The 60,948-nt window shown below is 34.5% G+C and overlaps 1 protein-coding gene across 1 annotated transcript; it reads right to left on the reverse strand.

The window, feature by feature from the left end:
* Window positions 1-7,517: 7,517 nt before the first annotated feature.
* On the reverse strand, window positions 7,518-60,157 carry LOC144433130 (plexin-A2-like). The gene is made up of 31 exons (XM_078121443.1): window positions 59,003-60,157; window positions 56,518-56,706; window positions 29,059-29,193; window positions 25,480-25,589; window positions 25,060-25,186; window positions 24,728-24,887; window positions 24,158-24,363; window positions 23,620-23,736; window positions 23,309-23,413; window positions 22,918-23,011; window positions 22,221-22,408; window positions 21,766-21,914; window positions 20,968-21,088; window positions 20,245-20,381; window positions 19,845-20,021; window positions 19,299-19,392; window positions 18,406-18,657; window positions 17,745-17,903; window positions 16,995-17,232; window positions 16,453-16,595; window positions 15,612-15,802; window positions 15,062-15,139; window positions 14,386-14,599; window positions 13,952-14,120; window positions 13,579-13,682; window positions 13,203-13,293; window positions 12,721-12,911; window positions 11,924-12,093; window positions 11,017-11,229; window positions 10,045-10,198; window positions 7,518-9,700 (listed from the first exon to the last, which is right to left on the reverse strand). Exons 1-31 carry the CDS (start codon window positions 60,155-60,157, stop codon window positions 9,605-9,607), a joined length of 5,727 nt encoding a protein of 1,908 aa, XP_077977569.1. The 3' UTR covers window positions 7,518-9,604.
* Between the last annotated feature and the right edge of the window lie 791 nt (window positions 60,158-60,948).

Below are 60,948 nucleotides of genomic sequence, written 5' to 3' on the forward strand. Positions count from 1 at the left end.
TTATCATTGTCTGAAAGTGTCTGAATAGTCTCAAAATTGACTTTTAAGAGTAAAAATCTTCCAGGGCTTCTGGGTGTGACCCCCTCGGGACCCCCCCCCCATGAGAGGTGTGCATATTCTTTCTCAAGCTTCCCCCCTACCTTTCACTGTCAAGATGCTGTTAAACTGCTATTGGAATATATTTACCCTGTGTAGTCAATAATTATATGAGTGCTATCCCAAGATCGTATAAAGTATTTGCAAGATGGTCAAACAGTCCCACTAAGTCATGATCAAAAAATACCTGTCAAGTGAATGGGATATATGGGGTCATTATGTTTTAGAATTAAGTGGTATGGGTCAGCCTGTTTTCGGTTTTACAGATGGGGGGGGGGGCAGTGACTTTTTGTCGGCCCGATGGAAGAATCCACCCCCCCCCCCAGCTGGAGAAACTGACCGGTCCCTTAGTCAGAAACAGATGAATGATTCTGATGTGAAATGAGGTTAGGTAGTGTGTTTTTTAATAAATTGCTGCTACAGCAACCCCAGACGTATGTTCGAAATTATGCTGATAGAAACTGATTCAGAAGCACCTGAATACGAACTACAAATAGTTATCATCTCTAATGTGCTGAAAGTGAAATGTAAAAATAAAATCGCATCAGCATCATGCGCTCCTCACCAGATGTCCATGTCTTAGCTCAGGACATTTCTGACAAAGTAACTGAATCAAACTTTTCGTTGTTTCTTAGTCGACCATACTGTTCTCTATAATACCTAACACTCCTAAGTTCGTAATAATAATACCTTAGTATTTCGATTCAAAATGCCTACAGAAACACTGAAGATGTTTTCCTGTGTTTTTTTTAATGAAAGGGTGGTCAAGTCGGAAAACAAAATACGTTCATACGTAGTTGCTCCCAATTCGGTGACATTTAATTCAAACGAGCGAATTTAAGCATAAACATATCTTTTGATAATAAAACCATTGCAGATATCCTCTACATTCTTATGTATTCAATATGCTGTCTTGTGATAGACTATACATACTTTGATTTTTGCGTGACATGCGTACACACTGTTGTTTACATTTTGATGGTAACACAAACACCTTTTTGTTACTCAAAGTTATGGTTAAACCCTTATTTTTCCCCCATGTCACTAAAAATAGTGTGGTAACATTTTAACTTATTATTCGCTACATTTCCTGCTCAGCTTTGAAGGATTATATCTACTGGTGTTTATGAGTAAAATATCCACAGGAAAACGGTAATCCTGCCATGTCTTAATATCACGACGTTTACTTCCTGTTTCGTTTGCTACTACCTCAAGGTGAAACATATAATAACGTTACTCTTGGATAAATGTGAAACACACATCCTTATAGTGAATACATCATTGTGCCCTTTGATGTGTTGAGAAAATCGTGATATTCCATCAATACGTCGAATGAACCAAGACATAACCGTTCTTTTATCACATGGTAAGAGTAATTCAACCTCGACTTCCTTTATATTTTCACCACTTCTCGTGAATTGTGTATCTTCGCTTTAAAAGTATCCCAGATATTTAGCTACTACACACGTACCTTTGTACAATGATTTCAATATTATATTATTCTTTTAGCTTTGATGTACTAGTACGTATACTATTCACAAGATGGTTTACTGGACCGGTAAGTAAAACTCGTGTTTAATATTTCATAGCTTGTACTAACACCTCTATTTACACTACTTCCATACTCCTCACTGTTATTTTTTCCCCAAACATATTCAAATTTCGCATCATTCTCCAATAGCTTAGAAGGATTGGTATTCAGCTTTTTTCAACTATTTTTTTTTTCGAGGGTGAGATCAACATGTACAACAAGTAGTAAGTTGCGTTTCCAGGCCTCCGGCCCATTTGCAAAGAAGTTACACTTCGAAATTTTAAGTTAAGACTACTAATTACAGAATGGATAAAAGTTGAAAGTACAACATAAACGTATAAATAAAACTATGAAACAATTTCAAATAAAGTATGTTTATGTATACAGACTCAGTAGTTATTAGACAAAATCTATTTACGGTTCTGAAAAGCCTTATTATATACATTGACAACTTTCTAATGACAATGTCATCCTTGGAGTGCATGTAAGTACAACAATCTGAATGGTTGCCCTCCATATGTGTATCAAACCGATGCCTTCCGGCTACTAAAGATAACTGAGAATTGATACGATTTCAAAAAAAAAAATTATATGCATGTTTCATATTGTGAAGCCCCTTGAAAACAAACTCGACATTTCCCTAGAACTAAACCCATGTGTGATCTATTCATGTTAACAATCACCATGGAGACTTGGCGATGTGACTTGATGACGTCAAAAAGACCTAACTTATAGAACTTTACTTCTGAAACTTGCTAAGACATTATCTGAATCCTTGCTTCATGCTCGTGACGTCAGTGATTTCTTGGCATATTGATGACACGGCAAAATACTTTTAAAACATGAAAATTAAGTCACTCGTAAAGGCATCCTTCAACAAAAAAAGTGTAACGTATACACGACTCAACATTACCAAAACATGGAATCCATGGAGTTAATCGTAATATGTTGATAATAACACTGTAGTATAGGAGTACAAACGTAAAAATTAAGCTAACTGTAAAATGTCAACATTGCCCATACAATCCAATATGTAGTTAGTTTAACAAGTTAAATGACATCACCATATAAATTTAACGTGTTAATTTCGTAAGTTAATTAAATGACATCTTTCTAGTTTGGGTATTCTTTCACTGTTTCGCATTTACGTTGTGAGAAAAAAAAATTTGTCAGTGTGATTTTTTTTTTCGAAAATGAAATGAAATCCCTTTCCCTCCCTCGTCAATATTTTCAACATTTCTCAAATAAGAGATTCGACCATTCAGTATTTAAGAAATTATGGTTAGTTGTGTTTTAGGTTAGGGCTCAGACCACTATGGTGGTCTATGGTTGTCTGAGGTTAGGGTGAGGATTAAGGATAACTTTCATGTCAGCAGACACGGCAGTTTTACATACATACATACATACATACATACATACATACATACATACATACATACATACATACATACATACATACATGCATACATGCACACATGCACGCATGCATGCACGCACGCACGCACGCACGCACATACGCACATACATACATACATACATACATACATACATACATACATACATACATACATACATACATACATACATATACAAAATATTCGTACGTGATATATTAGCAAATTTATCTCTGCGTTTGGAAAGATCGCCTTCAAACTTCTTGCTTGCAGTGAAAACTGACGTACATCTAAAATGAAAAATGTAAATTATGAATATACACGAATTGGATTTTCATATTGATGTACATGTTCGCTTTTATTAGGGAAGATGTGAAATGTCCTGCACTACATGAATTCGTCACCGGGGTGCTTGTGTGCACAGTGTGATATTAAAAGGCACGAACTCATTTTGTATTTTTCTGTTAATTACAATAATTTTGATCTCAAAACGATTCTAATACTTCAAATGAAGAGTGACGGTGATGAAAGAAAGGTAGACGAGTGAGTCAATTTCTTTATCTACTCCGATGGAATGTATCACGCAATCTAGAATAATGTTTGCTACTGAGAGTTTAACACACGTGAAGCCGTTGTTGGCGTCCTACCATGTAGGTCACAGTGTCTGACCTTGGGTGATTTTGCGTTATCCAGTAAGTTGTTATGTAGCCGAATTCTTTACATGTATCTTGGAAAAAAATATCTTTGGTTTATTTCACGAAGCCAAAATGTTTAATTCAGGCATAACACATCAACTAGCATAGCTAAAACTTTCATTTGTAAACGTTTTTCTGTTTCGGTGTAAAAGAACCTACTCGTTAGTCATTCAATTCATCCAGGATTTCACTTTCAGGAAAATATTTCTATACCAGTATAGTGTAATGCCATTCCAGACCCTTTCGCAGTACGTACAATGTGTAGACTGTTGGATTTAATCAACGTAGTGACTGATTCACTGGGTTTTTCTTAAGCAACACTTCAGAAATGATGATACTGTGTCATCGAGCATGCAAAACCTCTTTACAAATGGCAGTTTATATAGTTGAAGTGGAACGGTTGCATGCAACTTAAAATGTGTTGTATACAAAGCCTCTTTCTGTTATTGAAATAATTTATAAAAAAAACACCTCGGTAACAAACTTCAATACCTAATAGATCACTAGACTGAAGTTTCGCAACTTTTTTTTTATTTATTCTTTCAAAAATGCAATCAACCAAACTCACTCGTCTTTCTATAGTTGTCGTGATAAACCAACCTCTATGGCTATTTCTGTATAGATATGTCTCAAACTCACTTATCTGTCCTTCCTCGGTTTTATACTACCCATGTTTTAGGCCTAAAAATCTGTTTATGTGCATATGTGTGGCTCCCCAGCTTACTACCCATGTTTTATAAAAGACGAGTTGAAATCTGTCACGTATTTCCCTTCAACACTGTAGATTTTCTTTTCCTTGATACCTTGAATAATATTGGCCTCTCATTTTATTGCTATATATTCATAGATTGTGGTGATATAGTAATAATAAGATGATTTGTAATGCGCCTCATCTCCGAAGAGCTCGAAGCGCATCAACTACTTACATTTGTAATAATTCACTTACAATCTATTCTGAAATGACTCGTAAACAAGCTAATTGGTATAAGGTTTATTCACTAGACCACAGGTAGCCCAGGAACCGTGCTACAAACAAACAAACAAACAAACAAACATACATACATACATACATACATACATACATACGCACAGACAGTACACATAAGCACCTCTATCCTTTCTGTAAACACTCACTGTCTAGCTTCTGACCATAAGCCAGCTGATAACAGTTTACACACAGAACAATTAACAGCTTACATGAACAGTTGGTGAATTAACTGCTAACAGCTAAAGATAAACATTGGGAATAGATTACACCATGGAAGTATAACCATAGACCCTCCACCATGTGGGTGGAGGGTCTATGGTATAACTAAAAGTATATACACTTCCATGATTACACTCAACGTTTATAGTATAATCTTTATAGAACCATAAATGTTATCTCTCTCTCCAACATGTATGATAGAACATAAAAGTAGTCAAAAACATGCACAAATCTTCGCATATATAATTCCTCCTGTACCCTGTGCCATAAGTTGCTTTACCAGCTTCTTTGGGTAGTATGTGACACTCAATGAAACAACAAGAACAAACAAGTAAAAATAATATCAGAGTTTTACAAAATTTTATTAGAATCTCCTCACAATGACTGTCTTAATACAAACATCTCAACTTATAATGCATATCCAAATAGTTGACCTCATTTAATCGAAAAATGCATATGATTAAAAAAGTTACTCTGATTAGGAAAATAAAGTCAACTACACCAGAAAAGCCATTGTGAGCCATATGTGTGTGTGTGTGTTCTTATCGTTGCAAAAAAACTACAAGTTAAGACAAGAATGCATAGTGGAACTGACAAGACAGTATGCTGTGTGAAACAATGACAGGGAACACAAGAATGGTTTATCAAGCAGCACCACTACACTACAACAACATTTCCATACTGTACTACTCAAACCCTAAAAATACAAATATACCCTACAATCTTGTTTGGTTTTTTTTTTGACCCCCAACAAACAGTTCATTAGATTGCTTATTTAAAGTCAAATTGCAAATGTTCACTGCAGGAAAGCAAGGTGCAGTATATCTCCTACTGTAAATATTACTAGGAACACTAAAGTGTGCTTGTTACCAACTACCAAAACTTTCAAAAAAATAAATTGTGAACCAGACCTTTGGCTATTATATATATACATTACTAGGGGAAAAAAACAATTTCTGGTTCGTTGGCAGTTCTTGTCACAAACACAGTAGTAGTAGTAGTTATTATTATCATCATTATTAATATATCGTGTAATCCTACAAAAAGTTGGCTTTATTATGTTCACTCCTACAAAATCTATTTTCAATACTTTATTTAGTGCATGGTGTCTCAAAACTTAGCCTAGGGAAATGCACTGCATGTGATATTTGAAGCTCACTTCACTATATCATACCTACATTACCTACTGAATTAATTTTCATCTTTTTTCTTCTTCTTCAATAACACGATTGTATCAGTGATTCATACTACACTTCAATAAACTATGTCCTCCATCCACTCAAAAAAATAATATCAGCATCACAAACACTATCATAATATATACAGGTTTCAATTCATAATCATTGCATATTTTCCAAGGGAAAATCATCATTTTTTTTCATAATTTGGGGGTTAAATAATACATAATACAGGTCTGCAGACCCCCACATAAGTACACAATTCTAATAAAGCAAAATCTGAAAATTTATCTGCAAATATCCTATACCTAATTGTTGGCTTGTGCAATTGTCCAATGTCTACAATATCACTAGTTGAGTACATCTCAAAGTGCCCTTTTCCAGGTGCAAAAAAAGCATTACCACATGTACTACACAATACTTCAATGAACACCTAAAGTAACCCTACCTACATGTACAAATATTTCAGATTACTAAATGGTCATTTTGTTCTTTTGAAATATGAAATTGTAAACATTTCATTCTATAAAGACGATGATCTATTATTATTATTATTATTATTATTATTATTAATCAATCAATATATTTGTGATTGTCAGTGCAGTTAAGAGTATTAAATAGAAAACAGAAAATATATATAGTAAGTACAGGATAAAAGCACCAAAAGTTTATGTAAGAATAAAAGCAAGTTGAAAGTTTTCTACTCTCCGAGCTCTTGTCAGTGATGGCAATAGAAGTTTTTATATATTAATACTGGAGCTCTAGAGTCCTCTTAAAGTTCTGTATTCATTTCTTACATGGACTGTAAGGTTCTGAATGAGTCTTGCAGATATACTGGTATGCAAATTAAATGTAAATATATATTTAATGAACATTGCATAAAATGTAACACAAATAATACAACTTGTATACAATGTGACACAATGCAACAGTCTGTGTGCAGTCAATCTAACACAATGTATCAATATCACAATGCAACTTGAAAACATTTTTTCATATATGTGTGGGGTTTACCACTTGTTCATGTTTTGATACAATGTTGCACTTCTATATATGGTACTGGAACTGCTACATTTAGCTCTCATGAGACATAAATGGCAAACTTGTATACAATGTAGTACAAATATAGTATGATATTGTGTATAAAACAGTCTCACAGAGTACAACATAAATGTAACATTTCTATGGTTATGTAACTTAAATGCCACTAGTATGAACTGTTTACAAGATACTTAGCTACAAGTAAATAACAAAAATACATCAGCTCTATACTATGAATCTTTAAATGTGGCAACTTGTATATTCAGTTCAACTTTAAATGTTACAAATGTCACGCAATACTTTGCTAACACATGATATCACCCCCACCCCCCCCCCTCCCCCACCTAATAACAAATATAACATAAATTTGAAGCCATGTGTCACTGTGTGAGAAAATGCCCATTTTGACAAGAGAAACCCCATAAAGACATAGTATCGACATGTGGCAACCTAAATACATAGTAAGTGTATGCTAGATTAGATTTGTGCTAGTTTGGCCAAGAGAATTGGTATCAGTCACTCATTAGGAAGACATCATTTATATTCTGTAACACAAGGTGGATCAATTGTGAACAATATAGTCAGCCCAATCATATGCTACTGACATTACCATTCATAAATTAGACAAAGACAACACTCTGTCAGGTGTCTGTTAATACTAAGTAAACCTTAAATATGGGCTCAAGGAAAAAAAGCACCAAGTAATTAATATCACCAATTATTATTGTTCATTTAACTTTTTTTTTTTGAAGTGGTCTTTCATAATACTATTTCATAATCAACACTGTTTATCTAATATTTGTACTGACAAATGAATGAATGCACACATGCTAGTATATCACTGATACTTCTCAACTTACCAAAATCAAATATCAAGAAACTTGAAAGTAAACTACGACCACTGCAACTGACATGTTTGTGAATTTGAACGTCATCTGTTATTGAAACTACATCAATTAACCCCCCTTTCATGCTTTTTAAATTCATCAGAGAGAAAAATACACCACTTTGAGTTGTTAAGTCCCAATATATACAAAGAATGAAAGAAATCGAGTTGAAAATTTAAACTTAATATAAATCTATTTTTGTATGGGAAGACAATTAGACTCTTGCATAGATTTCACTACAAGAGATTCATCTAAAATAAACACATCACAAAAAAACAACAAAAAAACCAAACACATTTTATTTTGATGACTTCCCAAATCATCTAATACTTAAAATTGATTTCAGCACAAAAGATGTTTACAATTGAAAGTAATACAGAAATCACTGGTACAATTTTCACTTGGTGTGCACAAGTTTCTATGACTTGAATGCCACTTGCATTTTTGTAAAACTAATTTGAATTGACTTATTTAACAGTAACCTGAATTCAAAATACAAGTCTACAACTGTCAAGAGAGAAAAAGCAAACATCCCCCATGTAAATATCTCTATACAATAAAACACCACTAATGCTAACAATATCACAAACTAGACTATAATTCTATATTTTTACAAAGTTCATTTATGAAGAGCTATATTTGAAGGTTATATTTAATGACAGGTTTTTAGCAATAGTTATATTTATTGCTATGCTCAATGATTTTAGTATAAATACCAAAAATGCACACACAATTATTAAACACCCACTTGCTTTAGTTCTAAGATAATATGTATAGTCAGGTTTAGAATTTGCCAAGGATACTCAGATGAACACATTCAATTACAAATTATCTTATTGACCACATATGAAATCTGTTATACAGCTAAATTCAATTATTTCATTGGATGATTTTGCATAATTATTAAGTGTTCAGAAATCTAAGTGTATATATTGTTGGTAAAAAAAAAAACCATATGCACAAAACCGAGAACACTGTTAGTGGCAGTGTTAGTAACAATGTTAAAAATCTCAACCCCATTCTACAGTCTGTTTCAATATTTTCAACAGAGGCTCTTTGGTTTTCATTTCTTTAAATAAGCAAAAAAAAAAAGCAAAGAAATTTAGTTGTTTACAGTGCCTCTTTACAGTATATGACTAGAAAGTCACCAATCTTTCATAAAATACACCTAGAACTCACTCACACATCGAAAAAAAAAGAAAAGACATCGGTATCTTTGAAGAACTAAAAATTCCTCATTTTCATTCACTGGAATGGTTTGACCACAGGATGAAGCGTAACAAAAGAATGAGAAAAAAACAAACATCTTTTTTCCCTAAAATTTATGATACACAACTTAGATATGTAGAGTTAATATCATAATTTAGAGCCATGAAAGTGCAGATAGTTTTTCGTTTTTGTATCTGAGTATATGTATCTTACAGGTTTGCATCATCACTGCTATATCGTTATAATACACTTTAAGTGCAAACAAGTTTATACAAACTTGGATGCCACCTAATTTGTTATTCTTCTCTTGCGTCATGTATTGCTGTAGGGGTACTTGAGAATGCTCAAGACAAGTTTCTCCTTAACTCACTGCTGTCCAGCCATAATGGCAGAAATCTGTTCCCACTTGTATGCAAGTCGACTTCTACTGGCAAGTTCATCACACTCCAGGGACTCTATAAGCTGTATATGAGGGTGAAGTCAATTCGACATCAATTACTAAACATGTCAATGTAAAGCAAACAGAGGTTCATAATAACACAATATGTGATAAGCCCTACTGAACTGAATCTATATTCACACTGAATACAGTTTTTCTCAATGTGAAATATCTGCTCTAGTACAGGCTTTCTCACAAACACTAATTGGCAAGAGAAGAGGTCATTATTTCAAAGCTTTAGAGTTTCATTTTCAAATCAAACGCAAAGATGGCATGGAGGTTCTTTTCTTTCCTTTTTACTTTTTCATATTAAACTCAACTTGTTCTCAGTCCTACCTGAACTTGATTATATTAAACATACACTCACCTCATCATTGTACTTCTGTGAATAATAAAAGTAAAGTTCATTAAGAGCAGCCATCTGGTTGAAATCATGTTGATGTAGTCTAGATTCTTCTGCTAATGCTGAATTCATGTCTTGATCACTGATTACTGGCATTCTCTTAATGTCCTGATAGAAACTACAATTAAAAAAAGAAAGAAGCCATCAGATAATATATAATAATAATAGCAAGGATCCCTTTTTTTTCTGTTTCTCATTACCCGACCAACGCAAATTTTCTTAATATTATGTGGAACAGCGCCCTCTCTGGCAAAAATACAGAAGTGTCTGGACTGACGTCTACAATGATGAAGACACTTGTTCACTAACAGAGCATTTCTTCATCATGACAGAAGTTATTCAGGTAGGTGATTGAGAACATGCCAATTATGTAGAGAAGCTGGGAAAAGAATCCAATTAAAAGAAGATAGAGAGGAGGAAAAGGAGAGGTAGAGAAAAACGAAGAAACTGATCTTTTATTTTTGTACTTAAAAAAATAAATTGATCAACCGACCCATAGTTGCCATGAAAAAGTAAGGAGACACAAAAAAATAGGGCCAGCCTAATAATCATACTTGGTGGACTGAATGAAGACTAATGGTAGCAGTACCTATATATATTTACTCTATACAGACAGTGTGGAATGTCTAAATATTCATGTAATATTTACCATTGTTTAGTAGGGACAAGCCATAGTGTTGAAAGTAAGTACTGTACTGAACATTATTTGGTAGGTTTATTATTTCCATGAAGATTTCAGTAAGTATCCAAGCTGTAAACAGTAACATACTACTTACAATGACGATATCATGGTGACATGCAGCACACCCCATTACTATACTGCAACTGCAATTTATTGCTATTGCTAACATGTCTCACTGTGTGTCAAATTGAAATCAATGGCTATACAAACATAGGCCTAGATGTCAGATTATCAGTTTTTCAATCATGGCTTACCTGTACACCCATTCCCTATACTTTGGAATATCTTTGGCGTAGAGTAGTTTACTGGATGGAGAGTCTTTGCCAAGTTTATGTACTGATGTTGAGCATGAATCCATAAATGTCTGCGCTACAACAGAGAGACAGGCATCCACTGTCTGTGACTTGTAAACATCAAACACAAAGTCTGGGTTCTTTATCAGGTTGACCCAAAACCTTAGTGGCAAGCTGTGGAATAAAACAACATGTCAGAATAAGTTAAGAGTTAGGAAATGAAAATACTACCTCCAGTGAAAATGTCTTCTTACTTTACTTTCTAAGTTTTATGCTTATAACAGTGAAGAGAAGAACGTAATACAAATCACTTTTACTGAAATAAAAGTGTGCAAATTGTATCTCTGGATAAAATGGGACTGCGGTGGCAAAGAAGTTAAAATAGCAAAGGGATCCATGAATTCGTTTCCAATTATGAAGTTTCATTTCATATAGAGAATTGTGTGAAGTTTGAACTCTACAGAGACTTTGCATTGTACTGAACACAAGTTCAACAAAAAATATGGAAATATACACTGGTTCTTCTACGACACGACAATGTGCATCTATGTCACGACAACACATGTCAACATCACTGATTCTGTTGTGTTTGAAATATGAGTCAAAACGTTCAAAATTACCATTACTTTCCCCCGATATTTCTTTGATATTAATGGCATCGGTTATAATTATGTTATTCTCCAACATTTTTCTTTGTTACGCCAGAAAATACTCGTGACCTAAGGGTTGTCACTACAAGTCTAGCGACTCAGTGACAAATCCCTTCAGGCACTCATATTTTCCTTGGCTGAATGAAGAAAAATATTGGGGGATAACATCTTATTAAACTTTTCACTGAGAACTACAAGAAACAAATACTAAAACTAACCTATTACTCTTCCACGTGTGGACAACATCAGGATCAGATATTCCATGCTCTATTGCTTGATCATCTAGGAAATCAAATAAGTACTTGATTGCCAGGGGAAGGGCACTGCCACGATGTGTTGTACTGAAGATTGTCTCAAACAAGTCATCAACAAACTTTTGTAATGTACCCTGTGTTTGTATACAAAAGATCAGTATTATTCATATGGTAAGCACACTACTAAAAGTGAACTAGTAATGGTGTCTACACCAACAAGTTAGTAATACTGTAATAAGTAAAGGTTTATAAACATGAAGTGCAGACTACAATTTTATAAATCAACTATAATGTAGTCACTCATTTTAAAATGTATCACACCACGACACGAGACAAGTTGAACAAAAAATACACTCTGGTCGTTCCAAGTCACAATGCACATCTATGTCATGACAACGTGTCTACGTCACTGGTTCTGCTGTGTTCAAAATGAGTCAAAACGTTCAAAATTGTCATTACTTTCCCCGATTTTGCTTCGATATTACTGGCACTGGTATAATTGTTATTCTCCAATATTTTTCTTCATTCAGCCCGAAAATAGTCATGACCTAAGGGTTAGTCACTACTTGTCTAGCAACCCGTAGTGAAAAAGACCCCTTAGGTCACACATATTTTCCTTGGCTGAATGAAGAAAAATATTGGGGAATGACATTTAAATATTCAGTACTGATGAAATTCAACCATATGATAATCAAAAAGCTCTTCCAGATACATTATTGTTACTAATAACTGTAAACACAAGATAACATAAGATAACATACCTTGGTTGTTAGGAGCCTAGTTAAGTAAATTTCTGATACCATCTTAATGTTCCTTGCTCCCTCTTTCTGTGCACCATCATTGTCATGTTGTTTAATAAGATGCCATGCTCTATGTCCACTATCAGCCTCGGCATTGATTAGCATGGATGAAGTTGATCTGTGTCCTGGACTTGATGTCAGTGACATGTTGACTGGTTATATGAAACACAAACAAGCAAGTTAGTTGTCTCTACACAGACAAACCTCCCAAATCCTCCCTTGCTATGCCTTCTGCCACAAAACTAACAGCTATGAATGAACATTTTGCAACTTTTAAAGGAACATTTTGCAACTTCTAAAGCAATTACTTGTCAAGAAATAACTGGATATGTTATGAATATGAATTGACAAGTATGCTACAACTATGTACCCTGTTAGGCTGTACATTGAATGGTATCAAGACATGGTATAATTCTTGATGTGCTTGCAAAGAGAACACTTACAGTGAGGATTGCCTGTCTTCAGACTGGACACACCCGGTGACATGTTGTAACCTTGTTTTGGCACTAGAGCCATGACTGCACCATCAAGCACCTGAAAAATGAAATCATGATTATGTAACATTAGCAAGAAGACAACATCTGACATACCCTACTCTCTAATGTTGACCTCTCAACATTACCAACTGCAAGGCACACGACTAAGTTAGATATTTGAACTTCAGTAGCTTTAAAATTTGTTCTAAGAAAATGCACTTTTCCACTACACATTTCACAAACTACAAGTTTCTTGTGTCTTGTATCCAGAACTTTCCTACAGCAGGACATGATTGCTCTAACCATCCTAGAAAACATGTGAACACTGATATATGGTACTGACCTTGTAATGTTCTAGTGTGTTAATTCTCTTCCATTCTCCCTCTACCTTGGCTGTGATATCATCATCAGCAAGACTCAGTCTCCCACTGTATCCCTGTCTCCATTCTGTCAATAACATAAACATACATTGAATTCTACATCAGAATTGTTACTCACATGTTTGCAGATCTATCGAAATTGTACACAAGTAACCAATACAAACTGAATATTTGTATGGTTGTTTTGCCAGCAACACTACCTTACTGGTGAGAGTGAGGGATGTGTACCTGTACGTGTATGCGTGTGTGTGTGGGAGGGAGGGGGGTTATGTGTATGGGTGTGTGTGGCCATGACAGCTTCCTTATAAGACTTAAAGTAAAATGTACTAAACTCACCTAAATCAACTTGGTCCACCCTAGGTCGAGATGAAAATGGTGCATTTTTATAAATAGCATCTAGGAATTTCTCCTTAACTTGACCTATAGAGTCACAATCCAAGACCTTGACCTGGATGTACTGTTCTTCTTTATCAAACAATGTGTCTGGATTAACAACATTTATGCACTGTAAAGAAATAGATAGTACAACATTTAGTTATGTTTACATAATTGATTACATTTAGAGTTACCACTACTGCTCTCATAGTTACAATGTATACTTTTACACCTCGTATAAATGCTATAAACAGTTGTGATGAAATCACTTTACTTAGGTGTTACTGGTTGTAATATACATGAAATAATAACACACCTAAGTAGTCTGCATCATCCATACACCTGTGTCATCAATTTGTGTAAAACTGCATTAAATTGATTAAACCTTTACTCACATAAGTCTTGTACTCTATCTCTTGTCTTATAAGTTTCTCTTCGCTAAGTGAATACCTAGCTTCATGTGTGATGCTATCAACTGGACCTTTCTCAATTTGTTGTCTGAGGGCTCTATAACACATGAACAAAGGTTCCCCTGCTGCTTCCTTGAGGAAACTGTACAGTAGGAATGTTAACCAGTTGGTCAACATTTTCTCAGCTATTGATTCAGTCCTGTGAATTGAAAACATGATACACTGAGAATAGTTCTACATCCCGGACTAATTTGGAAGTAATATCTGCTACATGTACCTGTAGTTCTAAACAAAACTTGTTGCAACAGACAGAACTCCTTATATTTCACATGGTTCACCTACGCACATCCCTACATGAAATTATCTCTCCAAAGCTGTTACAACAAAGTTATTACTTTAACTTTTACAAATGCAAAAGATCTGACAATAGTAACTACTGTCTGTACAAAGAACCGATGAATGGTCTGTGAAAACCTCCAATCATGGAAAGAGCTATGCTGTTTGTAAAAATGATGCAGCAATATTCTATGAAAACGTCTGATAGTGGGCACAGTTAAGTGTTCTTTTTCTTCCCTCCAGCTGAAACAAATTTATTATCAATTGGCCTTAACACCATTTTAAAACAAGATGTATTCCTCAAATAGGACTTATTTTACTTTACCTTCTCAGGAGTAGTTTGGGATGGTTCTTCCCTTCTAAGGTTTTGTCAATAAGTTCTGACAGTAATGCTTTTAAAATTCTACAGAAAAGGGAGAATATTCAGTTAGTGATGACAATTGCTTACTTCTGGTTTGGTTACCTTTTCACTCTATATTATATCCTGGTCTGTATGATAAACTATGGGTTACAGATAGCCAGGATGGTTTACAATATTACAAGTTACTAGAAACTACTGGTACTTCATATCTCATTATTCTTAGCATTTTGTTTAACATTCAGACACTCTTCAAATTATTAAGCTCCATAAATTAGCATAATCATAGAAATGCATATACATTTGGTATTTTAATATATGTTCATTGTCTTTGAGTCCCTTTGACTAAAACATAGTAAGAGCACCACACAAGAAATGATAACTGTCTTTGTGGGCTGATGTGAATATTCCTGTAAAAACATTTACATTCAAATGTACTATTGCCAGATAAGTGTTCAAAAACAACAACAAAAACAACAATTACTGACGTTATAGATATTTAATAGTTGTTACTCACTCGGTGGCATATTCCATTCTACTTTGTAATGATACCATTATTAAGGAGGCAACGTTGACTCTGTCTCTCATAGAAAATGATTTCTGTCCTTCTAGGGTTCGGATAAAATTCAGTAAGAACGTCTTGTTGGTGACTAGTTTACCAAATTCACGCAGACCCTTCTCAACATCTGCCCTTTTAGCACCCTTCACCTGGATAAACAATACAAAATATGTGTGTGAGGAGGGTAGGAAAACGATATCTACACTGACAATACAACATATCTATGTAAGCTGGGTAGGAAAACAACATATACTGATGGTCCATCTCATAATGACTTTTTTCAGACACTGTGTTTTGATACAGGATATTGATGCATTGCTTCTGATACTCTATCATTTAGTGTACATAGTCTTACATTTCTTCATCAGATGTTAGGTTTAAATGGCGTCATAACTTATTACTACCTGGATAGTAGAATAACTCTATACTCTGCCTGTTAAAAATGAAGATTGACAATTGATGACTTTAGTATCGAATTGAGCTTTTGTTCCAAACACAAATGTGAACATTTTAGTTTGAAAATGTTTTGACTGTCAACAGATTAACCCACTATTCATGTGTGCTGAATAGCACGTCAATTTGTTGACAAAGACTGAAGTGTGTAGTCAAAAATTTCAGGTAAAATGTTCAAGTCTGTGTTTGTGTTTGTGTTTGTGTTTGTGTTTGTGTTTGTGTTTGTGTTTGTGTTTGTGTTTGTGTTTGTGTTTGTGTTTGGAACAAAAGTTCAGTTCAATACTATGGTTTACCAACACAGATGAATTTCCATTTGAATTCATGACTTTGTTACGTCAACACCTACCTCTAGTTCTCTAAGCACTGGATGGTCTTCTTGGCCAGGGAATAGCACTCTCATTGTATAACTTCTGTAATCAAGGAATGGGATACCAGCACCTTCTATATCTGTTGTCATCTCAGTTACTTCAGTTTGTAACTCTGCAAATGCTGCAAGAAACAGAAGACATAGTTTAAGCAACAAGAAAATCAAATAGTATACATATCATCGACATCACAATCAATCAAACATCTTAGTAAAGAATGTGTTTTTCAATGACGAGAGATATGCCCTTCACTCATCAAGACTGAATGACAGTGGGCTCACCATGTATGTTGATTACTCTATAAAGTCTGTTTATAACCTAATACATCTGAACTCCATCAAAACACTAGTGACTAAAATCATAATCTAATGTAAATTTCTTGAAAATAGCCTGCTAATGGTAGAAAACTAGTCGAAGATTTGATTCATTTTTGTACTGAATTTTTCCAATGACATTTAGTAACTAAAACTGAAAATGACACTTAGTGACTAAAAAACTGTGACAAATCTCTGTGTTCTCTTACCTTCTTTGCACACTTTAACGACGTCACTTTCCAGTGAGTCTAGTTTGATTTGTAACATTTTGACAGCCCTGTTCTTCTCACTGGATTTCCGTTTATAAATAATTAATATAAAGACAATAATAATAATAGCTACTGCGCCACCAGCAGCTATACCGGCTATGGCACCTGTACTCAAAGCAGGACCATCAGAGGCATATTTCAGGAAACCAACACTGACGTTCAGATTACCATGGTAAATCTAGAAATGAAATAACATGCTGTGTTTAATTTACATGTATGTAATTTCTAAGAAATATATATCAAACAGTGAATTTAGTCACAAACTGATCGAAGACCACTATAATCCCACACTTCTTACGAGCTCAGATTGAATGTCTCAAATCAGTTATAGCCTTGTTGTCTCACACCTACCTACCACTATCTATATATACAGATACACCTCATACCAACCAGCAGTAACTATACTAAATAGGAATCCACATCAATACACAGTGAGGGATCAAATCTATCTATTGTTCTAGACACCCAGATTATCTGAGTTGTCAAGCCCCTGACTTTATAATAATATCACAAAATGTTGGGTAATGTAAGGAAAGGAAAGGAAGACATGTAAAGTATACTTTGACTAACACTACCCATTTTTCCTCCTGTACAGGAAACTACCCAAACAGAAATACTGCTACTATTTTTAAACCTTTTCATTTTCCTTCTTACGACTTAGTAGTAAAACAGTTAATATATAACACTTACGGTAACTTGAAGTCCCTTTTCAGCACTGCTACCTTTAGGTGGTGTTTCTGGAGGATTACACGTCAACTGATTCCAAGCTAATGAGGTGACTTCACAGTCATCATCTCCAATTTTTACTATTACATCATGTTCATCTGAAGCAAGTGTCAGATTCTCACCCTGTATCATGAAATATAAATGAAGTGTGTACAATTATAACACATCATAACATAAAGGCAATATGAAATGGACATTAACAATGTTTGGAGAATATGAACCAACTCACTGAATGCCAGTTGAGAATACAATAGAAATAACCAAAATATAAATAAGAATGTAGACATCTAATGTGACAAATACATTGCATGATATTAGTCTCCGCAAATGGAATATAAACCAAGTACTGAGGTCAAATTATGAAAATGATCGTGTCAGGCATTGCATATGTTAAAATGTTTCATTTCTGAGAGTACATGTAGATTTGATACAACATGAAGACTTTAAACAGCAATGTGTTGTTATAACATGATATACAACAATGTCTCACTAAGACTGCAGATCCATTGACTTTTTATCAATAACTGGATTTGCAGAAGTTAGGCAGGTACTTCGTTAGACTACTTACAACATATCTTATCTTCTAATTCTAGATTGGATAGAATAAGAAGTTCACAGCACTTACTAAAATAACAAGGGGTTCTTTTCCAACACCACTGTACACCTTTGAACCATCCTCAAAGTTTGTATAATATGGATTTGGGTAGTAGAGGAAAGGTCCTAGGCTGGTATCTTTGAGATGTGTTGTGTTCTGTACACTATCCAATATAAATCCATAGTCACAGCTGAATGGTTCCTTTGCAGTAGGTTTAATGTTACTTTCTGACACATCTGGGGCTTCGCACACCAATTGAGTGGGTGATTTAAGGATGCATGGCTGTAATATCAACAATAATGTGAAGAACTGTGATAACATGACAAGTGATCACATGAAAACAGGTACATGTGTAGTGATTGCATTAGGATTCCAGAGAACTGAAAAGCAATACACTGCAATGTTAATGTACATCCTCATAACTTGTTAACCATACGAAGACAGAGATAGACTCTCAAAGCCTGGCTACTAATACTTTTGCTTAAATGTCTGTTAATATATCAGTTTCACATTTGCTATAGTTGCAATTCCAATCACATTGTACAGTACGCCCTCAATGGTTACTTAAGAAATTTCCACTAATGCCAAAAACCCACTCAAGGTGAAAGTAGCAGCTACTTTGCTGTAAGTTGGTTTTTGCCATTTGTAGAATGTTTAGCAAAGGTAGCCACGCTGTAAAAGTCTAAGACACAGACAGACAGACAGACAGACAGACAGACAGACAGACAGATGTATACATATACTATATTTCAAAGATGCCTTATCTTCATCACAATCTTACTAGGATAGTCAGAAACTGATTTTACACAATGTAACATTTCATTTTCATCTTGCCATTTGTAAGATAAACTTACAGCCGTATACTGGTTATCTTTTGATATATACTTACAGTAGTATACTGGTTATCTTTGATAAATACTTACAGCAGTATACTGGTTATCTTTGATATATACTCTCATTTGTCTTGTGTGCACAATATCCAGGTTTGTTCCTGTCACTTGTATGGTAATGCCACCACTGGAAAAAAAGAAGAATCTGATGGTCAAGTACTCAACAGTCCAATGAACTTAATTTCTGTATTATGAACATGTCCTGTGTGTGTGTTCTTAGGTATTACTTTATTAGTCAAAGAGTTCATATGAAGGGATTCATGTCCTGTGTGTACTCGTCTCTGAGTTCATATGAAGGGACTCTACTACTCTACTCTATGTACTACGTACGTGAGATTGTACTATGACATGTGAGATTGTACTATGACATGTGAGATTGTACTATGACGTGAGACTGTACTACAACATGTGAGACTGTACTACAACATGTGAGATTGTACTACAACATGTGAGACTGTACTATGACATGTGAGATCGTACTACATGTATGACGTGAGCTTGTACTCACATGTTAGGCACACTTTCTGATTGTATATCAATTTTAAAGTGTCAATGGAATGGATAGTTTTGGTATATTACCTGATAAAAGCTGCATATCTTGACAATTCTTTGATTTCTGGGTCTTGTTTGTACATATAAGTAGCCTGTGGTGCAGTATTACTCTTTACCACTCCATCAAATGACATGGTTACACCACCACTCTGGTCATTATTATTGGCAGCTGTTGTAATACACTCTGCATAGTCAGCTGAAGTTCTATAAATACACAAAGAGAGTAGAATATTGTAAATGAACTCATATATAACTATGGCTTGAGTGGATTTCATTCGTGATTACAAACTATCTTTAGAAGGAGCTTATAAATACTAGAATGTAAATGACAATTCAAACTTTATCCTATGCAATATGATATATGTCAGTTATTATCTGGAAATAACGAATGAAACTTTCACTCTTCTAAATTATAAATTTGACTTACTTAACACTATCACAGGGACTCCCAGCTACCATTACAGTAATATCACTACCAGCATTTAGATGTTGTCCAGTTATTGTCACTTTGGTTCCACCAGACCGAGGTCCTATCTTCGGAGATATGCTATCAATTCTAGAATTCTGTAAACAAACAATGAAAGTATTCAACCTATTACTTTCTGTGTACGCTACATAACTTGCAAATATTTGGTGTATTAAATCTATCATTGTTGCTGGTTCTTGCTTTTCACTCCGAAGTCAAAAAATCTTAATTTGTAATTTCTACTCTAAAATACTAGTAGTTAACAAACAGTTTCAAGTCATGTATTTATTCAAGGCAAATCTCCCCAAGGGTAAAAATTGTTTTCAGCTGGATATATGGTGTTGAAACTGTTGCTAGTTTGTCAAAAATATATGAAAAAAGTTGTTTGTTTGTTTGTTTGTTTTCAAATCAAAACTTTGGTCTACACCAAATGTGGTCTGACCCGGTGTCATTTAAATTTTAACCCGATAAAGTAAAATTTTATCACATGCTACATGGAGAACCAACCAGAAAGTGTAACAACTCAACATCCCCCACATTATTCATGTACAAAGTATACCATACACTTAATTACTTGGTAATTTGGATTTGTTTTCTTGTTAAAAACCCTACAAAGGTCTCAAATTAGGAACAATATCATGAGTCCCCTTTTCATTTATCCATCACTCTGGCAGCATCACCTACCACATAACTGAATTCTTCTGACGATGATCCACTGTAGCTGGCTTGACTATCTGCATCACCAATAGTGATCCCTACTTTACCAGATTTCACACTGCCACTTGCACTTGTTATACATTGAACTCTGCAATCAAAACATTTTTACCCAAAATTATCACCCAGTGTAATATTGACTAAACTTCTTGTTTTGAAGTAGACTGCTGTATCGCTCTGTCCTTACTGGCCTGCCCTAAGGGGTCTGACCAATGTGTGAGGGTGTCCCAGCACTGTGTACCTTACAGACTAAGTAAAGCCTTGCTTTCAGACATACTGAACAGTCAAAACATGCTAATTTTGTATCAGCATTTATCTTAGCACTGGATTTAAAATTACAAACCATTACAATATAGTAAGATTATCTTCCATTTGGATTGATAGATCAACTTTCTGTTAATTCTAAAATAAATAACAAATGTCCATTACAATATTATCACCATTTATCAAACTCATTTAATTACAATATAGGTGTAAATTTGAAGACAAGTACATGGCAATGACAAGACCTAACCCTTCAAGAACATGGACATGAAGATTTTGAATACATTGCAATAATACACAAGGTCAACTAGTCTGTTTGTATAATATTGATAGGATTTGACACTATCAAGCATATTTTCACTGGTTTTGTTGTATCATCAATGGTAATGTCACATTACATCTCCTGATTCAAACTAAATGTAAAATAGACTTAAAATACGACAGGACTTTATTGTTGATATATAGACTACGAGTTCATGGCAAACAAAGTTTGAGAGAACTTACTGTTCAGAAATCTTGTATCCATTGCCCTGCACTACACAAGTCAATCCTGCCACTTTAATGCCTTTCACATCTGATGAATTCTTGCCAAGATTGTAGCCCCTGATTGTCAGAGTGGTACCTCCCTCTACTGGACCTGCCATAGGCTGAATCTGTCAAGATACATAAATTTGTCAACTTGATGTCAGTAACCAAGTGTGCCCTCTAAGCCATTTTTGGCATGCCACTGATACACAGCAAAAATAGGTTAAGTTGTTGTTCTTTATCAGAATGCACATTACTGCAGACTTTGCAACTGACTAAAATTCTTACAGTGCCAGAGTTATCACAAATGTAATGGTTGGCTTGGACATAGTTTGTCTCTCGTTAACCAGTTGGTTACAGGGTTACATTTGTTGACTACTGTACATTTCTGATTATCACTAGGGATTTCATACCAACCACACTGTGGTACTCACCTGTGTAATGGTTGGATTTGGACATAGGTTGTCTCTTGTTAACCAGTTGTTTACAGGGTTACATTTGTTGATTACTGTACATTTCTGATTGTCACTAGGGATTTCACACCAACCACATTGGTACTTTATATCGACTTGATGACATACTCCACAATTTGGACGACTGACGTCACATTTATATAGTGTCACTGGAAAAAAATTAAAAGATAGCAAAAATGAAATTCACCCACTAAAATAAGCAACAAGGAAGGCACTGGATAGTATCAAGTTATTCATGACAAGGAAGGCATTAAATATTGTACTGTATCAAGTTATTAATGACAAGGAAGGCATTAAATAATGTACTGTATCAAGTTATTCATGACAAGGAAGGCATTGGATATTGTACTGTATCAAGTTATTCATGACAAGGAAGGCATTAAATAATGTACTGTATCAAGTTATTAATGACAAGGAAGGCATTGGATATTGTACACTATCAAGTTATTCATGACTATAAGTATAATATCAATATTTATATTTTAATATTTTGTCATCTCCAGTTTTGAACAAGATACAAGGTGATCTAGTTAAGGCAAATAATAGTCATCAAAATATTGTCAAATAGTCCCTACAAACTTGTTTCTATGAAACTTATAAATGTCAAAACAGTATTTTATTTTGATATTGTCTAATAAACTTTATATACAAACCATACCTTTGACATCATCTGGATTATCTACGTAGAAATCATTGTTCCATCTCAGCTGGAGTGGTACTAGTTTACTGCTGACATCAGCAGCATACATATACTGCAATTACAAAAAAAAAATTATCTAATATCTTACATCAACTGGCTAGGATAACGTTTGATTTCATGAGAGATGGAAAAAAGGAATTGCAGAGAAAACTGCTCTATTCATTCTGGAATGCAAAAATGATTTACAGTCATATCTATATACATACATTTGCAGGGAGATAGATAAAGATTTGTATACAAGTGGAGAAGGTAGAATAACATCAAAACTGTTCATTATTGAAGGGAAAAAAACATCGAAATGGATGTATTTGAAGGAATTGCAATTTGACTGTTATTGCTGTAGGATTACCTTTGAACTTTGACATTTGATCTTGCCTGGATCAAGCATCTGTCCATCAACAACCACCACTTCTCCTTCAATATCCAGAACACATTGATAACCACTATGCTCAGGCTGAATAGGGAAATACAAGATTATAATGTTAACCATGACTTCACTGTGATTGGATATCAACAAAGGATCCTTCTGAAAACAGTTTAAACACTTTCTGATTCAATAGTATCTCAACTAACGGATAACTAAACAAAAAATCTAAAGAAATTTAAACCATCTATTTATCAAATCATCAAAGTCAGCAACACTACATTAGATATACTTACACTGAGAACTGGGAAGTTCTGTCCAGTCACTTCATAATCTTTAGAGAGATCAACAGGAATTAAAATCTCCTGTCCTCCTTCAATACGAGGACAACTATCTGAACCACCAGCTTGATTCTGCAATACAAATATTGTGTACACTCAAAACACAGAAACTCATCATTTTCCTGTGTTTAATTGGTCATGTAATATCCATGCCCTCTGTAATTCTTAATCCATCAATCGCCACTCTGCTCAGAGTATTTCACATAATATTAAAAAGTGGTACAGCAAGAATGATTTAACTTTCAAGATGGTAAATGTTATTCTGGCATTCTGAATTAAGTAAGTAAGTGGATAGAATTCTAACTTACTGCAAGGGTTGTGTTAGCTAGCCAAATTTAAGCTTGTACTGCTTTCCTTTAGAAATGTTTCAAACCTACTTAGCCAAGTTGTGAAACTAAATGTACATCTACCATGTCATATAACAACTATCATTTGAAGTGAATTCTTCAAATATCTTAAAGTTAAAACACTTTTACATCAAACAATTACTTACTGCATTCCCTTGAACAACTCCATTGTTACACTTGGACGTATCCTTGGAACATTTATTTTGAAAAATACACCAATCACATCCATAGTCATTATTAGTACATGCCATACAAGTCTTAAATGATTCACATTCATAGAAATCAAAATCAGTATCAACAAAGTTCTGACCAGTTTCTTCTGCAAACAGTGATAACTTGACTCGGACATAACCTATAACAAATGAAACAAAAAACAGGTATTACTAAAACTGCATGAAGAGAACACTAAATTGATAATCAGATCAAACTAGTGTTGGTTGGTAGATTAAATGAATTACAAAGGTTACAACATACAAACAGATCAACTTAGTCAAGAACAAAAATTGATAATGTCTAGTCTGAATATACAGTTCAAATGGTGTACAATCAAACAATTCATTGCTTGGTTATTGTTCCACTTGGACTAGATATTGAAGCATTGGTGTCAACGAAGTATAAACTATGGAATTAATCAACTAAGATGAGTTACTTTCAGTGTAGCAAACTTCATCACTGTGTTGTCATTAGTGAAACCATTGATACTAAAGTACACTTACCTCTATCTCCTGGTGATGGCACATTACTTGGTGATGGAGTTAAACATTTCAACTGATTACTGTTTGGATCTTCTCTATCTGCTGCAGTGTCTCCAAGATTGGCAAATACACAACTGAACCCTGCACTGGTTTCTGGTAGACTGGTCACAGTTAGTGTCAACTATAAAATGAAGATGTTATACATTACAATACTGGGGTGCTAATTCAATATCAAAACTATAAGTAGTATTTAAAGTTTGCAACTGATCTGAATTCAAAAGATACATTGTCTGTAAATGAGTGAAGTATTCAATATTTTAGGATTCATGTCATTTTCTTTTCTAACCACTTACTGTTAGAAGGTCTCCTCTTTCTACACTAGCAGGATTAACATCAATACTTGGACACTGTCTATCACTACCAATCCATCTTTTGTCGTTATCATTGCTTGAACCAGTGCAGTCAACCTTCCTGGTACATCTATAAGAAAAACAAAAGAATTCAAATATCATCTATAGAGGGCAGTCAAACATATTCATCATGGAATATTTTCAGTGGAATAGCATTTCCTTTGTTTCCCATCTTTGTTACATTAGAAGTTCTATCTATATAAAATAAATACAGAAATGTGAATTTCAGCTCAAGGCAGTACTGTAACAATAAAAGTAAACAAATTCAATCCTGAATGTTCATTCAATGGGAAATTTAACCGATTTCTTGTAGTTCTTCTTACTATTAATAGATTCTCAAAATGTTTATGACTGAAAACTCACTTATTTTCCAGTGAACACCATCCACAGTAAGGGTCTCCAACACCATTCACTGATGTACAGTCTTCACAATCTGTGTACTGCTCACAATTTTCAACTGGTACTTTGGTTATCTGTAAATGAAAGAAAATCACATTAAATTCTTTTATAATACTCTTGTGATATGATTGAAAAGCTTTGTACAAATCTTGACACATTATGAGCAGGTTTGCATGACAAGTTATCTCAGGGTAAGGGTCAGGAAGAACCTGAAACTTTTAATGAAAGTTTCAAAGTTTTACAAGAATATGTCTTTTTGTGACTTGAAGTTCTCGTTATTTTTGTAGCTGTTTTTTCTTGTTACACTGAAATTGATAACAGACATATCACACTTTAGACAAGTTAGCTAAGTCAGTATTTAAATTTGATTAACGTGAGACATGTTGACATGATTGATTGTAATGTTTTTATTGGCTTTTACCTTACAATATATTGCTAGTCCATCATCCATTATTTTTTCAATAATAGTCTTCCAATTAAAGACTACTACATCATGGCCATTTCACCAGTATACATAACTTTGCATATTGATGTCATCACACTATTCAAACACCCATCATGTTTTTATTCATCAGTTTTTTTTTGATTCTGTATTTTCCTATCCAATTTATAATCTTCTGTATACTCTAGGTATGGATCTCTTGCAGGATTCAAATCTCAATTATGCCCAAAGGTTTGATTACTATTCAAATAATGCAATTTTGTTATGCCTTACATTATTACATCTTATGCCGGAATTAATGAAGTGATCATCTCTTACCAGCCCAATACAATGTATATCTTTAAATGAATTGTGGTATTTCACCAGGAAAACAAACTATAAGCCCAGAACTTCCATAATGTTGGGTTATGTGTTTATATATACGATGTATATTTGTCCCTTACTTAGCCTTACAAGCCTATAACATCTATAATGTTAGGTTCATGTATTTACACGATATGTATTTCTCCCTTATAAGCTTGGACCATATCTATTTCAAGATACATCAGGTCTTCCTATTTTTCAGCAGAGTAAGGTCACACAACTAGTGCCTTTAAATACTGACCCTGAGACAACTAGCCATTGATCTGATTGATCACATGACCTGAGATGCAAACTATGTAAGTAATACTCGTGCCTATAGCACTGCACAGAAACAAATCTTGTTATCCAAGCTGACAGTTTTGATGTTTGAACAGAAACCGTGGTACACATATGAAACTACTATCCACTCTAAATTGCAATCACTCCTAGGTTGGAATAAATCAAGATTTTAACCTCCTGACACAGTGTTGCAGGACGTCACTAAGATTTCCTGGTTAAATTGAATTTCCCGAAGCACTTCTGCATAATACATCATATCTACTTTCAGTGCAATAGCTTGGAAACCAACGAAGTGTGCTGCAGGAATGGTTGCGCAAGCACTACAGGTCAGAGGTTACAACTGTATCATCTGGGGTCCCCTATGAAACCACAATATTTAGTTTGTTTAACACTCTGGGTTTCCATGGAATGGACTCCCAGTGTGTTAGTGTTATCCAAGCATCAAGTCAAAAGTTTATCCTTGTGAGTGTCACTACATACCATTGTCAAACAAACCCCACTGTGCAACTATGTGACCTTGGTTAACCCTGCCGTTTTTTTAAATGGTAATTCTACATTGCTACAGATAATGCTAGAGTGACTCTAATACCATGTGTATCATTATTTTAATTAAAAAGGTTACATCAAGCAATTGACTCAATTTACAATTTACTTACAAATGCTATCTCTTCATGTATATATTTGTCATGTAAACCAATATGAAACTAAACACATACAAATGTACAATGACAGGTAATCACTCATCATACCACATCTATATGATTCTTCTACACCGCTTTCTCGTTATCAATTTTACCTACATATACGTATCAGAATATTCGGTCATAAATATTTTAAATACTGCATTTCATATGATACAGGATATTACCAATTTACTCTGCAACTACATTTACAATTATCATCATACAAGACTGATATGTAAAATAGATTTAAATCAGAATTCTCATATTTCATATACCCAATGTTCACAAAGAAAGTTTAGCAAAAACTGGAAATTCTATACAAGTATCATCTGTATGCATATATATACTTGGTTATCATAAATGACTTAAAATGTTTACAATATGTTAGCATGACGTGCAAAGCATGGAAACTACAATTGCATATCTTTACCAACTGAAAGGTATACATTACAATGAAATTTCCAACATTGTGTCTCACACTCTCACACACGTACATATCATGGCAAAGTTGAAATCAACATGGTTCTAAACATGTTCATACATGCTTTAAACACCAGAGAATGGTAGACACAGACAGATAATGCAACATTCCAGATTTATGAGGTCCTGTATATTTGGTTCAACTATGTCCAGGGAGGACTGAACTCTCTTTTTTATGGGAACAATGGCTTGCTGTGCCCTTGATGCAAGAACAACTCTGCCCACTGAACTAATGTGGGCGTAGGTTTAGTGTATACACACAACTCTATCATCATCTAATACATTCCCAAGATGCACATACACACAAATAAAATAAACTACTGGTACAACATACAAGTCTGGCTTGAGGTCATAGAAAGGCCAGATGAGGAATTGATGGAGCAGCAGCTATACAGAGAATCTAACTGTATGTCAGTCGACACTAGTGATTTGGCTTTTAACCCACTACATGCACGTCTGACCATGGTTGATAAGATTTTAACAGTAGACAAGTACGTGTGGTATTACCAGTAATGAGAAATACAGCCTTGTGAAAACTTAACATGCAGAGAACTTTACGACATCTACACTTTAACACACTCTGCTGTGAGTGAAGGTACAATCTACAGTCTACATGTACATTATATGACAGTCCTTCCCTTCTCATCAGGACTCCTCTCATTCTAAAAGTTTGATTGCCTTCATGTTTTGGGGGCAGTTTTAATTTAGATATGAAATATTTCAGTGGTAAAAAGAATAGTACACAAGTTCAACAGCAATACACAATTTATCACGATGTAACCAGGCTGACTACGTGTATGTAGACACCAAACATGCAAAACACATCTAATACAATGATTTTGAAATAATTCATCCATAAAATATATTTTATGAGATGTACTACAGTACTTTGAGTGCATCTGTGAATTTTACAACTTGTAAATCTAACACTGTAGAATGAAAAATTGAAATATTCACTTGACAGAAAAGAATAACAAAAGTACTGTGAGGAAAGGGTGGGGTATGCTTATGCCAGTCTTGGGCATACCTGTGATACATACAACACTGGTTGGTACTGAACATGTTATGAGACGCCACTACTTGTTATCACCAGAACACACATGCATAACTAGGGTCAAATGACTCACCCGTCTCTTTACTCATAACATAGATGTAGATTTCATCTTTATCAAACATCAACTCACCTGTCTCTTACTCGTAACATAGATGTAGATTTCATCTTTATCAAACATCAACTCACCCGTCTCTTACTCGTAACATAGATGTAGATTTCATCTTTATCAAACATCAACTCACCTGTCTCTTACTCATAACATAGATGTAGTTTTCCTCTTTATCAAACATCAATCCATTCTGTACAATTTCAGGATTATTACTAACAACTGCAATGTCTTCATATTCCAAGGCCGATGTACTACTCACCACTTTCAACTAGAATTAGAGAAACAAAAGGACTAAAGATGAATATTGCTGTGCATTAATTCTCCACATAGTAAAATTATATAGAAAGACAATATAAACCATTGTGTGCAAAATTAACACAAGAAAATGTACTGTACATCAGAAAATCTACTCCAAAATTCACAGGTTCGCAGTGAACGAAGGCCACACAAGTGTTAGAATGTGATGCTATTAAGTGTTCAACACGGACGTCACATATTTCTTTCAATTTCTGTATCCAACTTTACAGCCTTTACAAGTACATTCTGATATATCTAACAATTATTTATTTGTACCTCTTTATTTGTTTTATCTACAATCTATATGATACTATCAACAGTCTCTATATCTATGACTCACACTGAATGACAATGTCACTTATGTATTTCCTTTCCCTTGTGTTTTGTTAATAAATGCTTCTTTCAAACTCATAAAACGTACAGATGTGAACAGTCACTGCAAATAAATTCCATTCCAATTTCCACACTCAAAACAATATCTAAAATACATACTGTATGCCTGTAGGGCATAATCACCATTTACAAAATTTCAATAATTTTGATGCTCATTAATTTTCAACATATATATATATAAATTATTTGAACATACATGTCTTGTACATAACATACATATACATGGACAAAGAGCTCGTATCGACATGGCAACTGATAAACAGTTATATGATATGTAAATATTAAATGTCAAAATAATATTTGTGAAGTATAAACATTGAAATTACAAACAGAATAAATATTTATTGATATATGACGGGAGTCCAATAATTTCCATGTAAGGAAAGAGCGTGACTTCCTTACAATCTTGAATATACATAACACCGTCTTTGCAAATCTTTTAGTTATGAATTACAGAGACATTTTTATAGCTCATCTGTTTTAATTACAAAATATGCCATTACTGTCATTCCGACTTAAAATGCAATTACTCAAGATAGATGACTGGGTTTAATCTGATACTTCTAACCAGGATATATGGCTTCTTTCAAGAATAAGTCACAAAGATTACAACAAAGATATTCATGTACGGTCCAAATGAAATGAAATGAAGGTCAAAGTTACAACTTTTGAATATTTCATCAGATGCAATTCAAGGTATTATAGTATACACATGCGTGCATACAAAAATAGTCATCATGTAAAAATGAATTATGTTTCACTCAATCTGATCACAACCCCTAGATTAATAGTGATCTCCAATCATACATGTCGGTAAGCCGTATGCTGTGTTCAATAATGAAGTGCTGACGACATGGACATAAACTATTTATGTAATTCTCTGCTAGAATCAAATGAATAAAGTACTGTGATCACACATGAATACTTAGACATTAATAAATTGGGGAAAAGCTGCTTTATAGATTCGACCAATACTAAAATGCTTTTACTATTTATGATGTAATAAATTGATTGACATTCATATGAACCATGGAAATGTTGGACTGTATTTCAGTGTATGAATCACTAGACTGTAGACACCACACATAGACAATTACAGTAATTCTATTGTGTTCCCTTTATGTATTACTACTAGTACTAGCAAACTAGTATATTGTTATATAATGCAATATTGTCATACCTTCAACCTAGTAATAGTTAGTATACATGTATTGTCATACAATGCAATATTTTCATCTCTTCAACCTAGTACAATACTCTATATGCTTTAAATTTCTTGAAATTAACCAAGAAACAACACTGTGTACATGATATATATACACTCATGATTTACTTGAATTGAACATTTTATAATATGTGTATTGAAAGGGTGTTTTTTTTTTCAAATATTGTTTTTAAAGTGACACACTCATGTCAGGAACTGTATTGTCAAATTATTTATTGTTGCAGGGCATTGCACTGTCTGTTTAGTAATATATTAATGTTCTCAGTTCCAGGGAACAACATAGAAAGCCATATTTTACAACAGTTCTGAGCATCATTGTTAAATTAAAAAAGTCATTGATGGATACAGATGTCAAAAGCTGTTTCTTCAGACATTACTGTTTTAGTGTTAACAACTATTATTGACAACTTGTTTCTTTCGACGTTACTTTTGGCAACTGCTACTGACAAGACAGTGACTACATTCTAAGCAGTAGTTACAATTCAATTTGATCCTTAATCCTATTTCTACATTCTGTCTAACCAAATTATCATCAACAAAAAGTCAATTTAGTCCCAAGGGGCTTTCATACCTGCCAATCTGTGACAGACAAAGAAAATAACTGAATGAAAGACAACACCAATAGATAGACGGAGAGCCACCAAAATGTATACATTTGCTAATTTACTAGTTACTTCCTATTGAGTTGAGCTGTTTCTGCTTTGATGAGACAATTTGCAAATTTGGTAAAATGTTGGCTAGTTGATTTGGGTCATTGATGGAAATTAAAATTCAGTACGTGTGTTCATGTATTTATCACACTACTGTGACTTTACATAGCACTTCAGAGCATTTTTGATTAATGGAGTAGATTGGTGTCCCCTTACTCAATGCCTATCAATACCCCAGTAGGAGCTACCTCAATAAATATCTGGAGTGGCGTAATAATAATTTCAAACTTTTTTCTTCATATCTTAAAAGGACTATTGCTACTCATTCACACAGTTTGTCTAAGTACTTTCATTATATGTACAACCACAAAAGATATTCAAACAGATACAATTTCTACACCAGCTGTGATTCACATTTCATTTCTAAGTAATACTTTCTCATGTTGCATTTATCCTAATTGCATTGCATGTGATCATCTCTTTTCTTTGTATGTCCTCTCTATTTATCGTGAATTACATGTCTGATATTGTACAGATACATCTATGGCTTCAATAGTTTTCTTTCCTGTTAACAATAACTTATCTACTGAATCACTTACCAATTTTCTTTCTAACTTTATTTTTTTGAAAATTTTGGTTAGCTTTGGCTGTGATTTTTTATTGTTTATTTGAATGTTGTGGTTTTAGGTCTTAAAATACACCATTTTCCAATATTATCACTAGTTTTAAACAATTTTACTTCTAATCATAGTTATCCTGACTATAGTGAAGACTAGCTAGTGTCTTCATTCCCTTAACAATTGAGAAAACTGCGGAATACATGTATCTTGTTACACATACAATATGACAAATTGTCTATATCATATTACAATGACTGTCCACAGCTACCTGTGTGGTTGCTTCTAAATCCTGCCACATTAATACAATTCTTACTTTTAAAACTACGCCTGGTACATGTACATGTATACTGTTTCTAATCCATTAATGAAAATATAACCTTGCAAATTACGTGCTACTTCCTACTATTTCAGACTGATGTCGTTTTTTTTAAAATGTCCTAACCAGGGGTCATACAGGGTCAACATATTACCCATTGTTCGTATTTCAATTTCTGTCTCTCCTATTTCCCAGGGGAATATACAAGCCACTTAGGCAACAATGATGAATTATACATGCTAACGTTTTCCACTAATAAGTATAATGAATTCTTGGCTTTTATTACATTCACTTTTCTGTCTACATTTTCTGTCTGCATCGTGTCTCCCATCTATCATATGTTGTACTCAAATAAATGTACGGCTGATGAAACTAGTGGGTGCCCTCTAAAATATTTATATCGCTTGTATTTTCACAGTATTAATATGTACAATTCAAAGCTAGTATTTTAGAGGATGTGAAAGTAAAAAGAACAATTACTGCAGGATTCTATAAGATTATTTTAACAACATGAAAGCTACCAACCTGAAAACTGCATATCTAATTTCATCATTAATAAGGTTAAACAGTTTTGACATCAAATAAAAACAATTTCATAAAACTACTTCGACAAAAACAGATACAGTGCAAATAATATTACATTAATAGTTACTACAGGTATTTGCCTGTCTGCTTATATCTAACTTTATTACTTGTTTCTTTTCTCGTCCAACACAAGCGGAGAAAAAACAAAGAAATTGATGTCTACCACACAGTTGACCTAATTCAGTCAACAACTGTTCCACTTCTAATAAATACAATAATTCATCTTCTGTCTCCCATTCTGTTTGAACTGAACAATACCATAAACGAATTTATGTATTTCTATCCTATTTACAAACCATCAGTAATCTTACAGACTGTAATACCTTGCATGAACACATCCTCAGTTCTAAATCGGTTACAGTTCATATCAGTGCAATAGATATGTGGTTAGTCCAGCTTTCAGTTCCTGAATTTTCAGACAAACAGCAAGCTTAACTCATGAAGTTGTTCCTTTAAAACTTGTTTTGTACTCTAACAATGTCCTTTGAAATGGGAAAAGGCTGGCTGAATGGGTTAATCATACAATGTCTATTAAGAAATCTAAATGGTGCGTGTGTTTTGATTTTCAACTGATTTATTTGTTAATAGACAGATAGGACCTCCAGACTACAAATTGTTATTCCCTGCTGGACTATTAACTACTGTGGAATAAGCTATAATGGGTGTCAGTCACTTTTCATTTCAACTTACATTTTTCAAACATGACCAATTTTCCCCTTCATTTTAGTCTTTTCATAGCCTATGTAATTTTCTTATTTCTATCCTGAAGAAGTAATGAGGTGAAAAGGTAGATGTTTGGAGTGATTTGGACCCATTCAAAGACTGTATTTATAAATACATGCTTATCTTGAGAAAGAGAAATTGCCTTTCTTGCCATTTGTGTACCACATGTCACTACTATTTACTTTGACAACAAGGTTGACACTTTTATCTCAATCTTACTTTTTGAATACATTTATCAGATTTACAGACAAAACAATATTTATTAAGAATTTGGATTCACAATGTTTTCAACTTCTAAATTATCTGCATTGTGATTATGCAGTTAGTGGGGTTTTATTTATTTATTTATTTTAATAAGTGTATTACCATTCCTTTCTTCCATATACATGCACCCATACTTTTCCATTAATTTCCTTCTCAGGTGTATGTGTGCGTGTGTGTGTACGTGTGCGTGTGTGTGTGTGTGTGTGTGTGCGTGTGTGTGTGTGTGTGTGTGTGTGAGTGTGAGAGAGAGAGAGAAAGTGAGTGAGAGAGAGAGAGAGAGAGAGAGAGAGAGAGAGAGAGAGAGAGAGAGAGAGAGAGAGAGAGAGAGAGAGAGAGAGAGAGAGAGAGAGAGAGAGAGAGAGAGAGAGAGAGAGAGAGAGACTACTAGAAATTCTGTTTACTGCTGTTTATAAGTAAACATAGTTTTGATAACAACCTTTCAGGATTTATCATACAGGTGTTGTGTAAATTAACGACTGTAATATATTTGTTGACTGCTAATCAACATTATAACTGTTAATCAATATAATAACATCAATTGAATAAAGACAAAGACACACAGACACAATGTACATATACTGACATCCAGCATATATATACGGTTTACAGTATTACTAATACAGTATGTGCTTCATATGAATATTTTATCAATATATTTCATTAGAAATGTCTCTGACACTTTAAAGTGTGATTTCTAGTGCAGTCATGCATAAAACTACCATACATGCTGACAGGCCTTGGGTAGAGGACTTTCATTGTCTTGAACTTACACCATCAATCTAGTGCAATTCAATAACTCTTCAGCTTATCAAAGGTATGCGTCCAGGAAGTCATAAATAAATGAGGCAAATTATTGATAGCATAGCTACATCATAAATGTATGATGTGAGGAAGGCACGGTTGATGATGAATTAACTTTACCTCAACAGTGACACAACGTTGGACACATTCTCAGTACCTACTGCGGCACTGCCAGAATGGATTGTGTAAAAATGCATTAACACGCCTGATGAGTCATTACCACAAAATGTTTGCAAATAAATGATATTTGTGCAACATTAATTAACACTGATGATACATTGGTGTATACATTGTACATTCCTTATTTGTAGATATCAAACCATTTACAATGCAGGTCCTTGTAAATAATTCAATTTTCTGATAATTTACAATTTGCAATGCGATTGCTGTTTTTCAAATTCTAAAATTTCAAATAAACCAAGCAACAAAAATAATTTTAGAGTATTCCAATTGGTCACAAACAACTTTTTATACACTGGACATTTAGAAGGGAATATATAATACTAATCTTGGTATCCACATATATATAGAGCACATATTATTACTTTCCTCAACTAATACCTGGATTACAGCATATACATGTAGAATTAAATTATAAAATCCTCTAATGAAATAATAACCATGAAATTAGTAGCTAATCCTCTGGGTAATATATTATCTGTCATGAGCACTGGAGTCATGTCTGCAACATTGCACTGGGGTAAACTATACCAAAATACAGGTTGTTTGGTTTGTCACTGTTCTGCTGCAGTCATGTCTGCAACATGGCAAATACTACAAGTTCCTTGGGTTCTGCAGTACAGTAATAGATTCATTGTTTAAATAAGTCTAATGCAAAAGCAAATAAAAATGCTTATATATTGTACCAGTAGGAAAAGTCATTGTTTACCGTATAATTCCAACATTATTATCTGTCAACTTACAGAAGTTCAGTCAGAGATAAAACAGTTTGAATAGGTATTTATATGCCATTCTGTATTTACAATGTGAAAACAGTGTACAGTAGTAGGCTGAGAATGTTTCACTTCCTGACAATATCTACATACAAAAATGTACATCTGTATGTGCATGATGTGATGCCTTTGTGAGTGAAAAGCAGAAACTACAATAGTCTGGATGCCAAAGTGGTCTAACTAAATCACATCTGGTCAAATTCCTTCAATCCGCACAAAAAGTTGTTCATCCAATCAGTGAACCCCAACTGTTATAGCGTATAAGTAGCATCCTGAGCTGACAAATATACCATATTTGGACATTACATAACTGCCCCAATAAACACTAATTTTATGAGGGACTGTGCTATTGGTTAGAATTTTGTGATTGATTAACAAAGATTTGATGTTAATCATTTAATGACTGTGTGGGTGGCTGTGGATGAATTCTGAATTGCATCTCATGCATCTCAGAACTTCTAGAGTAATGACTTTGACTATACTGTGAATGGAGGTGTAAATTGTAACGATACAATATAGGAACTAGAATAAACCCACAACAGCTACATGTAGATGTACATAATTCTCACCTATTTTACACAAGAATTACATCAGAACTGTTATATCATAGTATTGCAACACTAATGTGAACACAGCCCAACTTTAATATACAGCAATAACGTGATAAGACTGTGATATGACAGTTTACAGGACTACAGGAATAATAGAACTAGTCAGCATTGAGAGTATGGTACCCTCACTCTGATTATACATTTTACAATATGTCACTGTACAATATCAACTCAACTAATTCCTGTTGTGGCCTGATTGAAGATGTCTGTATTTATCCTTCATGTAGTTGTATAAACCCAGGAAAGTGTGTTGACTCCTGTCTGTAAACAGTGACACTACGGCACTAGTATGTAAATTTAAAGGCAATTATTTTAATGTGACATTTTTGACATTCACAAGAAATTACCTGTGTAACAGTTTTTATAAGAACAGTCTCTAAGGATTAGAATGACAAAATAATACTGCATCCTCATCGATAAATTTTCGTTATGAAAAGCCAGGCTCATAATCATTTCAATAGTTTCATACTGAGTTTCACTTTGTAATTAAACTCTAATTACATACTAGATCCAATTCATATAACATATGGTATATAAAATGGTGGTTTATTAAATATATAATGTATGATGCATCGCTCATGAATATTTATGAGTCAATCAACGAGATTAAAAGGATGTCTTGGACAGCAGACAGAGTCTTTTGGGAGAATGTCTATTTGTTTGTTTGAAGTGTCGTTTACTTGCTCAGCCCTCATGCTACATGTACCTGCACTTTGAAATTCCAAATGTACATGTACACCAGTGGGAAACATATGTCGACTGTTTTAAAATACAGCTTCAGGCTGAAATACATGTAATTGAGAAACACGACTCCAAACTTGAGTATTCCTGTTGAAACCCAGGTGAAACTATCACAAGGTAATACACATAGGGAAAAGAAAACCTGAGGTTAAATCACACTACTTGTTTAACTTATATTCTTTCTCAAAACAAATATGTCAATCCCTGCATGAGTATGTGATTTGTAACGTGAACAAATTCCAATTTCTGTGAAAGCTATCTAGTCAAAACACTACCATGACACTATAAATTGCAGAGAAGTGAGGAATATAGATGACACTGTAACACTTCCCATCCCCAATGCCCTATCGATCACTCTCCTCAATGAGGAAATCCATTTCTCTCTTGCACATTGGTAATTACATTGTCATGTTGGTGACATGGATGAAATGATATTAGAAATAGAGCAATGAGGAAAAAGAGAGTCTGGACTGTGCTTTATGAGCATACTGTGTGATTTAATATACTGGATACCACGGATACGGACCACTAAATCTAGCCAATCAGAAACTAGATTCATTAGCCTTAAAACTAAAATGAGACTTTTTGTGATTGGATTATCATGCCTTTCAGAAATGTTCAATTCCGCGTGAGGAGAGGTGCAGTGTATATCTCTTTTTGCACTGCATCATGGGTTTAAACAAAGAACAAACTGTCCTCTTACACAATGACTGTTCAATGTTGCTGTAAACTCAAACATGAATCATAAGACACCTACATGTATAAAAAATGTTGTTCTCATTAGCAATATACGAGATCATTAAAAGTATTTTTTTTAAAAACAGATTTTATTATATTTTATTCATTACTTCCTAACTGGTTGGGTTGGGCACATGATAGAGACTGAAAGAATGACAATTTGTCACTGAAGATGACCTTATCTGCTTTTGATATGCAAATGTGCTGTTCTGGTTGACACATATTGCTAGCTGGACCCCTCTGTCATCAGATGTACTTAAATCCTGCAAAGTAATACATTCATATCTGACAGACTTGTGCTAAATCCAGATACAATGTATGCATTTGTGTGGCACTCCCAGAATTGTATTTCACACTAACAGACAAGATCAATTGCATTACATTCTAAACTAAGGGAGCTAAATACAAAATTACCTCATAAAATCATTTTGCTCAGAGCTTGCTGCTTGATCTAATATATCTTGTGGCCTACACTCCATAGTAATAAAACAACACAAAAGTGACAGCAATCAAGGGTAGTGATATTTCATATGCCTACAGATAAAAATAATTTCTTAGACTACAACTTTTTTTATTAGAGAAACATGCCGCAGGATGCATTTTGGACACATTCATCAAATGGCAAGAAAGCAACAAAACTATATTCCTCTACATCAATCAAGCTTTAAAAGTCAATTTTTAATATTTTAATCAACTATAAGTTTTCTTGATATTTTTTTACAGATCAGAGCAAAGTGGGCAAACAAATCACTTCAAGGTAAAAAAAAAACACATATTCATCAATTAATTGTGATGAATGTTGGGAGACAATTTGGAACCGTCCTCAGGGAGACACAGACAGACATTACCATTCCTATCACACTACTGTGATTACATACGACCTCCACTCAACTACTTTGATGGATTAAAACATTCTGATAGGATAATAAAGATCATTGAATTTTTATCAGCTATATGCATTTCCACCTTCCTTGCTTTTTACTTGTAACGAGGAGAGAGGGAGTTTGATAAATCAGATACAGTTTGATAACCTACAACAATTTTCACACAGTCTTTGCTTTGGGGCCCCATCTTAATGGAAGACAAAGTGTTTTCTATTCTACTTCTAATATTATACTCTGCATCCAATGAAACAACCCGTTCAATATATTATATACGAATTAGAAGATGAAGGGCCCCTTTCTTTGTTCAGATTTTGAAGATGACATATATTCATTCTGGTAAATATTTGCACTGCATCTTATCTGTAAAGTTTTCATCCACCATGAAAACTAGGAATAGCTTTTCTATATGTTAGTAGTACAAATTGCACCATACTTGCATGAAAGAACATTTGTAAAGAGCCTGGGTGACGCAGGTAAAATTTTATCAACTACTGCCCTTATTACAGAGTAAGTATACTAGTTGTAGTTCTGTGGCTCTTTTCACCTATTTTTATTTTATACACAATATATACATTTGTATATTGCCTTCAGAAATGGGATGAAGCTGCACCTCACTGTTAAACATTTTGTCGAGTTGAAATGTGTGCACCTCATTAAAGAAAATGTTTCCATATTTTCGTACACATACATAACCATTACCATCCTAAAAATGTTGGTCTAAATCTGTGTGTTCTGAGAACTGTACATTTTGGGATGTTTAAGATACAATATAGGCTATCCTTGATTTTTATATCCCGACTTTTTTTTCACGAACTTTTGCTGTGAATATTGCCACATCAGGTACAGTGCATGTATACTTTCTGTGCGAGGCTGAAGTCGGATGATATACAGAATACATTTTCCCTACTCAAAGACGAACACTTTAATCATTCCAAAGTACATGTGGTGCTTTTTGACGAGATTACCTTTTGGCAGAATGGAATTCAAGATTGACTTTTTTTTCACGAACTTTTGCTGTGAATATTGCCACATCAGGTACAGTGCATGTATACTTTCTGTGCGAGGCTGAAGTCGGATGATATACAGAATACATTTTCCCTACTCAAAGACGAACACTTTAATCATTCCAAAGTACATGTGGTGCTTTTTGACGAGATTACCTTTTGGCAGAATGGAATTCAAGATTGTTAAAAATCAGATGTTGATAAAACAAACACGTTCACATTTACACCATCAACGCAGAAGGAAATTTATCCTCATCTCAGGAAAAAGTCATGTCTTAAGTGCTGTAAAGTGATTCTGGTAAAAAGTCAAAGGTCATTCATGACCAAAGTGCTTCCCGCTTGATAAAAGTGATCATCTAATGCACATCAGTAAAGCTACATGAAGGCAGTACTTTAATATGGGTCTACGTAGTACATAGTCATTTCCATTGCCATTACATGTAGGCAAAGCAACACTGATAATACTTTACTTTGGGTCTATTGATACTACTTACATTACCTGTACATGTGGGCACAGCAATACTACATTTTGTACCTAAATTTGGGTCTACATACATGTACATGTACATATACACTTTGTAGTCTGAACACAGTCCAGTCATTTCCAATGTTATTACATGTGTGATGTGGGCAGGGCAATACTATTTTAATTTGGGTCGATAGGAAAAATGTACATACAATACATACATGTAGGCAGGGCATTACAACTTTAATTTAGGTCTCCATGGTGCATGTACATAGTCATTTCCAATGCCATCACCACAGCTGACAGGTCTATCAATGTATAATGTAAATTCAAACTGTTGAAACATATCAACCGTTAGTGATAATCTGGTTAATTTCAACTCCATCCAAAGGAAACAAGATACATGTATAAACGTAGGAAAAAGACCTTAGTGGGGGAAGAAAATGAGGAAACATTATGCTCAGCCATGGAAAACCAACTTCTATTTATTAATTCACCTTCTGTACCAGACAGTGGAATACAAAATGTACATTTTTTTTAGTCGGACAGTGGAAGATTTGTCTTGTGATTCCATGGTAGATTGTGACACATTAGTACCGGTATTACACATAGCCTTACCATGGTAGGCTGTGATACATTACACATAGCTTACCATGGTAGGCTGTGATACATTACACATAGCCTTACCATGGTAGGCTGTGATACATTACACATAGCTTACCATGGTAGGCTGTGATACATTACACATAGCCTTACCATGGTAGGTTGTGATACATTACACATAGCCTTACCATGGTAGGCTGTGATACATTACACATAGCCTTACCACGATAGGTTGTGATACATTACACATAGCCTTACCATGGTATATTGTGATGCATCACACACAACATAACTATGGTTTGTTGTGATACATTACACATACTACATAGCCTTACCACGATAGGTTGTGATACATTACACATAGCCTTACCATGATACATATAGGTTGTGATACATCACACAGTCTTTCCATGGTAGGTTGTGATACATCACACATAGCCTTTCCATGGTACATGTAGGTTGTGATACATTTACACATAGCCTTATCATGATAGGTTGTGATACATTTACACATAGCCTTATCATGATAGGTTGTGATACATCACACATAGCCTTTCCATGGTACATGTAGGTTGTGATACATCACACAGAACCTTTCCATGATAGGTTGTGATACATCACACATACATGTAGCTTTACCATCATGGTAGGTTGTGATACATTACATATAGTCTTATCATGGTAGGTTGTGATACATCACACAGTCTTTCCATGATAGGTTGTGATACATCACACATACACGTAGCTTTACCATCATGGTACATGTAGGTTGTGATACATTTACACATAGCCTTATCATGGTAGGTTGTGATACATTAAACATACCCGATGTACGTACGTACATACATACATACATACATCATGTATCAATTCTACTCATATCAAGTGAATAATGATTTCCTGGTCCGCTACAACTGAAAACTCTCTGAACTCAGAAAACCTGTTATCCAAGCATTTCATTTGTACTGTAATTCACAACAACATGTACTTGGATGTCTCTAGAGGTTTGGTACAATCCTTCAACCTTGTAGCTGGCACTTTTATCGACAGAAATGACAACTGGTGGCATTATGTATGCTTGTCACAGAACCAATGACATTCTTATCACCACATGCAATATAAGACTAGGTTCTGAAGAGACTTAAAACCTTATACTAATTCACATTTTCACATCATAAATGAACTCTGATTAATTTGTCAAAATTACATTTCATGCATGATGGAATACACAAACATGTAGGCCATAATTACATAGAGTTGTCCAGCCTATATGTACATAGGAGAGAAATAAATAGTCTGACTGCCCAATTCATGGCTGTCAACGTCTGTGAACCACAAAATTTTCACTTGGTCCAATTTTCACGGAAGAGATGATTACAGTGATTTAGTGCTGTTCAGTTTTCACACATGGCCAGCTGCAGCATTATAATATCCAGGGATCTTGATTACTCAGATTTATTTTATTCATTTCTAAACAGTAATGTATGATATTTCTAGATTTGAAATATGTAGTAGACCAGTATGGGTTGGTACATTTGTTGTACTATTTAACAGCAAGTTAGTTAGCACAATCTAAATTCCATTATATTCAATGCCTGTAGCTTGTCTTTGATTTGACTAAGTAAGATTAGGAAGTAATTTGCTGCCAGCAGAAAAGCTGCATGCTATGTTTGTTAAATTCCTAATAAATTGCAAATTATTTCCCAATCAGCTCTTTGGGCAATAATCAAGCTGTCACTTGTGTACAGCAAAGCTTTCTTTAAACAATTGTGAAGACTAGTGTGTGGGGAAGTCGACATCAATAACATGAATGTTTGAAGCACAGTTCACTTCATTACATTTGTTTTGTGAATGGAGGAAGATTACAACCACTGTTGTCAAATGTTGGACATTTCAGACATTCCAATATCACATAAAATATAATATTTTGGGAACACTTTACATTACAATATGATTTACACTATGCTATTTTTGGAGAAAATTATTCATCTTTTCAATCATATTACCATGGTTACAAGTCTGTCAAAGGTATAAGTTTAAAATAAGGAAAAGATGGAAGGTGTGTCTACAGTCTCTGAGGTCAAATATGACCAGTTCACGGGTCAAGGTCAAGAACACCACACATGTACATTGGAAACTACGCATGGTCAAGGTTAAAAGCAAATATACAAATACACATATGTATAATTTCTAACAATCATTCTGTTCTACTGATTAAGCTTATTTGTTTTACACAGGTGAGTTTAAGGTCATACCATGATCATTTGTTCATATATACAGCAGCTGAAGTCTGTCAAATGTACAGCACACAACAAAGTATGCTTTATGAATATTAGACACACATGTAATTGTACCCAGGAGGAAACTGTCAAGGAAAACACTGGTAAATGGGTTGGTTAAATGATTCCTGGTCACTGCCTATAAAATACAAATTATGAAAGCTGCTATACACGTACATGTGTACAACATATGTATGTATGGCGGCATACAAACCATTCCATGGTTATATAAAATGTATTTCAGAATAATGATAAGCACAAAGTCCAACTTTATCATTCTTACCGATGGAGCCATGAGATTAATATTGTTAATGGTAAAATAATTCAAGTGCCTACTACATGTATGGCATTATGATGCCAAGGACTCAGATTTTTGAAAAACATTGTTGACCTATTTACATACTATATGCTGAGATTGGATCTAATAATACAAGCATAGAGTTGGTGTCACTGTTTTTGCATGTAATGATGTATTTCATTTTTCATTGATTTATAGTAAACAGACCCAAAGTTGACATCAAAAGCATAATGACTTAGGAATTTATCTTAGGCATTAGGGAAAAATAATAAAGGTAATTCTCTACATAATAGTATTCAATCTACTGTACAATTTTAGTGTGGGCATACTAGTATATCGTAACACGGAGGTACACTTTATAGACTGTAAGGTCTGTCAATGGATGGTATAGCCTGCAATTCATGCTGTCTTGTTCTATGGTATAGCCTGGAATCCATGCTGTCTTGTTCTACTGTATAGCCTGGAATCCATGCTGTCTTGTTCTATGGTATAGCCTGGAATTCATGCTGTCTTGTTCTACTATATAGTCTGGAATCCATACTGTCTTGATCTATGGTATAGCATGGCATCCATGCTGTCATGTTCAATGGTATAGTCTAGAATCCATGCTGTCCTGTACTATGGTATAGCCTGGAATCCATGCTGTCTTGATCTATGGTATAGCATGGCATCCATGCTGTCATGTTCAATGGTATAGTCTAGAATCCATGCTGTCCTGTTCTACGGTATAGCCTGGAATCCATGCTGTCTTGTTCTACTGTATAGTCTAGAATCCATGCTGTCTTGTTCTACTGTATAGCCTGGAATCCATGCTGTCTTGTTCTACTGTATAGTCTAGAATCCATGCTGTCCTGTTCTACGGTATAGCCTGGAATCCATGCTGTCTTGTTCTACTGTATAGTCTAGAATCCATGCTGTCCTGTTCTACGGTATAGCCTGGAATCCATGCTGTCTTGTTCTACTGTATAGTCTGGAATCCATACTGTCTTCATCAATGGTATAGCCTGGCATCCATGCTGTAATGTTCTATGTTATAGTCTAGAATCCATGCTGTGTTCTATAATATAGCCTGTAATTCATATTGTCCTGTTCTATACTAATTTGTATATCCTGTCCATACTTTGCTATATTCTACAGTGTAAAGGTTTATACATACTACATGTACGTACAGGAAAACAGTGAATATACATTGTATGAAGACAAAATCTGAACATTTTTACGGATAGCAAATATAAGAGCTTTAATATCATTCTCCTTTGAAGGAATGAATGTTAACTATCATGTTATTAATATAATGGACTAAAATGTAAGAACATTTATTGTCTGGAAGTGTGATCGTTTACTTTTCCTGAAAACTTGTGCCTGAGGTATTTTCATCGCTTTCAATGCTATTTCAAAAGATTGGTAACTCTGACATTTAAGCAAGATGATGGCATATCATATCATATAGAGACCACAACAGTGTCTTTATTCAGTAAGTGTAAGCTTGACATCACTTCCTGTACATGTACTTTACCATTTGTTAGCAGCACAAACATAGGGAGCTTTCCCTTTCACATGCAAACTTTTTCTGACTGCCTTCAGACTGTTTTGTTTGTCCACTTATATTACTCCAAGCATTGTGATTGATTGGTTCACTACTTACTATTCAGGAAACTGAAATACATCCATTCAGGTGTGTACCAACCTTTGACAGTTCATTTCCTGTGACCTTTGACCCTGTTGCTAGTTTTTGACCCACAGCATAAACGATACAGCCAAGGAACAAAGAAGTTTGCCATTGATAGTTCTAATACTTCAACCAGCTGATATATCTTGCATTTCCCTACTCTGCCCATGCTGTCAGAGGTTTCCACAGTAAGCCTCATTTGTTTACCGAATATTAATGACTAACATGTACCCATGGCAACAAAATGAAATGCTGGGCAACCAAGGCCGGGCATAATGAGCATCATGAGTAATGTCTGCCTGATATAATTGTCTGCTATATTTTGATTTAAAGTTTCATCACTCTGTAGTGGTATAGAGAAGCAATTTATAGCATTTATATGTACATGTATGTTATCTTTGTTGTATATTTACACACATTTACAGCACTCTACTGACTACAACAAAACTGGCTCCTGATATCAGTTTTCAACTATTAATGCAAATACATCCATCATAACATTATTTATATAATATTATTCAATGCAGTGCATCTAAATGACATACAACAGTTGTGCTACATATTGTTTATTCAATTCTTATCATGCGTATAAAGTTTATTCAATTTGCTATAGTATTATGTAAATGATTAAAATATATTGTAGAAATCAAAGAACCATAAAGTTCTGGATCATGCAATTGCTAGAAGACAGCAACTATATACAAGATGAGAACGGTATGCTGTTACCCAAATTAAAATCAGGTGTGTTCATCCATGTAATATAACCTGAACAATAGTGTACATCTTCTAACTGTAAATACCAAACTTACACCTCATCAAATCCTGCCAAACACATCAATTTGTATGAATTCATATATTCAGGAGAGTAAAGTGCAAACTGCACTTGTATAATAGTTGAAATTCATTCACTGTTCAACAACAAGAATTTATGAATTGTAAAAGGCCTTTTATGACTCAGTGGAATACATACTATGAATATATTTATCCAACAATACAAGCTAAAGTAGTCAATCTGTGTACACACATCAATATATCAATCTGAATGGGATTGTCTGTTTGTCTAGTGGGGTTTACAAGGCTAGAAGACAGAAAACTACTAAAATGAATATAGGAAAGCTATACAACACCTCTCAAGAATGCATCTACTATCTATGCCTCATCATTTTACATCTAACCATTCAATTTTCTCAAAGTGCTGTAATTTGTGATCGATCCTTTCTATTTTCTTATCTTTGTACATTCAATGGGGACATGAAATAGATGATCACTCACATACATGTAGATTTTAGAATTTTAGATTACATACCCTGGAGGCAAGTGCCTTTCATATTTTGACGACACACTTGTATTAACTCTTTGTGGTTTTGCCCTTACAATAATGGGTGAGGGAGAAAAATAAAATGACAGTAAACATGACCACTTTCTGAATGTATTAAACATGTCAAACTTGTCTGCTCTTGTGGTCATATTCCATTGTGTATATTAGTTCATTGAATATTCAAATAAACAACTATGTCAAAGTGCATTGAGATTTCTCTAAATAATCCAAAATATTGTATGTTACAACATTCTCTTTATTCATTGCATAGTGATTACACTGTATTGGTCAATTTTTCTTACACTATCTTGTAAAATTCTGAGAGTTTAAACACCGAACACATGAAGCATTGTTTTCTATCACAATTATAAAATCACAGTCCAGATAGGTGTGGCTTATCCAATCTGCAGCATGTACTCAACTAAGAACTGTGTTGTATTCCTTAATTAAACAAATTCAAGCTTTAATCCCCAACCAAAATTGTTGGCATTTGCACATTTATGACTGCATCTACATGAATATTTACATAATGCACTTGAGTAGCCTGACTGATCTCTGCATCTTTTACCAGTGCACACATAGACATAGTTCTCTAACAACTGGATTATTGTCTGGAAGGGCAACACAATCGTGCCTACCGGTAAGTCTGACTGACACATATGCAAAACACCTTATTCATAGCAAAGGCAGATTTGTTCTGTTTGTAGAGATGAAATCCCTCCTGAACCCATTCTACATTACAGGTGTATTGTATAACAATTGTAAAACTTCTCCTTAATCATTCTAAATTTTTTAAAGATTGTCTCTCTCATGTAAGTGAATGAATGAAAACCAACCCTGTACAAGGGGTTTAGGTTTACAGGATGGTACTTCCTATTTGGAATTAAGTTACAGTCTTTCTTCACCACATGCAAAACTCTATCCTGTACTTGTAAAGCAACACTTCCACACCAACAAACCAAGTAAAGTGGTTGATGTAGTTTGAATTATTTACCAGTGGGTGAAATACTTTGAATCATTAGATGAACCATACCCAGAGCTTTGTGGTTTTTCTTGGTGGTTTTATTTTTTTTAAATTTATTTTTATATTTTTGATGAAATCTATTTACCTGTTTCTATTTTCAGAACCATGCTAAATCACCAGTATATACTGGCACGGCAGACACCTGAATTAACTGGCTTTGTAATTTATATCTTAAACGTTTCACTGTCTCCTGAGTTGGGTGATATCGGATGTGTTGTCATGAACATGTCGGATCTCAAAAAATGCAATCAGAGAGGTTATCTGAGGTGATCCACAACAGAGTTAGGTCACCAATATACTTCCATCACAGAGTCTTCATGCATCATATATCAAATAATGAATCAAATAAACCAACTCTTTACAGAGTGGACATTTTACAATGTAAATGCACACAGAGTGCTGTCATGGCAGGTCGTTCCATTTGCAAATAGGTGAGATCAAACTGTGTGTCATGAAAACAACGCTTGACAGTGATTTTGTAACCTCTCCAAGGCATGTATCAATGTCAACATGATACATGTGTGTGTGTGTTTAATATACATTTTTAACATAAAACAGACTTCATTTTAGTGAATTATGTACATTTCACCAAGTCGGTAGAATCTACAGTGATGTGCATATACATAACAACTTAAAAGAAACATACAGAACCCTGGATTCAAAACTACATACTTGTTAACTTGTTTATTTTCAGTTCATTACATTTTGCATGTTTCAGTACAGGAGAAGTTAAAAGGACAAGAGCTCAGCTGCTTACACTTTACATACACTGAGATTGACACGAACCAGAACAACAAACTGATCTATTTTAAGAAATAGTGAATTCAGATTTAAAAGACCATCTGAGACCAGATAAGTACTTAGAAATCTACTGAACATCGGGCTCTTTGACTAATGGTCAATCTTAAGGAAGTTCAAGCAAGACTAAATAGTTTTGTATTGTTACAACCATAATACAATAAATGAAGCCTTCAGAGAAGATCAACATTTAGTGTTATAACACTATTAGTATATACAGTTTAACTTCAATGTACATGTACATACATGTATGTGTCATGAGTCAATACCAGCTATGATGCAAGAATGATCACTGTGTATCACATTCCAAATGATTTCATTCATGTCTGCGAATCCCATATACATAATGTATTTTGACAGTTATAAGATAAATATCGTATACTTTTTTTATCTTCATAACTTCTCTCACAAATGACATGCTAATATCAAAAGTCACAGCAACTGTCATGAACTCTGCTCCCCAGACAATATTGCTGACAAATTTGATGTGATTTAGTTTTATTGAAGTACATAAATCTGTAATATTTGGGGAAATACTTAAGAATAAAAACACTTCTTTTTCATTATGATGTACAGCTATATCAATTTGTAAACTGACAAGACATATCATTATGAGATAAGATATTTAACTCAAGTCAGATTTGAATTCCATATGAATAATTACATCATGCCTAAATACAATCTTTATTAAAATGTAAGTTTCATTGACAAAGAAATGTAAATTGCATATTACTGAATAATGTGAATCTTTTAGACGACAAAATAAATCTACCTACATGTGAAAAATTATGCCCTTCGATTACGAAATAAAAAAATATAAAATAAATCATGAAAATACTGACTGCACTTTACAGAAAGCTGCTACAAATACTGGATTGCCATAAAATTAGATAGCTCTGACCCAAACACAGTCTGTGTTTCACCTCCACACACATGTACAGTATAGACTGAAGGATTTCTAAGGCAAAATCTACTCAATTTGAAATCTTGTTGAAAGAGCTGTGACTTTCTTTAATGAATTATAGATTTCTTAAAAGCATAGGTCTCAGACATGCATCTGCCCCAAGTCATTTTGCTAAATGATTGAGTAACTCCGTTTTAGCCTTTCCTACAATGGCATGCATAGATATCGTTTATTATTGTAATGATTATTATTTCTGCTGTCATTTCAGTGGGACTCATTGACCATTATCATTACAGAGCCATATCTGGGCTTCCAAAAGCATTAAGCTACACATTAAGCTTTGTCTCCACTTACGTTAATTGCAACAGAACAGGTGGATACATTTGACCTGTGTAATGATTACTCCAAGTCTGGCAACCCAACAGCTTGGGAAACTGATACGGTGTCATTATTACTTTATCCCATTACTTTCACAGATATAACTTTGAAGGGAACATCTTAGTATTCATACAGGAAAACACATTAGTGTAGTCTGTCATGTCATTTGTCAGCGCAAGGCAGACACAAAATGTTAAGTAAAGCTAAAATCACCAAATATTACAGGCAATTTGAATCTTGAGGTTATTTTCCGTCTGTAATTACGAACAAAATTTTCCTTTCAACTTAACCTAATTGTATGTGATCAGAATAGAGTAAAAACACCTTTGGCACAAATTCCTTTAATTTAACATAATTTGAATACAACTTATGAGATCATATTTCCTAAGTTGCCATGGCAAGCTCTAAATCAGTTTTCATGATATTCAAAACATGGTTCAAGTTTTCCTGATAATACATTCAGCTATGTAGTGATTGATTGATTGACTAACTTTTGATTCATCTAATTTACTTCTTCATTTATACTCTCATATGATGTTCCTAACTTTGACTCCAAAATTGGTATTCATGTCATGTTTGTCAAAAAGTAGACAGATCCTACCCACTTTATTTCGAGGTTCTAATGAAAACACAAATTGAAACGATACTAAACAAAATGGCCATTGGTTTCAATTTATCACCAACTAGTCATTTTGTCATTCTTATAAAGCTTTGTAATTAGATGTTATTCCCCAATATTTCATTCAGCCAGGGAAAATACCAGTGACCTAGGGGGCCTTTGTCACTATGAGTTGCTAGACGAGTAGTGACAACCCTTAGGTCATGAGTATTTTCCGGCTGAATGAAGACAAATATTGTGGAATAATAATTATACCATTGCCAGTAATATAAAAAAAAATCTGGGAAAGTAATGGCAATTTTGTGCATTTTGACTCTATTAAATATTATTACTGTGTATGAATGATTTTATTTCTGAGGTTAACACATTCATGTATTAAGGTGTACTGAATCTGTCTTGTTACGAAAACTTAGCAGACTTCCTTCATAGGCTCACACACACCTCAGACTACATTCTCCAGATCCTCATCAACTCACTGCATTGGTAGTCATCATGACATCATGTGTGTCTCTATTTTTAAAACAACTGATAAGAAATCACTGAAACATCCTGCATGTACATTCTGAAACTTCTGAAAACTCATTAAAACTGCTTACTATGCACTATACTGTGTTAGGTTAATTTTTATTATTCACCACTGGAATTCAGTCTTGAAATAGTTCCCTCTGAAAACATGATCTGTTTTATATTGCTGGCACCTACACCTAGCAGCACTTCACACATACTAAATGCATACTCACAATATGGCATCCAGCTAGTATAACACGCTATAAAAATCTTACCCTGATCACTTGTACAAGTGGAAATCAAACATGACTTTTTCAGCAAGATCACATTAAGAGTAATTTACATGGTAACTATTAACACTGAATAGAGATATTTCCAACAAAGGAATTCACCATCAGTATGCAATTCACATCTGCACAATAAATTTCATCAGTCTTGATCCATGTACACAAAACATCCCACATTTTAGGATGGCTTTGTCTTTAACCTTACAGCACCTAAATATCCGGTTTTTATGGGCAACATACAAAAAGAATACTAGCTGTGTACATTAATAGTATCTTGAGCAGTTAGCCAACTATTTATCCTTTGTATACAGTGAAATGGCTATGTCATGTCGGGAAATGGAAGTTGACATTTGGGAACTAGAAAATGGGATGTAAATAGAGAAGTGTTACAAAAGAAATACGGAAATGCAGCTACGGTTTACTTTGATATTGTGATTGATAGGTTGCTTAATGAAAGAACTGGGGAAGGAAAGTCCTTAGAGGCTTGCTTTGTGTGTGTGCATGGATCTCTTGCCGAATGCTAAGTAAGTAGAAAGTTGTCCTGAAAGGGCCAAGTGAAATACTGCAAATATGTAATTAAGCCTACTGTAACTGCTGGGACTTCAAGGCAACTTGATCTCTAGTTTCACTGTAAGGTTTTATACAGTTTTCCATGGTTTTCTGTTACTGAGTATACAACTTTGTTACACTAACCGGAATGCCCATAATATGAAGTGTCTCCTTGGTATTAAAATTTGCAAAGTTCTATACATTAAAGATTCAAAGCTATCAGGAATAGGTACTTGTAAATAGCAATGTTGACTGACAGGCATATGTGATGTGAATTTAAGTTTTCTTTCCCTCAATATCATTTGAATAAAACGTCAAACTTAAATCATAAATATCACTGAACATCTACAAATGACTCACAATGAGCTTGCTACATCATTACAATTAAACACAGGATGATGCCACCATTTTAAAATATTGCAAAAGTGAGATATAAATTCTAGAATACACATCTACATTGTACATCAACACAAGGTAGACTACTCACAGAAGTGCCTAGATATTTTGCAGCTGCAGGTATTTCAAACTACTCAATTTAGCATCCATGTACAGCTGAAATAGATCTGTGACTGTAAACATTTTATTGTTTCCATCAGCTTTCATTTTTTGCCTATTAGAGCCTTGCTAGGAAGTTGTCAATAATGCATCACAGCTTGAGCCAGTAAGACATCTAAAATTACATCGTTCAGGTAATATCTCAGCTTGTCACAGTTATTAGGAGTATTAAATTAAAGTCTTACTGATAGACACAGGCAGAATATAGAAAATCAAATGCAAAATTAACCTCTTTTCAGTGTAATCTGGCTCCAGCTGGTCTGTGCTTTCAGGAACTATTACTAAGAGAGAAACATGACATGTCTTCATAGCCACTAACCATGTCATAGTACATGTGTGTCCACCTCTGGCATTACAATATATTAAGTTGAAACCTTATCATCCAGTAATGTCATCTCGATAGTCAATTTTCTAACACAGATTTTCATACAGAAGTGGATTGTATAAAATATTTGTACACTACTTGTTCAGACTGAAAAATGGAAACTGAAAAACCTGTTCTAAATCGCATTTCATGCAAATGGCAATTACAATGCAAGGAAATCTGATCACCTCTAAATCATGACAGTCTATGACACTAGTATTTTGTATATTTCCACCTACATATTTAGGTATCAAGTCAATATCATTTGTGTCCACCTACTTGCTTAAATATGAAGTCAATATCAGCTATGATCCCCTATTTGTTTAGCTTAGGTATGCAGTCAATATCATATATGTCCACCTACTTGCTTAAGTTCATGTATCAGGCCAATGTCACCTAAATCCACCTTGCTTATGTATGCAGTCAATATCATAAGTCTACCTACTTGCTTATGTACATGTATGAGGTCAATACCATACATGTACATGTATATGTCCACCTACTAGCTTAGGTACATGTACATGTATGAAGTCAATATCATATATGTCCACCTACATTGTACTTGCTTACAATGTATGTACATGTATGAAGTCAATACCATATATGTCCACCTACTACTAGCTTAGGTACATGTATGAGGTCAATATTATATATGTCCATCTACATGCTTAGGTATGAGGTCAATATCATACATGTCTATCTAGTTGCTTGGGTGTCTAGTCAATACCATCTACATGTATGTTCATTTACATGTACTTGCTTAGGTGTAAGGGACGACATCGAAATCAAAAGCATCGTAATTACGCGTCGCTACGAGTAAAGACTAGTAACTACTAGTAGTTACGATGTACTACGGTGAATATTCATAAGTCTCAACGCATATTCATGTACTTTAGGTTGTAGACAATAAAAAGTAAACACCTATTGTCCGTTATTCATGAGCCCAAACTACGACCATTTACGCGTAGTCTTCATCGTGAAAAAAATAACGAAACAAAAAGATTTTCTTTCCTGTGCGCAAATCAGTTTCAGTGCGCTTACTTTTTTCAATGTTATTCATTCGATGCCTTCTAAGTTCTATGGCATTCGTACAGTCGGCTAGTAAGTCAACTAAGTGTTTCAGATATATTCAGATGTTTACCTAATATGTCTTGCCTAAAAATACCTTGAAGAAGAATTTTTATTCGAAACGTCGGATTTTACATCTATTTATTCGGACTGCCTCACAAGTTCCTTATGCACTTCTCGGCTGGTCAACAAACATGTCGACCATTTTCGTCTGGCTGCTAAACGGTGCATTGATCGTGTTAGATTCTAGTCGCAGGATTCGTCAGTCGAAATCGAACATTGTCCACAAAAACAAATTAAAAACTAAAGCTTGTCTCGCATTAATATATCGTTTGATTTGATTGATTTAGAAGTCACCTAAAAACGTTTTGTTTCTTCAAAATTTTGAGGAAAAACGTCATTTATATAACGAAATTTCGGGCTACGAATAACTGAATACGTTCATCACTTGCGTCTCTATGTTTATATATCTACCGACATCATGCATCACGCCACGTGTTGCCGAACATTGCGATTTCTCAACTCAACCCCATCATTTAGGAATGTTACTGTACTGAGAAACATAAAAAATTAGTTGTTGTTTTAGAATATATAAAACAAATCCCGTTATTCGATGATATAAAAGTCAAAACTGCACTTCCGCAACCCGGAAATTCAACAGCATTTCTTGGCCCTACCATGGCCGCCAAGCGAGAGCTTGTAAGTTGTACTGTTAGTTTGTACTGAATATTGAAACTTTGATTTCGTGCATATCTTATTGGGTTTTTTTTAATGAATATCGCCCATGAACTTGCACTCATAAAAACATGTGCAGTACTAGTTTCATCAGCACATTACTGGCTGAGTACGTGGTTTTCTTTGACGATCAAAAATTATGACAAACTACGATCAACTACGATAGAAGACGATGTCATCATTGGAAACATGGAAGGTGAGAATCACTATCTATTGTGTGTTGGCGATAAAAAATTACGTGTATCTACGCGTAAAGACGACATCGTTAAGGGAAACAAAGAAATGTAAACTTATTATCTATTGTCAGTTATTCATGAACCTGAACACCTCATTATCTCCCATTTCTCGTAGTACATCGTAGCTACTAGTAGTTACTAGTCTTTACTCGTAGCGACGCGTAATTACGATGCTTTTGATTTCGATGACGCCCCTAAAGTCAATATCATCTACCACCTACATCATGTTTTGGCCATGAAGTATGAGTATCTTCAATGTTTACCTATAATTTACATGTAGGCATGGCAATATGTTGCATATGTAAAATAAAACCACATGGTCTCTTTTGGGATATATGTTAACTTATTAGCAACATCACAAATGTTGACAAATACTTGAGACTATTCGGACATTCTAGGTGAATACATCAAAGTTATCATTAGCACAGATGTACACATGTGTAGCAAAGTGTTAAACTCTTACAATTGGATCATCTGTTACATGTAATTTGGATGTGACTATTCAGTTGAGACAGTCTAGCCTCATTTCACACGCTGAAGTTTCATGTACATCAGTACTACAGTTCATCCACACAGAGAAGTAGGTAGCAAGTAAAGTCTGTCAGCCAGGCAAGGCAGTTCATGATGGGTCAGTGTGATAATATGTAACAAGTGAATATCTGAGCCAGGCAAGGCAGTTCATAATGGGTCAATGTGATATGTACACGTAACAAGTGAATCTCTAATTCACACAGGACAATTCAGATGTGATATGTAAGAAGTGAATCTCTGGACCAGGCAAGGCAAGGCAGTTAAAGTTGATCAATGTGATATGTCACAAGTGAATCTCCGTGCCAAGCAAGGCATTTCACAATGGGTTGATGTCCACTAAAAATAGCGTATTTGGCTGGTGCTATGGACATGGTCTTGTTGCTAGGGATATTTGCATACATTTTCGGAATCTTTATTAGCTTGCCTTCTCTTCCCACTTTTCATCTTTGCTATACAAACCATCATATGCTGTTGCTATGGGTGTGGTCCTGTTGCTAGGCATTTTGAATACATTTTTTTGAATCTTTAGTCACCTACCCATCCCTGTTGTTATATTTGCAATATGCATCGTCATTTCACTGTTGCTAAGGACACGGTCATGGTTGCTAGAGCCAATTGTGTCACAATGTTTTCAATAATAACTGCAGAATAACACCTCCAGAAACATCCCCACCAAGTTTCAACCCATTCATCATGCAGTTTCAAGATACAAGTTTTTGACCAAAATTGACATCTAATTTGCATATCGCTGATGGAATCATCAAGTTATGAATACACCTTCATCTACACATCCCAGATGCATCCCCATTAAATTTCAGTCCAATCTGTTTGGTACTTTTGGAATGACAGATTTTTGACAAAAAAGACACATTTTAGCCCTAATTTGCATATCAATGATGGGATCATCATATAATGAACATTTCTGAATTTGAACATCCTGAAGAATGGTCCATTTAAATTTCAGCCTAATCTGCTCAGTAGTTCTGGAATTAAAGATTTTTGACCAAAAAGACACATTTTCATACCTAATTTGCATATCACTGATGGGATCATCATGTCATGACCATTATTTAATTTTAACACATCTAAGAACATTCCGACCAAATTTCAGACATATCTACCAAGAAGTTTTGGAGTTGAAGTTTTTTGACCAAAAAACACATTTTTGACTCAAATCACACAATGGTGGTAAGATCATTTTGATTTGAACAATTTCCCAGCTAGACACCCAAGGTAATGGACCCACCAAATATCTTGGCAATTGATCTGGCAGTTTTTGACTTTAAGTTGTTTACACACACACACGCACACATACTTTGCCATGCCTGTAGCATTACTGAATCTTCTCAGTTCAGTTGTGCTAAAAACTTTTGGTTATACTAAAATCTCTGCAATATTTCATGAGAGATTTGAATAACTTTGATTTTCAAGCAAAATCACTGCAATGGCGGAAAAGTTTATCTATCTTATTCGCAATATGCATTACAGGTTTCAATTTTTCACAGGGTTACATACATGTACTGCCGCGACTCAACAGACATATATCACAATGATTCCTTGGCGTGTATTTTGTAAACCTGCATCAAATTGACTACATACCTTTTTCAACTTTCCATCTTCATTACCCATGAATACAATGGTATGGTCCAGATGAGTGGCAGCAGAAATAGCAGTTAACTTAGACCCACTGGATGTATAGGCTGCAGTGTTGATGATTTCTAAAGATCCACAAGTTATGGCACCATAGTCAAATTCACAATAACACATATGAGTATCAACTACATTTTTCTGAAAATAAAATCAGTAAACCATTCTTTAGCATACACGTGTTTGAAGATATGATTGATACAATCACCAACCTATATATTAAACTAAAACAGAGATGAAAGCACTCTTACTAATACTGAGAGTGTATGTATTTTTTTTAAATATCTTATTTTTTCAATAACACATATATAATAACTACATTTTTCTGAAAAGATCAAGATTAAGATGATTTTTCAATCATAAAGATTGTCGTAACATAAATGTGAACATCATGTACCAATTGCTGTATAATGAACACCACCATTGTGAGTGTTTAGGAGCTATTATTGCTTGAACATTCAAACATTGACAATACAAATCATGACTAAATGGAGTCATGATGAGCCAATGGTTAGAGTGTCCAGCTTGGAATCTTCAGGTTGCACATTCGAACCTCTTTGTTGCCATTTGTTTCTGAATGGCTAAAGTCCTTGGGCAAGATTTGAACCATGATTGTGCCTCAGCTCTATAATTGGGGACCTGGTAGGTTGAAGATATGATTGATGGTTGCAATGTGAATGATTTAACCCTATGCGCTTATAAAGGCCGGATTGTGTACTCGCCAGGGATGAGAAGGAAGTAAAGGGCAGTTGTGCCACTATAGATCCATGCCATGGATATTTCTAAAGCGCTGCCCTTTGAGCACAGTGGGAAAGTGCAGTATACAAAACAAGCCTTCAAATCACAGTCCCCTTACTTGTGTGTTTTATGGCAAATTTATTGTGCAAATTTGAATGGGGTTTCTAGATAGCTCATATTGATATGGAGTCACTACATATCAATTCATACCCTCAAAGTTATGATGCATATTGTGAAATTTAACAACAAATTCGGCCACCATTCTGATATATTTAAGTCAGTCATAAAACTGTTAGCTGTTGCTATGGGTGTGGTCTTGTTGCTAGGCACACTTACATACATTTTTGAATGTTTATTCACTTGTCTATTAATCCTCATTACCTTTGTCAAATACACCACCGTTTGGCTGTTGCTATAGGCATGGTCATGGTTGCTAGGGATATTTGCATACATTTTTTGAATGTTTACTCACTTACCTACCAGATAATGTTGTTATTTATCCAAAATATACTGCCATTTGGTTGTTGCTAAGGGTGTGGTCATGCTTACTAGGGCCAATTGCGTCAAAATGATTTGAAGAAAATCTGCAGAATAACACTTCTAGAAATATCTCACCAAGTTTCAGTCTCATTGACCAATTACTTTTTAAAATATAAGTTTTTGACCAAAATTCACATGTTACACCTAATTTGCATATCACTCATGAGATCATCATATGCTTAATATTTCTTCATCTATACATCCCCAAATGCGTCCTCATTAAATTTCAACCTAATCTGCTCAGTAGTTTTGGAATTAAAGATTTTTCACCAAAAAGACGCATTTTCATACCTAATTTGCATATCACTGATGGGGTTATCATGTTGTGAACAATTCTTAATACTCTGAACACACCTAAGAATGTTCCCACATAATTTCAGACTGATCTGCCCAGTAGATTTTTAATTAGTTTTTTGACCAAAATTCACATATTTTGACTCAAATCACACACCGGTGGTAAGATCATTTTGATTTGAACAATTTCCCAGCTAGACACCCAAGGTAATACATCCACCAAATATCATGGCAATTGGTCTGGCAGTTTTTGACTTTAAAGTTGACGGACAGATGGCAGAGAATCCACCTAACCCTTAAGCTCTGCTCAGCTGTCGCTGCCAGCTGAACTAAAAAACATTAAATGTCTGTATAAACTTAAATGCCTGTAATATTACTGGCTAAAATGTGTTCACTTTTATTTATCTTATCAACAAACATGAGGAAACACTTTTTTTCTATGGAAAACGACATGGATAACTACTATGGAAATCAAGAGCATAACTACATATATGTACCAGCACTCTCTAGAGAATATCTTATACTTCAGTGGATATGATGCATTGAAAATAGACACAAACTAAAGCTATTGTTGTTCAATGTGGTAGGCAATAGGGTGATAGAAATGCCTTTGCTGTGTGGATATACTCAGTTATCAGCCTTGTAATCAAGATAGCAGAAACACTGGAAGTCCTTAAAAATAGTAAAATGTAAACAACTGGAAGATCATGTATGTCATTAGAAATGACACCCTCATGTCATCCAATAGCATTCAATATCAAAATGTAGCAACAATAGTTTAGGTTGTGTCTAGCTTTAAAGTTAGCTCAAGCTTGCTTTCTGCAGTCATTAATATGTGAGAATGACCAGAATTTACAAGACCTACCAGAGTGCCACTTCCACAGGAATCTGGGTTATATTCTATAGCCCATTCACATCCTTCAGATAAACTGCCATCACCTGAACAGTCATCAACCCATTCTAAATACTTCTCTCTGATAGATTTGATAGAATACACACATACAGCAGAATCCTGGGTTGGAGTTTTTGACGTGCCTTCAGCTTTAGCAAATGCTACCATCAAGACAGCTTTGTTATCACCACTGTTCAATCCTAAATTGTCTGCAAGGTTTGTACCAGCATTAACCACGTATGCTGACTGTGCTAATCCATATTCACTTCCATCATTACCTTTACAAACCAATGGTAGGTCAATATAGGTTTCACGATACTTTGCACAACTTTGGCATATCTGGATAATTTTGGTCACAAATGGACCATTTGACACTGTGTCAGTTTTAGGTTGTATTGCTACATAGTAGGTGAAATCATTACTTGTAAATCCATACACATAGTCAATGTTAAAAGTTGGATTTTGTGCTAGAAAGTCATCCCTTCCTCGAATAGATGCAGAATTTGTTGTGAATTCTGTTGAGACTACAGTAAATGCATCATTATCATTGGTAGTGGAAGGTAAAATACGACTTGTTAAAGCATCCCACTGAGGGTCTGTGTTCAACATATAGCTCCTACCAACATAGAGAACATTACCACTAGGTCCAGGACCAATGAAACCTACTGCTGATAAACTTGACCCAGCAGAAGTTACTTGTCTGTAATAATTCTTTACTACTTCCAAAGTATCCTTGTTTCTTGTTTGACAGATCCCTTTGTGAACGTTTCCACATGCAATAATCCAATCAGTAGCAGTGTCTAGGACAAGAAGTTTATTCACATTATCTGTTGGAACCCTATCTTCTATACAACCATCAAAATCTGGTGGCAGGCAACCAAGCTCAGTATTGTCATTTTTAGGTCCTGTCTCTCCTTCAGCTAGTTTTTGCAAAGCACTGGACAACCTATAAATTCTATTTACAGATCCAACTAACAAGGAATCACTCTCTCCATCTAGAGTCATTCTTTGTAAGGAGACAGCATTATTGGTAATTTCATTGGTCTCTACAAACTTGGGAAAGTTCTGACATTGACACACAGTCACAAACATTAAGACCAGGAACAGGGAAATCTTGTAGGTCTCCATGGTAGTATCTCATTTGATATGATCACTCTTCTTGTTAAACTTTAAACAGATGACAAATTATAGCTTCTTTTCTTCCGAGTTACTTGTTACATCATCACTATAAAGAAACACAAAACAGAATAATTATTCAAATTATTGACTTTATGAATAGCTAATTGAACAATACTACAGAAACTGCACTCTCTTCCAATATACATAGTATACATTGTACATATACATATCTTGAGTGAAAACGCTTTTACTTGTATGGTTTCATTAACAGCCAACAAATTTGGCAAGCAGCATAATGATGACATGTTATTAAAAGCTTCTTTTCCATCATCAATCTGACTTGATTAACATATAAATATATGTGTGTGTAGATATAATTCCACAGTTTTATTTGAAAAAGTAGTCACCAGCAAACACATACATCCATGCCACTTCTGTTCTAAATTAGAATATAAATGTTTGGTTTTGTTTCATTGTCACATCAAATATATGTAAGCATTATCCTTCCAGACTTGGCACTTGTCTTCAAGAATTGACATTAAAATATATATTATTCAAATTACACAAATACTTGGTATCATTCAATTTATAACTTTTGACTTTCAAAAAAAGAAGCCAAGAACATTGTTTCCTTACATTAACATTAGTCCAATAAAGTGATGCATTTACATTTTGCAACAAAGCTGAGGCACTGTAGCACACTGTCTCTAATTTACAAAAATGTATGTGATGAGGAAAACACAGCCTTATCAATGCTAGCAAGCAGGTTACTTCCTTTGATTGAAGGTCACCTAACAAAC

This window comes from Glandiceps talaboti, chromosome 1 (genome assembly GCF_964340395.1).
Source record: "Glandiceps talaboti chromosome 1, keGlaTala1.1, whole genome shotgun sequence".
Classification (NCBI taxonomy): Eukaryota; Metazoa; Hemichordata; class Enteropneusta; family Spengelidae; genus Glandiceps; species Glandiceps talaboti.

Excerpts from the sequence above, each read along its gene's own strand:
- LOC144433130 (XM_078121443.1), bottom strand. The coding sequence starts at position 60,157 with ATGGAGACCTACAAGATTTCCCTGTTCCTGGTCTTAATGTTTGTGACT. Across the intron at positions 56,707-59,002 it reads CCTGTGGAAGTGGCACTCTG|AAAAATGTAGTTGATACTCA; the intron begins GTAGGTCTTGTA and ends TTTTATTTTCAG. Across the intron at positions 24,888-25,059 it reads AAAGAGGAGACCTTCTAACA|TTGACACTAACTGTGACCAG; the intron begins GTAAGTGGTTAG and ends TTCATTTTATAG.